The sequence below is a fragment of the Nerophis ophidion genome, linkage group LG14, assembly GCF_033978795.1.
Source record: "Nerophis ophidion isolate RoL-2023_Sa linkage group LG14, RoL_Noph_v1.0, whole genome shotgun sequence".
Lineage (NCBI taxonomy): Eukaryota > Metazoa > Chordata > Actinopteri > Syngnathiformes > Syngnathidae > Nerophis > Nerophis ophidion.
The window spans coordinates 38853263-38925351 of record NC_084624.1 but is presented as its reverse complement, the minus strand read 5'-3'; the positions used below and the strand labels follow the sequence as shown (position 1 = coordinate 38925351).

At 42.4% G+C, this 72089-nt stretch overlaps 3 protein-coding genes across 6 annotated transcripts in view; 1 reads left to right on the top strand and 2 right to left on the bottom strand.

The window, feature by feature from the left end:
- The window catches only part of myo10 (myosin X), a 165075-nt gene extending 159365 nt beyond the window's left edge, over nucleotides 1-5710 (bottom strand). For both annotated transcript variants that reach the window (XM_061920715.1, XM_061920716.1), the window contains exon 1: nucleotides 5394-5710. In XM_061920715.1, the coding sequence (XP_061776699.1) occupies nucleotides 5394-5414 (21 nt within the window). In that variant the 5' untranslated portion in view covers nucleotides 5415-5710. The remainder of the gene's footprint in view (nucleotides 1-5393) is intronic.
- Nucleotides 5711-27047: 21337 nt separating this feature from the next.
- Nucleotides 27048-55409, top strand: basp1 (brain abundant, membrane attached signal protein 1). Of its 2 annotated transcripts, none has more exons than XM_061920713.1 (2): nucleotides 27048-27193; nucleotides 54050-55409. In XM_061920713.1, the coding sequence occupies exon 2, from the start codon at nucleotides 54064-54066 to the stop codon at nucleotides 54625-54627; it is 564 nt and encodes a 187-aa protein (XP_061776697.1). In that variant the 5' UTR covers nucleotides 27048-27193; nucleotides 54050-54063; the 3' UTR covers nucleotides 54628-55409. The 2 variants fall into 2 exon arrangements, with proteins under 2 accessions (XP_061776697.1, XP_061776698.1); XM_061920714.1 differs by lacking the exon at nucleotides 27048-27193 and adding an exon at nucleotides 41944-42097.
- Nucleotides 55410-66830: 11421 nt separating this feature from the next.
- adcy8 (adenylate cyclase 8 (brain)) overlaps nucleotides 66831-72089 on the bottom strand; it is a 176530-nt gene continuing 171271 nt past the window's right edge. The window contains exons 15-18 of one of the 2 annotated variants that reach the window (XM_061920711.1): nucleotides 71441-71587; nucleotides 71206-71298; nucleotides 71028-71142; nucleotides 66831-67713 (exon numbers count right to left, since the gene is read on the bottom strand). In XM_061920711.1, coding sequence (XP_061776695.1) covers nucleotides 67214-67713; nucleotides 71028-71142; nucleotides 71206-71298; nucleotides 71441-71587 — 855 coding nt within the window. In that variant the 3' untranslated portion in view covers nucleotides 66831-67213. The remainder of the gene's footprint in view (nucleotides 67714-71027; nucleotides 71143-71205; nucleotides 71299-71440; nucleotides 71588-72089) is intronic. The other variant, XM_061920712.1, reaches the window with a different exon arrangement.

The window sequence follows — 72089 nt, the reverse complement described above, 5'->3', positions numbered from 1 at the left end:
TTGCGATGTTGCTTTTTTAAACAGAGCCGGCTGGGACTTAAGACCTAGTTTTAATACTTCCACCTTCTGTAGCCTTTGTTCCATGTCCATATTCTTGTCTTTGTCTTTCTTAGATGTTTCATAGTACCTTTTTAGATTATGTTCTTTCATTACAGCTACAATTTTTCCACACAGAAGACACACAGGTTTGACTTTTACCTCCATGAACATGTACTCTGCCTCCTACCTGGCTTGAAACCCCTGTTCTCACCGTCCACATTCTGTTTAGCCATTATTGGGGTGGGTGGTTGCTTAAAGTTTACATCTGCCCTGAATGCTGATAAATAATGAAGCCGAGAGCCACTTGCGGCGTTGCAGTTAGTTCGCGGGCTACTGTTCCATTGTGGCGAATGGAGTATTGGTGCTTGCAAAACAGCAGCAGGTGGCTGTGGTCTGCGGGCCTGTTGTAATACTAATCAAATATGATATCATCCCGGGGGCCATAGATAGTTCATTCGCGGGCCGGATCTGGCCCAAGGGCCTTGACTTTGACACCTAGGACCTACTAGGATGGCGTCGTCTCAGCTCCCAGTCCAACACTTCCATGTGGGCCTCTTTGTTTCCACGGCGATAAACCAGCACATCGCAGAGGATATTTGAGATGAGAGCACAGACACATTCCCAACGAGGCGAGTGTTTGCACACCATCTAGTGCTCTCTCACCCATGTGAACTTTGACCGCTGCTTGGGAGCCCGACTGGCTCGAAACGCAAACCCGGAAGGAGGAATGTTTAACGGTTGCTCAGATCAACCGTTACACCCAAGGACAAGAACCGGTTTGGTGGCCTCGTCATCATCAGAGCTTAATCACACACCTACGGTCTGATGACGCTAAATAAATATCTAACTGGCTAGACGACAAAATTCCAACCTCTGATCTTGACCTTAAGATACCTGTTCCAGCTTTCCTTTTAGCAAGTCCAAAGTCAATCCAAAACCTTGCGGCCGATTCGCTAACCCAGTGGTGTCAAACGTACGGCCCGCAGGCCGGATCAGGCCCGCGAACAGGTTTTATCCAGCCCGCGTAATGAGTTTGCTCAGTATAAAAATTAGCCAAAATTTTGGAATGAAAGAAACTGCTGTTCTAAATGTGTCCACTGGATTTCACAATATCAATTATTTGTATCTTTGTAGATTATGATACATATGTAAAAAAAAATTACCCACATGATGTTAGTGCACCAGTCGAGGAAATCGAGCAAACTACATAAATAACTTACTGTAATTTCATCCATCCATCCATTTTCTACCGCTTATTCCCTTTCGGGGGCGCGGGGGGCGCTGGCGCCTATCTCAGCTACAATCGGGCAGAAGGCGGGGTACACCCTGGACAAGTCGCCACCTCATCACAGGGCCAACACAGATAGACAGACAACATTCACACTCACACACTAGGGCCAATTTTAGTGTTGCCAATCAACCTATCCCCAGGTGCATGTCTTTGGAGGTGGGAGGAAGCCGGAGTACCCGGAGGGAACCCACGCATTCACGGGGAGAACATGCAAACTCCACACAGAAAGATCCCGAGCCTGGATTTGAACCCAGGACTGCAGGACCTTCGTATTGTGAGGCAGACGCACTAACCCCTCTGCCACCGTGAAGCCTTACTGTAATTTGATTTTCATTTTTTATCTTGATAAATTGAAAATTAACACCAATTAGTTGACTGCTAAACATTATCACAGAGTTTATTCAGAAAGTATAAATAACGACAAATAAAGATAAAATACTGTTAACCACAACATGTCAGTGTAAAAAAGCCCCAACAACATTATGGTTTGTACATTTTCAGAATGTGCTTCTTCTATTTTTAAACAAAGAAAACAATCTAAAGTTGTCTTTATTTTTAAGTTATTGTGCTGTGATTTTACCAGTCCAGCCCACTTGGAAGTAGATTTTTCTCCATGTGGCCCCCGATCTAAAATGAGCTTGAAACCCCTGCTCTAATAAGTCTACCACAATATTTAGGATTGTTCTAAGGTCCGAAATTGTTGTCCTGCATTGAAAAGCCCCAAATCTACCTCTGAACTAGCAGTCACACACCATCTGGTAAAGTTCTTCAAGTAGTAAAGGTCTGATGATGCTAAATACATATCTAACAACTGGCTAGATTACAAGATCTCAACCTCTGATCTCGACCTTAAGATACCTGCTCCAGCTTTCTTTCCAGCAAGTCCAAAGTCAGTCCAAAACCTTGCGACCTATTTTCTAACCCAGTGTTTATCACACATTTTGCGTCGAAAAAAATCCAGAGGCACACCACCAGCAGAAATCATTAAAAAATGAAACTCAATTGACAGTAATAAGTCGTTGTCGCAATTGTTGGATATGACTTTAAACCATAACCAACCATGCATCAATATAGCTCTACTCTCAAAGTAGGTGTACTGTCACTACCTGTCACATCACGTCGTGAATTATTTTAATTTTTTTGCGGTTTTCCTTTGTGTAGTGTCTCAGTTCTTGTCTTGCGCTCCTTTTTTGGTTGCTTTTTGTCTTTTTGGGGTATTTTCCTGTTTTTATCCTTCTTTGTGGGGACAATGGTGATTGTCAAGTCATGTATGAATGTACATTGTGGACGCCATCTTTGCTCCCCAGTAAGTCTTTGCTGTCCTCCGGCATTCTGTTTTTGTTTACTTTGTAGCCAGTTCAGTTTTGGTTTCATTCTGCATAGCCTTCCCTAAGCTTCAATGCCTTTTCTTGGGGGCACTCACATTTTGTTTACTTTTTGTTTGAGCATTAGATACCTTTCTACCTGCATACTGCCTACCGCTGTTTCTTACATCTACAAAGCAATTAGCTACCGGCTGCCACCTACTGATATAGAAGAGTATTACACGGTTACTCTGCCGAGCTCTAGACAGCACCGACACTCAACAACAACACATAATTTGCAGACTAAAATTACTGGTTTGCAAAAAATATTTTTAACCCAATAAGGTGAAATTACATCATCTCCCACAGCACACCAGACTGTATCTCACGGCACACTAGTGTACATTTACCTGTACTTCATCAAGTAACATGTCTTTGGTACAGTACTAAAGCTGGGGTACTAGAGGCTTTTGTCTTCTGAAGTCAGGACAAATACTACAAAACCTTTCATTTGAGTCCTGATTAGGTCCAAAACAATATCCTCTCAGGACTTCCAAGCTAGAACAAAGATGCTTTTTTAATTTCTGAATCTTGTCTTGACTCCCAAGTCTAGGTCTGATGCTGGTAGTCATATCAGCTGGCACACCATGTCAGATAGTTCAAGGGCCAACACCAAGATAGATAGATAGCTATATGGTACTTTCTGGACGACCGGGGACGGCGTGGCGAAGTTGGGAGAGTGGCCGTGCCAGCAATCTGAGGGTTACTGGTTCAATCCCCACCTTCTACCATCCTAGTCACGTCCGTTGTGTCCTTGGGCAAGACACTTCACCCTTGCTCCTGATGGGAACCTGGTTTGCGCCTTGCATGGCAGCTCCCGCCATCAGTGTGTGAATGTGTGTGTGAATGGGTGAATGTGGAAATACTGTCAAAGCGCTTTGGGGTCCTTAAAAAGGGGTAGAAAAGCGATATACAAGTACAAACCCCGTTTCCATATGAGTTGGGAAATTGTGTTTGATGTAAACATAAATGGAATACAATGATTTGCAAATCCTTTTCAACCCATATTCAATTGAATTCACTACAAAGACAAGATATTTGATGTTCAAACTCTTAAACTTAATTTTTTTTTTGCAAATAAGAATTAACTTAGAATTTCATGGCTGCAACATGTGCCAAAGTGAAGTGTGAAGTGAAGTGAGTTATATTTATATAGCGTTCTTTCTCTAGTGACTCAAAGCGCTTTACAGAGTGAAACCCAATATCTAATTTGTACATTTAAACCAGTGTGGGTGGCACTGGGAGCAGGTGGGTAAAGTGTCTTGCCCAAGGACACAACGGCAGTGACTAGGGTGGCGGAAGCGGGTATCGAACCTGCAACCCTTAAGTTGCTGGCACGGCCGCTCTACCAACTGAGCTATACCGCCCTAAAGTAGTTGGGAAAGGGCATGTTCACCACTGTGTTGCATCAGCTTTTCTTTTAACAACACTCAATAAACGTTTGGGAACTGAGGAAACTAATTGTTGAAGCTTTGAAAGTGGAATTACTTCCCATTCCTGTTTTATGGAGAGCTTCAGTCGTTCGACAGTCCGGGGTCTCGGCTGTCATATTTTACGCTTCATAACATGCCACACATTTTCGATGGGGGATGGGTATGGACTGCAGGCGGGCCAGGAAAGTACCGGCACTCTCGCTGTTGTAACACTTGTCCCACTGAAATAAGCAGGGGCGTCCATGATAACGTTGCTTCGATGACAACATATGTTGCTTTACGGAATGTAGACGGTAAAATCCCTCAATTCTTTGCAGTAGCTCATTTAGAAATGTTGTTCTGAAACTGTTCGACAATTTGCTTACAAAGTGGTGACACTCACCCCCATCCTTGTTTGTGAATTACGTAGCATTTCATGGAAGCTGCTTTTATACCCAATCATGGCAGCCACCTGTTCCCAATGAGCCTGCACACCGGTGGGATGTTCCATATAAGTGTTTGATGAGCATTCCTCAACTTTATCAGTATGTATTGCCACCTTTCCCAACTTCTTTGTCACGTGTTGCTGGCATCAAATTCTAAAGTTAATGTATATTTGCACAAAAAAAAATGTTTATCAGTTTGAACATCAAATATGTTGTCTTTGTAGCATATTCAACTGAATATGGGTTGAAAATGATTTGCAAATCATTGTATTCCGTTTATATTTACATCTAACACAATTTCCCAACTCATATGGAAATGGGGTTTGTGCAACCATTTACCATTTTTGCTGAGTCCTTCAGGAAAATTAAAATTGAACATTTCAAGTATGATGCCAGTCTACCGAGGATGTCGTTGTGGTTTGTGCAGCCCTTTGAGACACTAGTGATTTAGGGCTATATAAATAATCATTGATTGATTGATTGATTGATTGATTGAAAGTCTCCTGAATGTGGACAAGTCATGTGACAGTCATGAAAGTGTCAATAAAACCACATCCAGTCTTCCTCTGGGAAGAGGAAATGCCTGAGCTCTCCTGGGACTCCATCCAGGCAGACCAGCACTGTTCTCTGATATGACAAATTACATCCATCCATCCATTTCCTACCGCTTGTCCCTCCAGCACCACCCACTTTACATTCATTCATTCATAAATACATTCATTCTCTCCAAGCACAGGTTCCATCGTCAGTGCTGACTTTTTTGCACTCGAAGAACTCCCAGGTAAATGCAAGATGACGTCACATATGCATAAGAAAAGTAAAAGGGCAGCAGTTTTCTTACCTCCGTGAAGAAGTTGTCCATGTTGCCAGTTTATCTTAATCCAACAGGATGATCCCACTCGTGTGTCATTCCACGAACCTCCTCATGGATCCTCGGGCAGGATGAAAGAAAAATGAGAAACAAAAACTTATGTCTTTCTTCCCAAAAAAGTCCTCCCGCGTCCGGCGTCGTCCTGTGCGTACACACCCCCGCGCGTCCCTCCGCTGGTTCGGGCCCGGTGGTCGAGCTGGTCCCACCGGGAGCACAAACGGTGTGGACGCCGTGCAAACTTTTGAAAAGTCACTCGTGTCCGTCTGTACATACGACCAACGGACAATAGGAGTGAAGCCCCGCCCACATTATTACCTCCTCCCTCCTCTTCGCCGCCACGCGCCTCTCGCACGCCCCCTGCTGGACGCTTTGAACACATGCTAACGCGAGAGAAGCTGTTACGTGATGTTAGTAATCGGTTGTTCCTTTGAATTATTCTCGTCTTTGTGACGTAGCAAAGAACATTTTTACTGTGTTCTATGCGATTGGATGAAAGATAGATTTGCGGCTCTTTGATGTGGTGCCAGATCGTTCAAAATACTTTTTTTGAAGTAACTTTTTTTTTTTAATCAAGAAAACAATACAATCATGGGCTTCACGGTGGCAGAGGGGTTAGTGCGTCTGCCTTACAATACGAAGTTCCTGCAGTCCTGGGTTCAAATCCAGGCTCGGGATCTTTCTGTGTGGAGTTTGCATGTTCTCCCCGTGAATGCGTGGGTTCCCTCCGGGTGCTCCGGCTTCCTCCCACTTTCAAAAACATGCACCTGGGGATAGGTTGATTGGCAACACTAAATTGCCCCGTGTGTGTGAATCTGAGTGTGAATGTTGTCTGTCTATCTGTGTTGGCCCTGCGATGAGGTGGCGACTTGTCCAGGGTGTACCCCGCCTTCCGCCCGATTGTAGCTGAGATAGGCGCCAGTGCCCCCCCAAAAGGGAATAAGCTGTAGAAAATGGATGGAAAACAATTATCCATCCATCCAATACACTACCGCTTAGGGGTGTGGGGAAAAAAATCGATTCGAATACGAATCGAATCGAAGACGTTGTGTGATTCAGAATCGATTCTCATTTTTTAAAAATCTATTTTATTTTTAATTTATTTTTTATTTTTAATCAATCCAACAAACCACCACACAGCAATACCATAACAATGCAATCCAATTCCAAAACCAAACCTGACCCAGCAACACTCAGAACTGCAATAAACAGAGCAATTGAGAGAAGACACAAACACGACACAGAACAAACCAAAAGTAGTGAAACAAAAATGAATATTATCAACAACAGTATCAATATTAGTTATAATTTCAGCATAGCAGTGATTAAAAATCCCTCATTGACATTATCATTAGACATTTATAAAAAATAAAAATAAAAGAACAATAGTGTCACAGTGGCTTATGCTTGCATCACATCTCATTAGCTTGACAACACACTGTGTCCAATGTTTTCACAAAGATAAAATAAGTCATATTTTGGTTTGTTTAATAGTTAAAACAAATTGAGATTATTGCAATCAGTTGATAAAACATTGTCCTTTACAATTATATAAGCTTTTTTTTTTTTTTAAATCTACTACTCTGCTAGCATGTCAGCAGACTCGGGTAGATCCTGCTGAAATCCTATGTGTTGAATGAATACAGAATCGTTTTGAATCGGAAAAATATCGTTTTTGAATCGAGAATCGAATTGAAAAAAATCGATATATTATCGAATCATGACCCCAAGAATCGATATTGAATCGAATCGTGGGACACCCAAAGAATCGCAGCCCTACTACCGATTGTCCCTTTTTAGGGTCGCACTGGAAGCAAAAGCTACACATCCCACCGAGTGCCAGGCTGCAATGTGACCGAGAACCATCTAAGTTTTTAGTGGCCTTATTATCTTTGCAAAGAAGAAATGCTCACTAACACAGATTTAGACAGATTTGGGAACACTATCCATCCAGCTATCCATTTCCTACCGCTTATTCCCTTTGGGGTCGCGGGGGGCGCTGGTGCCTATCTCAGCTACAATCGGGTGGAAGGCAACGTACACCCTGCACAAGTCGCCACCTCATCGCAGGGCCAACACAGATAGACAACATTCACACTCACATTCACACACTAGGGCCAATTTAGTGTTGCCAATCAACCCCAGGTGCATGTCTTTGGAAGTGGGAGGAAGCCGGAGTACCCGGAGGGAACCCACGCATTCACGGGGAGAACTTGCAAACTCCACACAGAACACTATTTGAGAGGAATAGGTAATTTATGTATATCATAAAAGTTTTAGATCTTTGACGTAAAGTCGTGAAAAATGGGAGCCAAAACAAAAGTGTTGCATTTATATTTTTTATTCAGTATATTAGAAGCTCTCAAAAATAAAATATACGTAAAACATAAAGTTTAGTTAATTAATTAAAACAATATACTAACTTATTAATTTATTTTAAAAATTACAACAACCATAATAAATACTGTTGCATGTGAACATTAATATTTTTGTATAGGCAGTATTTTAATTTTTATTCTATTCTTACAAGGGAGTGAAACATTTGTAAAAAGAGCAAAAAAAATCGGTATGTATAAAAAGCTTAAATTTTCTAACTAATAATACGAATATACTTGGTGACCTATAATACATAGTAGACACAATACCTGTTTTCAGCATTTTTTTAAATGAAAACATTTCATTATGACCCTCGCATATTTTGACTTTTAACTATGCGGCCTTTGGTGGAAAAAGTTTTGACAGCCCTGAACTAAAGTATTAAAAGTATCAATATTTTGAGTAAAGATGGAATCGACGGTATGGATATTTCAGTATCGATCCACACATCTGTCCCAACCTAGAAAGAAAAGCAACCCTGGCGCTCAAAAACCGGAGAAAAAGAAGGTAAGTCACTAGTATTCTATTTTGTGTCCACTTCTACTTAGGTTTTCCTCAAGATGCTTGAGGAAATGCTGAAAAAGTATATGGAAACCATAACTATGGTGCATAATGAAGAGAAGATGAAAAAGCTGGGAATTCCAGAAATGGTGGTTATGTTATAGTTATTTTTTGCTCACAATGTTACCCTTATCAGTTTTGAAGTAATCATGGATCAGGGCAAGGAAAACATTCAATGAAGTGATCAAAAATAATTAGTTCGCTCCATGCCTTTGTCCACACTGGCTATGCAGGGAGGGGGAGCATATCAAGTCTGAATTCTATGTACAGCTAGTTATTATTACCATGATTACTGAAAAAAATATTATATTATGGGAAACTACTGACAGATTCATTTTCAGGAGCAAAAATTACATAAAGAAAATCTGTTAGTAAATTTCGGTCATCTGGATGCCATGAGTCCTTTATTATTACTTATTTATAAAAGGGCGCCCACTTCATTCTAAACCTAACATCACCACCCCCCAGACACACACTCACTACGTTTACATGGGCTAAAAAAATAATTATTGACTTAAAGGGGCTGCTGTTACCTTTTACGGGCGCCGACTCTTCAATGTATTATGAGTAGGGGTGTAACGATTTGTTTTAACAACGATCCGATTCGATGTTTGTGGTTGTTGATATAATTCAGAGATTATATATAATTTTTTTTTTTTGAATGATATGATTCCGGGAATTGAATTCGGTTCAGTAACTTTAGCACAAAAAAAAAAAAAATCAAGCAGTGTGACAGTGAAATAAATACTGCATACTGGACACTGCAGGTGAAGTTTCCTATATTCCTGTTACTTATTGTGGGGGAATTATGTGTAAAGGAGTTATGGATACAAACAAGCAAGTAAACAACAATTAATGCCCAAATGCATTTACATCTTATTTGAATAAAGTGCAACCAACACTTTAGGCTGAATAAACAAGAGGGGAAACCTTTTCTGCTCTCATTTTCAACTTTCAAGACATTTTCATTCAAAATACTGTAACCAACATTTTAAGAGTAGATCCATCTATCCATCCATCTTCTTCCGCTTATCCGAGGTCGGGTCGCGGGGGAATGTAGATCGACCGGTAAATTGAGAGCTTTGCCTTCCGGCTCAGCTCCTTCTTCACCACAACGGATCGATACAGTGTCCGCATTACTGAAGACGCCGCACCGATCCGCCTGTCGATCTCACGATCCACATTTCCCTCACTCGTGAACAAGACTCCGAGGTACTTGAACTCCTCCACTTGGGGTAGAGCCTCCTCCCCAACCCGGAAATGGAACTCCACCCTTGACCGGGCGAGAACCATGGACTCGGACTTGGAGGTGCTGATTCTCATCCCAGTTGCTTCACACTCCCCTGCGAACCGATCCAGTGAGAGCTGAAGATCCTGGCCAGATGACGCCATCAGAACCACATCATCTGCAAAAAGCAGAGACCTAATTCTGCAGAAACCAAACCGGATCCCCTCAACGCCTTGATTGCGCCTAAAAATTCTGTCCATAAAAGTTGTGAACAGAATCGGTGACAAAGGGCAGCCTTGGCGGAGTCCAACCCTCACTGGAAACGTGTCCGACTTACTGCCGACAATGCGGACCAAGCTCTGACACTGAGGGAGCGGACCGCCACAATCAGACAGTCCGATACCCCATACTCTCTGAGCACTCCCCACAGGACTTCCCGAGGGACACGGTCGAATGCCTTCTCCAAGTCCAAAAAGCACATGTAGACTGGTTGGGCAAACTCCCATGCACCCTCAAGGACCCTGCCGAGAGTATAGAGCTGGTCCACAGTTCCACGACCAGGATGAAAACCACACTGTTCCTCCTGAATCCGAGGTTCGACAATCCGGCGTAGCCTCCTCTTCAGTACACCTGAATAGACTTTACCGGGAAGGCTGAGGAGTGTGATCCCACGATAGTTGGAACACACCCTCCGGTTCCCCTTCTTAAAGAGAGGAACCACCACCCCGGTCTGCCAATCCAGAGGCACGGCCCCAAATTTCCATGCGTGCTGCAGAGTCTTGTCAACCAAGACAGCCCCACAGCATCCAGAGCCTTAAGGAACTCCGGGCGGATCTCATCTACCCCCGGAGCCTTGCCACCAAGGAGCTTTTTAACTACCTCAGCAACATCAGCCCCAGAAATAGGAGAGCCCACCACAGGTTAAGAGTAGATTTAACTGCTAAATAAAGTTCCACCACCTGGCCATACAGTATATGTTCTTCTTCCTGATGACAAATAGCATCCCAGGTGAACCATAGCATGTATGCCTCCTCGTCCCTGTTGACGGTTTTGGCCCCTTGCTTCCTAATTTCCATAGCCTCCTTCATCCATCCATCCATCAGTCCATTTTCTACCGCTTATTCCCTTTTTGGGGTCGCTGGCGCCTATCTCAGCTACAACCCTACATCCATCGCTTGTATTTATTTGTTTCCGAAGAAACTACTTCTCCCTGTGTTCCCGAAGTTTGCACGTCACTTCTGTTGTGTCAGTCACGTCTTTTGTGGCTTAAAGTTGTGTTAAGTCTTTATATCATTTTGTTGTGTCGTTCGTCTTTGTTGTTGCTTTTGCAATTGTGCGGTCACTGAAAGTTTGTGTGTTCTCATTTATGATGATATTGTCTTGTGGCATTTGCGTTTTTTATGACCTCTCGACCACTTTAGACATCAGCCATTTTTTTTTTTGATGAAGCCACAGACTAGCAAATAGACTTAACGTTTAACGTCCTTTATCCTTAAAAGTGCTAAACTTCATATAAGTCTGCCGTTCTTAAATCAAATGTTTTCCTTTTGATAGTATCGATTAACTCGATCGATTCCCTTTTAACACAATCATGGATGGATACCTAACTTCTGGAAGGCAAACTTGCTGAGCACAGATCGATACACTTGAAATTTAGGAATGTAAATCGGTCTATTGATACATCCATCAATCATTACACCTCTAGATTTAAGCATTATATCTCAGTCTTTTACGGCTTTCAGAATTGTACATTAGCTATGTGTACTGTCAGCTAATTATGGCGATTAGGTTACCTATTGTTAGCTAACATTCTATTATAACAACAACACGACTGCAAATTTTTAATTGCTTCTCTGGAACTGCTTTTGTGTACGTGCACACACTCCGTGTGTATACAGGCCTAGATCATGTGATTGTAAACCAGTTCCCTCTTGCATGTATTCACTCCCATTGTCACGATCGGCTTCTGCCAGAGTAGGACCAAAACGCACAGAAGAAACAACAAGAATAATAACAAAAGGCACACTCAAAAAAGAGTGAGGAAAAATAACTAAGGATGCACACAAAAAGGTGTGGAGAAACTGAGAACGCACACAAAAGGTGTGGAGAGGAAACGGTATACACTACAATGCAGCGCATGGGCAGAGCCACAGGAAACGAGACGCATGAGTGGAGCCAAGGCAGAGGAGATGAACACGACTGCAAGGGTAAATCATCAGGAATTTACTGGGCCCCGGTGAATGGACTGGAGAGCTTAAGACGTCAGGGGGAAATGCGTATCAGGTGTACGCTCGAGTGGCTCATTCCTAAAACCCGAAAACCAGGCAGTGCAACACAAAGCAGACAGGCGGCAGCAGAGCATTGCCAGATCATGACACCCATCCATCAATCATTGCGTTATTGAGGCGTTCTACGCATGTGTCAGTCATCCCAACTTATAACCCAGAAGCACAGAAATATTACCATACTTACCTCTTCGTTTAATTAATTATGTTTTTCATCAAGCGTTCGAAACAATGGCGTCATTAGGTCTTTTTAGAGTGGCTAAATCAGTGGTTCTTAACCTGGGTTCGATCGAACCCTAGGGGTTCGGTGGTGAGTCGGCCTCAGGGGTTCGGCGGAGCCTCCACCGCGAAGGTCAAGACACACCCGACTCATCGCGTAAATAAAAACTTCTCCCTATCAGCGTCATTATGGATACCCCAAAATAATGTTCCCTCTAATGTTACATCTGATTTGCAGGTGTGTAATTAGTTGTGAGTTCATGCACTGTTTGTGTTGTTCTTTGAACAAGGTGATGTTCACGCACGGTTCATTTTGTGCACAAGTAAAAAAAACATATAACTTTGTCTTGAATTTGAAACTTATTATTTTTTTCCCACTAAAGAAGGGTTCGGTGAATGCGTTTACAAAACTGGTGGGGTTTGGTACCTCCAACAAGGTTAAGAACCACTGGGCTAAATGCTTCCTAAATTATTGTTAAACCCATCCATCCATCCATCCATCCATCATCTTCCGCTTATCCGAGGTCGGGTCGCGGGGGCAGCAGCCTAAGCAGGGAAGCCCAGACTTCCCTATCTCCAGCCACTTCGTCTAGCTCTTCCCGGGGGATCCCGAGGCGTTCCCAGGCCAGCCGGGAGACATAGTCTTCCCAACGTGTCCTGGGTCTTACCCGTGGCCTCCTACCAGCTGGGCGTGCTCTAAACACCTGCCTAGGGATGCGTTCGGGTGGCATCCTGAACCACTTCATCTGGCTCCTCTCGATGTGGAGGAGCAGCGGCTTTACGTTGAGCTCCTCCCGGATGGCAGAGCTTCTCACCCTATCTCTAAGGGAGAGCCCCGCCACCCGGCGGAGGAAACTCATTTCGGCCGCTTGTACCCGTGATCTTATCCTTTCGGTCATGACCCAAAGCTCATGACCATAGGTGAGGATGGGAACGTAGATCGACCGGTAAATTGAGAGCTTTGCCTTCCGGCTCAGCTCCTTCTTCACCACAACGGATCGATACAACGTCCGCATTACTGAATACGCCGCACCGATCCGCCTGTCGATCTCACGATCCACTCTTCCCCCACTCGTGAACAAGACTCCTAGGTACTTGAACTCCTCCACTTGGGGCAGGGTCTCCTCCCCAACCCGGAGATGGCACTCCACCCTTTTCCGGGCGAGAACCATGGACTCGGACTTGGAGGTGCTGATTCTCATTCCGGTCGCTTCACACTCGGCTGCGAACCGATCCAGTGAGAGCTGAAGATCCCTCCTAAATTATTTTGTTTTAGTTTTATATAAAAATAAAAATAAATTCCCAAAAAGACACAACTCATGACTAAATGCAGTGTAACATAAAAACATATAATCAATCAATCAATCAAATTGTACACCTATTTATCTAGCACTTAATCACAAGTCCTTCAAAGACTTCACGCACACAACACATTTGTTGTGATCACAGGCAAGTGCATACATGAATGTGCAGAAAATGATCGTCTCCGTGGTATTATGATAAAATCTGCACATTGGGCTTTTGGTTAGACTGTCCGCCCTGAGACTGGAAGGTCGTGAGTTCAAACCCCGGCCGAGTCATACCGAAGACTATAAATATGGGAGCCATTACCTCCCTGCTTGGCACTCAGCATCAAGAGTTGGAATTGGGGGTCGAATCACCAAAATTATTTCCGGTTGCGGCCACCGCTGCTGCTCACTGCTCTCCTCACCTCCCAGGGGCTGAACATGGGGATGGGTCAAATGCAGAGGATAATTTCACCACACCTAGTGTGTGTGTGACGATTGTTGGGACTTTAACTTTAAAAGCCCGTATTTACACAAAATCCTCATTTAAATAAAGCAGTCTCCACCACTTTTCAATTGCACATACAGTCTAAGTAGATCACAAGCAACAGGCCCACTCCAAGTACACATTATTTAATTTTTTGCACAGGCTGTTTAGAGCGTGGTATTTGGATCTTTGTAAATCTGACACCAAGTGTTCAGTAAGTGGCTGTGCGACCATTTTTTCAAGGATTTGTTTAAGTATTACTTACAGGACATGGGACAATAGTCGGTAGCTTAGACGGTGGTCAAGGACGAGGTTAGGTCTTTTAAGTAGAAGCACCGTACTCACTACACGCAACATAACCAGACACAAAAAAAGCACCTAACTCATTACATGCAGTAACCGCGTCGTTCTTACAACATGTACTGTAACTCGACACAGAGAAACCATATTTTAAAGTTGATCTGTCCACATGCTGTGTGTTTATGTTGTCAAAGTGACTGCTTGCTAGCGTGTCTAAACTTCCAGTGGAGCCAAAACAGGAAGAGGAAAACAAACATTTCCTGTGCCTATTTTAGATGTTTAAAGATGGACGATACCAGAAGCTGGATATTTACAAAGGGATTCTGAGGTCAAACTGCGGAAATTGTTTTGTTTTGGCAACATGCAATGGAGATAAAACAGTAGACAAACAAAAACAACTTAACTGAGGCGCAAAAATACTTAATTGAGTAAACACTTTAATCCTGTTCCCTTTTCAAGTCCTGTAAGTGCAGCACCCCTTGCTGGTTCTGCTAGGTCACTGCATCATTTATTGTCAAAGCCAACAGCCTCTGGAAGCTAAAAGTAAAACTCTTCGTGCAAAGTTTATTGGGAATCATTTACGTTTCCTGGAAATCTGGAAATCAATTGTGTTGTTTCCTGGAAATTGGTTTTAGGTAGTTTACTGGAAAACAGTTGTGCGTTTTCCTGGAAAATCAATTATGTAAATTCCTGGAAATCAGTTGGGTAGTTTAGTGGGAAAAGGTTGGGAAGTTTACAGGAAATCAGAGCTAATGTGAAGAATGCATTGTTCTTTTTGTTGTCTCACTGTGAGTGTGAATACTAAATGTCGTTTTGACTCCAAAAGCCTTAATTTCCTCATTGGCGGGGCTTCATAGAGATGATCAACTGCTAATTCTACAAATCCTGAATGAAGAAGAAACAAAACACAGAACATGAAGTTAAACTCATCGTATAAATACAAACACCCTATAATGCTGGTGTTCACCGAGAAAGTGTGTTTTCATCAAGTGTGTGTTTTTATTGTGTGATTCTATATTTTTTTTATAATTGTGTGCAGAGTTTTATGTGCTGTTATATTGCCTTGATCAGTTTTAAGTAACTATTGTGTGGTGTTTGTAGATTTTAGATTGGTGTAATGTGCATGTTTTAGTATGATTGCGGTCATACATACCTCCCGAACTGTTTGGCGGACTGATTGAACTGATCAAGCAACGTGATTGGAGCAGACCCTGGGAGTTGCTGTTTAAATTCAAGCAGGAGGACCATACCAGGGGAGGCGCAGTAACACGCTACAAACAGGAGGCACGAGGTAAGGACTGGACAAGCAAGGGTGACGCAAAGTGATCACGGGACGCAGAAAGTGTCGGGAGTCGTGACACAGAGCGACATAACAGACGGGCTTCGGAAATCTCCTGACAAGAGAGGAAAAGGAGTGGACTTAGGATGCATGGCAGACAGACGGCAGGTGGCCAGGAAGAGCATGCGCTAAATAGACATACCGCTTCCACGTTCGCAATACGTTAAGTAATGAAAAGAGCAGTAAATCTGTGCCCTGCGGGTGTGTTTTCATGGTAAGCTGTCAGCTAGTGATCAGTGACTGCACCCTTCTGCTTTCCTCACAGCGGTGTCACAGGAGGTACTGCAATTAGGAGTTGCCGGGCTGTAGCCAAGCCAAAGTCATGGACTGCAAAGTCTTCAACAGCATCCATCAAGCTTCCCAAAAAGAACACTATCATTAGGACATGGAACGTCCGTACTTTGTATGCATGCGGAAAAGTAAAAGAACAGAGCCACGAACTTGCCACGTACAATCAGGACATTGTCGACCTCGCTAAAGTCAGATGGACTGGTTTCGCGAAACCACCAGAGACATGTTATGTATCTGTTTTCTATACCTCCTTGTTTTTCTCCTAGTAGTTTACTTATGTTCCTGTACTTGCACACCCTGACATTTCCTCTTTGTTTTATGATGAGGTCGATGCGTCAATCCTCTCTCAGCGCCACCCCTCCAGTGGTAAATGGCACCCCGGCGACTTCTTCTCTCGTCCCCAGACTTCGGCAGAAAGAAATTATGATGTTGGCAACCGAGAACATTTGACCATGGTATTAGCCTTGCAATCTCTTGGAGTGCTCTCAACAACCATTGACTATATTCATAAAAACCTGGCCTACCATTGTGCTGCCCAAAAACTGAATCCCAGACAGGCACGGTGCTCATTATATTTATCGAGGTTCAATTACACTCTGACTTTTGATTCAAGTTCTTTGAATGGCAAGCCTGATGCCCTTTCCAGGCTACACTCCCCGGGGGTAGAGGACAATCTCCCGGAACCAATTATTCACCCATCTCAGATCCTCAGAGGTCTTCAGTTGGACGTGAAACAAGAGGTGGAGGCAGCGCTCAAGTACTCACCTGCTCCTGTTAAATGTACTGCTGGTCGGCTGTTCGTCGGTCCTGAGCTACGCTCCAAGGGGTTATCCTGCGCCCACAGTTACAGCATGCCACCCAGGTATTAATTGGACTTTATTTCTGTTGGCACAGCGGTTTTGGGGGCCTTGCATGAGGGTAGATGTTAAGAAGATTGTCGCAACTTTTTATTTCTGTGCCTACAATAATCCCTCCCACAAGGCTCTCGCTAGACTCCTGAGACCTCTCCGTATCCCTTCTTGGCTATTGATACCTCTCCCTAAAAAAGCCAATTTGAGACTCAGCTATGACTACATTAGCCTAATCAGCCATCCCAGTAAAGCATTGCTTAGTCTTCCTTAACCGACTGAAAGGGAAGGCAGAAGAACTCCTTGCATAGGAGCAGGCGGGATTCTGACAAAGGAGAAGCATGTCTGAAAAGATTATCGTCTGAAAAGCTAATCGAGAAACAACTGTAGCCCCATCGAGACCTTCACAGACTTCAAGAAGGCCCTTTACTGCATCTGGCATGAGGGTTTGTGGCAAGTAATTAGTAACTACAACATTGACCGTAACCTTATACAGGTGATCAAAGGGCTTTAAAGTGACTCCAGCAACACAGTTCTCCTGAACAACAACCTTGGATACCTTTTCCAGACAACAGTTGGAGTGCAAAAAAGATGTCTCCTCTCTCCAGTTATTTTTAACATCTACCTGGAGAACATCATGCAAAAAACACTGAATGACCACTACACCTCCATTTCTGTTGGAGGACATCTTCTCTTAATCTGCGCTTCGCAGATGACATATACCCGATAGGAAGCAGTAAAGAAAAACTCCAAGACCTTACAACCAAGTTGGAGATCGCATCAAGAGCTTATGGAAAAGAATTCGGAAAAAGAAAGGTCTTTATCACAGCTCCCGTCAACAACAAGCAACCAACATCTTGCTGAATGGACGGAGACTTGAAGAAGTGGAAACATTTAAGTACTGGATGTCTACACTATGAAAGGAGGCTAGCTCTTCAAAGGAAATTAGAACAAGACTCAGCCTGACCTCATCTGTAATGGCAAGACAGAATCAGAAATACTTTATTTATCCCCGAGGGGAAATTAAAATTTTCAGCAAAATCTCATTCAAGATCAGACAAGCATTAAAGGGAGACTGAACAGGATTGCTGACGGGTCTGCCAACTTCCGGCGCCGTCAAATCGGTCTAAGCCTTGGCTTCTGGAGAGGGGGTCCAGACTGAGGCCAGGGGAAAAAACAACTCATAGCCACAGCACAGATCCCTCTCACATGTGTGTGAGAGGGTAACATCCAACATCAAAGAACACAAAGGACATTAAAGACATTAAAAGAGCATAGATGATGCAACTAGACACTTCTACATACAGCTATGAATAAAAAGTAAAAGAAAAATATACACTGTGGTGGCCTTATCGGTTTTCCATGCCATCATCTGCTGCGGTGGAGGGAGCATGGCCAGAGACAGGAGCAGACCCAACAAAGCAACCAAAAGAGCCAACTTACATCTCGGCCGCCCACCAACTCTTGGCCAGTGTCCAGTCTGCATGGATTAGCGAGGATGCGTCTAAGGAGACCTAGGTATCCGATACCTGCTCATTCAGCCAAGACACTGCAAAGCTTGTCCGTCTTGGCACTCAGCGCTAGCTCTGCAGCCAGCCCTGCTCTTCATCCGCATCTCCTCCAGTCTCTCCAAACGGACTCTGGTGTGGTAGAGACCCAGCAGCTGGTCTCCATGGCCAAAACTCCCGGGAGGCAGATCCAAAGTCCACAAAAAAGCACCGCACAGGTGACGAAAGGGCCACCCCTTGTCACACCGTCCCAAAAGGTCCCGAACCAAAAGGCAAAAAAAAAATAATAATATATATATATACATATATATACATACCGTATATATAATATAACACATGACCACTGAGCAAAAAATCCAGGCGTTTGAGCACAAGTGTTTCAGGAGGTTCCTACGCATTACACACAAAAAGCACAAGACCAATGACTACGTTACGTTGACAAACACGCAAGCTTTCCTGGTTTGGCCACCTTTCCTGTCACGATTCCTGGCCCAAGACCCTCCTTCAAGGTGTAGTCGAGGGCAAATGTTGCAGAGGCAGACAATTCAAGGTCTGGCTTTACAATGTCAAAGAGTGGACCGGACAGACCCCAGCTGCCCTACAGCGCTTGGTCGAAGACAATGAGCGGTGGAGAGCACTGACGGACTAGTCCAGCATTGTGAGTAACCCAAGTCAGTAAATCAATCAAAGTTTATTTAAATAGCTCTTAATTACAAGTGCCTCAAACCACAGTGACATTCCCTGACTGCTATGGTTTTTATATTGTATATTTATATAAGCCTTTTTTAATTGTGTGTAATTTCTGATATCTTAATTGTATTGTGAAGCACTTTGTGGCTTGTTGTCTGTGAAAGATGCTAGACAGATACATGTCTAGCATGACAGATACAACTTACTTACCCTGATCTGAAACCCACAACCGGGCAAAGAAAAACTCAAAATCCAAATTGGGAAAGAGCAGAAACCTTGGGAAGGAGCTCCAATGGATGCCAAGTTGGTAAAATAGATGCACTATTCATGATAAAGTGAAAGTCAAGTCCATTGGGGCAAGCAAAGGGTCCAGGTGCGCAGCCACCTTTTGGAGTCCTCTTCCCTCGGCAAGAAGGAAAGCAGTTGGAACATATAAGAGGACTTCCACTGCACGGCAAAAGCTGAGAACTATTTCTTTTGCATATTTTACCATTGTTTTTATTGTTATTTTTAATCATTCAGTTAAATGATTGTTTAGCTGGAATTAAATTATTCTAACGGGTGTTCGTACTGATTTGTAAACAGTGGAACTTTGCCTTTTAATTGCTGGTACAAACATAAAAATAACTTTGCTTTGCACGACAATAGGAGGCATGCTAAGCTAATTGAGGGCTTCGGACTTTTGGTAAAGTATCCCACAATGCATTGCCATAAGCCAGATTGAAAGTCGAGCGTCATTGTAGGCGATAGCGCTACACACAATATTTCCTAACCATTCTGTGGAAAATAACAATTACACCGGCTGTGATACCATAGAGAAATATTGTGAGTCAATAGATAAGAATTCCCTTTGTCGTTATAAAGAGCAAACAACCACAACTGGATAGAAGAATCCATAGAAGATCGACAAGTCCGATGTCTTTGTGTACTATCTAATTTTACAACTTAGCCTATTTTGCACCTTGAAGGACTGTCAAAATGATAAGCATCTAGAAAGCTTTGTGGATGGGCTCGTGACGTTTGTGTTTATCTCTATAAAACCAGTGGACATTGTGTCGTCAAGTCAGACTAATGTTAATGGACTCTCAGAAATAACCCGACCCAGGTTTGACACCTTGGATAATCACGGACAACCAATCTAAAGCCATCTTAGCACACTGTGACTGTGAGGCAGGATCTGGAGAATTATGTTCTTCTGTCGCTTCATTTTTTTTTAATATGTGGAAGCTACAGTCCGGATGAGAGAAGTAAGTACTATTTTCTATCAAGCACATTAAGTTAGACTTCACATCAGATACATTTTACTTACATTTTTTTTAATTATCTGGTATCAAATGTTTAGAACAAACACAAAGTTGTATTACCCGTCACATCTCGGCTGATTGCAGCAATCCATGCTTGCCTGCCATTACCTCTTCTTTTCAGCCAATTCTGTTTGTAGAGAAATATGCTTAGGAATACAATAAAAGCTAATAATATCTCTCCCACCTCGATTGTAGCAGTTGACAATCGCACACGTGGTCAGCATTATTAGTATCACCAGAGGAATGATCAGCAACAATGGGATGATACAAACAGAGCCTTCCAATATGGCCAACGGCAATGCATTGTGGGAAATGTAAAAAATCTGAACCCCTCTATAACAGTGTTTTTCAACCAATGTGCCATTACTTAGCGTTTGTGCTGTTTGAAACTCGGCATGGTGATCACGTAATACTCCATGTCAGTAGGTGGCAGCAAATTGCTTTGTAAAAGTCGGAATGTGTCGGGTGAGGCGAAAATAGTATGTTGTGATGTCAATATGCAGACCACAGCAGGGAGCAGTGTGCTGGTAAAAAGGTATGTAATGCTTAAACAAAAAAATGAACAAAAAAGAAAGGAAAAGGCAATGGCTAAGCAAAACAAAAGTAAAACTGAACTGGCTACAAAGTAAACAGAAATATAATGCTGGACGACAGCAAAAACTTACGACGTCCACAAAGTACATCCGTAAATGACATGACAATTAACAATGTTCACACAAAGAAGGATAGCAACAACGTAAATAGCCTTGATTGCTAACACAAAGCAAGTGGGCGGAATAGCGCTCAAAGGAAGACATGAAACTGCTGCAGGAAAACACCAACAAAACAGGAAGGGCAACCAAAATAACAAGCGCAAGACAAGAAGTAAAGCACTACACACAGAAAAACACCAACAAACTCAAAATAAGGCACGACAACCTGGTGGAGTCTAATTTTTTTATGTTGTCTGCTGGTGGTGTGCCTCCAGATTTTTTTTAGGAATAAAATGTGCCTTACCTCAAAAAAGGTTGAAAAACACTGCTCTATAGTACCCAAACAAGTCCATTGGAGGACAGAGTAAAACAACTTGCACTGAGCCTAGTCTATAAAATCTGCTACACCTCCCTGATACCGAAGTACATGTCAAACTACTTCCTTAACGTAAATGACCGCCATAACCACAACACCAAGGGGAGCTCCACAAACCACGTTAAACCCAGATTCCGATCTAACAAAGGTCTTAACTAATTCTCTTTCTATGCCACATCAATGTGGAATGCACTCACAACAGGTGTTAAAGTAAGTGCATCTCTATATTCCTTCAAAACCGCTCTAAAGCAACACCTCCAGGCAACTTCAACCCTTTACTAATACCCTCCTCCATTCACATCCCATCTCCCCGGATTGTAAATAATCTAATGTAAATAATAAAATGTATTTCTAATGTTTATACTTGTTCTTATGCTATCTGAACTCACTATGTTCTCTGCTGGCTGTACATATCCTACTAAGTCAGACCTACACTGTTTCAATGTCCATTTCTCTGTTGATGCAATTGTTGATGACTGAAGTACTGATATCAACCAAAGCTCCTCATCCCACCCCCCGGATTGTAAATAATGTAAATAATTCAATGTATATACTATGATGATTAACTTGTGTGATGACTGTATTATGCTGATAGTATATATTTGTGCAATCTACTAATAAAAGTATCAATCAATCAATCAATCAATCAAACAATTAATGCGTGTTGCTAACATTAGCTGACAATTACATTTTTTTTACATCCTGATATATGTTTTGCATTTTGAGATACAAACACATTCAAACACATTCAAGGTTGTGATTCCCAAAGCCCAAAAAAAGTCTGCGGGCTATAGAGCGTTTTCCGTTCGGGCTCCAGTACTCTGGAATGCCCTCCCGGTAACAGTTCGAGATGCCACCTCAGTAGAAGCATTTAAGTCTCACCTTAAAACTCATTTGTATACTCTAGCCTTTAAATAGACTCCCTTTTTAGACCAGTTGATCTGCCGTTTCTTTTCTTTTTCTTCTATGTCCCACTCTCCCTTGTGGAGGGGCTCCGGTCCGATCCGGTGGCCATGTACTGCTTGCCTGTGTATCGGCTGGGGACATCTCTGCGATGCTGATCCACCTCCGCTTGTGATGGTTTCCTGCTGGCTCCGCTGTGAACGGGACTCTCGCTGCTGTGTTGGATCCGCTTTGGACTGGGCTCTCGCGACTGTGTTGGATCCATTATGGATTGAACTTTCACAGTATCATGTTAGACCCGCTCGACATCCATTGCTTTCCTCCTCTCTAAGGTTCTCATAGTCATCATTGTCACCGACGTCCCACTGGGTCATTATTGTCACCGATGTCCCACTGGGTGTGAGTTTTCCTTGCCCTTATGTGGGCCTACCGAGGATGTCGTGGTGGTTTGTGCAGCCCTTTGAGACACTAGTGATTTAGGGCTATATAAGTAAACATTGATTGATTGATTGAGTGAAGGTTTATTCTGCTTCTTTAGTGTACAAACATTATTTTCACGTGGGATTTTTTTGTGGACTTATTGTATCTGCACAGCAACACATAACCTCTTGAAGGAAAAATAACGTCTATCCCAGGGGTCACCAACGCGGTGCCCGCGGGCACCAGGTAGCCTGTAAGGACCAGATGAGTCGCCCGCTGGCCTGTTCTAAAAATAGTTCAAATAGCAGCACTTACCAGTGAGCTGCCACTATTTTTTACATTTTATTTATTTACTAGCAAGCTGGTCTCGCTTTGCTCGACATTTTTAATTCTAAGAGAGACAAAACTCAAATAGAATTTGAAAATCCAAGAAAATATTTTAAAGACTGGGTCTTCACTTGTTTGAATAAATTCATTTATTGTATTACTTTGCTTCCTTATAACTTTCGGAAAGACAATTTTAGAGAAAAAATACAACCTTAAAAATGATTTTAGGATTTTTAAACACATATACCTTTTTACCTTTTAAATTCCTTCCTCTTCTTTCCTGACAATTTAAATCAATGTTCAAATTTTTTTTTTTTATTGTAAAGAATAATAAATACATTTTAATTTAATTCTTCATTTTAGCTTCTGTTTTTTCGATGAAGAATATTTGTGAAATATTTCTTCAAACTTTTTATGATTAAAATTCAAAAAAATTATTCTGGCAAATCTAGAAAATCTGTAGAATCAAATTTAAATCTTATTTCAAAAGCGGATTTTAACCTATTTAAAACATGTCATCAAAATTCTAAAATAATTTTAATCAAGAAAAATTACTAATGATTTTCCATAAATTATTATTTTTTTTTTTTCAAAAAGATTTGAATTAGTTAGTTTTTCCTTTCATTTTTTTTCCGGTTGAATTTTGAATTTTAAAGAGTCGAAATTGAACATAAACTATGTTTCAAAATTTAATTTTCATTTTTTTCGTGTTTTCTACTCTTTTAAACCGTCCAATTAAGTGTTTTTTAATCATTTATTCTCTACAAAAAACCTTCCGTAAAAGGAAAAAAAATGTACGACGGAATGACAGACAGAAACACCCATTTTTTTATATATATATATATATATATATATATATATATAGATTTGTTTATTAAAGTTAAATTGAGCAAATTGGCTATTTCTGGCAATTTATTTAAAGGCCTCCTGAAATTAGATTTTCTCTTTTAAACGGGGATAGCAGGTCCATTCTATGTGTCATATTTGATCATTTCGCGATATTGCCATATTTTTGCTGAAAGGATTTAGTAGAGAACATCCACGATAAAGTTCGCAACTTTCGGTGTTAGGAAAAATGCCCTGCCTCTACCGGAAGTCGCAGACGATGACGTCACACGTGTGATGGCTCCTCACATATTCACATTGTTTTTAATGGGAGCCTCCAACAAAAAGTGCTATTTGGACCGGGAAAACGACAATTTCCCCATTAATTTGAGAAAGATTTGTGTTTGAGGATATTGATAGCGATGGACTAGAAAGAAAAAAAAAGATTAAAAAAAAACGCGATTACATTGGGACGGACTAAGATGTTTTAGAGACATTTACTAGGATAATTCTGGGAAATCCCTTATCTTTCTATTGTGTTGCTAGTGTTTTAGTGAGTTTAACACAGGGGCGTCACTAGACCTAATACTGTACTGGGGCACACCTGGGGCACAAATAATTAATGTGAGCGTGCAAAGCGCGCAAGCAAAAACATTTTTAGCACTTATTTATCATAAAAAATACATAAATAGTGCTTTAAACTATGAAATCATATCAGATTATGTTGTATGGATCTTTGATTAACCACCTGAAATTAACTAATGCATTTGACCTACTTGTGCACTTTTTTACTCCAGACTTCTAAACTGCTACTGGTAAAAGAAAAAAGGAAGAGCAATGAATCTTTTTGAAATATATATTGCAGTAATCATCTGCAAATTTAACATCTACAAAAGTAAAACAAAAAATAAAGCACCCCTAAATCTCTGGGTTCTTTTATATTATTTAATTTCCATTTATGGCAATGTGGCTAATCCTATTTCAGATACACAAAACTATAAAATGTACACAAAACAATAAAGACACAGTAGTAGAATAAATGAACAACTGTTGTGTGTCTGTTTAGGGAATCATTTTCTGAGAAGTAAACTGTGACGTCTCGTTTTCATTTTTGCAAAGTGGTCAATCATTCTGGACAGACATGGAAATATTACAGTAACTGTTATACAGTTGACCAGTGGTTCCCAACTGCTGGGTCGTGACATAAAAGTGGATTGTGTGTCATTTTCAGTGAGTCGCAGTCAGATGTGTGCATGAAAAAAAAAAGGTTAGGGAGAAAAAAATCTAATGGTGGCAACAAAACCAGATTATTTTAGCCTTTTTTCTAGTGACTATTAGTGAGTATTTTAGTAAAAGGCAAACCGACTAACAAGTTGGAGGAGGACTCAGGACAGACATGGAAATATATTTAAAAAAAATATAAATGGGGCAACAAAACCCGATATTTTCAGCCATCTTTTTGAAAACAAATACAGAAATGTTACTATTTTTTCTGGAAACAAAACCAGATGCTTTAGCTGTAGCCATTTTTCTGGTGACAAAACAAGATTATTTTAGTCAAAGTCACACCAATTAACAAGACAAGTCTACTGTGCTATTTTTCTGTGAAATAAACTTGAATGATTTAAAAATTGGCTCACGACTTGATGATATGGAAAAATGTTTTTCTTCCTGAAGATAAACCATTTGAGAAGCACTCAACTCACACATGCTTACTCCAAATCATCATGGATGCGGAACCAGCAGACAATAACCAACATTATGTTTCATGTTCATTGGAAATTCCCCCAACAGCTCGTACAGCAAATGAATATGTTTGTCTTGATACAAGGAATAACGTTAGCTAACTTAGCATCACCTTAAGACAATGATGTTGCCTAGCTAGCTAGGACTTCACTTACATCTCTCATTCCTGCTGCTTCTTCTCTGCTGCGGGCGAATAACTTTCTTAAATCCATCTAGGAGTTACAGTTTGAGTCAAATCAAAATCAAAATAATGTAATTAACAAATTGTTGTTGGCTAACATCACCTACCTCACGCAGTGATTCGAACCCCCCCCCCTCTCTCTCTCTCTCAACCGAAGCCTGATCCACACGTGAATAAATTACCATATTAAGTAGCCATGTGCTCACTGTTTCGTGGAGTGAATACAGTAGCAATCAATTACCATACTAAGTAGTATGTGCGCTGTTGTCTCCGTTATGTAGACTTAAAACTCTGAAGCGTTTTTTTTTATTGGTGAAATTTTTACTGGGGCACTGCAGATCAACAGTGGGGCACGTGCCCCAGTGAAATATGTCTGGCGATGCCCCTGGTTTAACAGTACCTGATAGTCGAAGGTGTGTCTCCACGGGTCTCTTGACACGCAGTGTCTCAGGGAAGTCGACGGCAGCTTTATGGACGGCACAAGCTCAGCTTTTCTCCGGTAAGAAGCAACTTTTTACCACAATTTCCTCACCGAAAACTGCTGGTTGACATTCCGTCGTGATTCATGTTTGCTTGACCGCGCTCTGATCCATAGTAAAGTTTCACCTCCAGGAATTTTAAACAAGGAATCACCGTGTGTTTGTGTCGCCAAAGGCTATAGCTTCCCAACTCCATCTTTTTACTGTGACTTCTCCAATATTAATTGAAGAAATTGCAAAAGATTCAGCAACACAGATCTCCAAAATACTGTGTAATTATGCCGTTAAAGCAGACGACTTTTACCTGTCTGTGTGTGCAGCGCTCATATTTCCTTAAAACCCGTGACGTCTTGCGTACACGTCATCATTACACGACCTTTCCAAGACGAAACTCCCGGGAAATTTAAAATTGTAATTTAGTAAACTAAAAAGGCTGTATTGGCATGTGTTGCAATGTTAATATTTCATCATTGATATATAAACTATCAGACTGCGTGGTGGGTAGTAGTGGGTTTCAGTAGGCTTTTAAGTGTGTATCAAACTGGTAGCCCTTCGCATTAATCAGTACCCAAGAAGTAGCTCTTTTGTTTTCAAAAAGGTTGGTGACCCCTGGTCTATCCTATCCCATTACTGCCATCTAGCGTACAAGTCGGTGCAGTACTTGAACACGCTTTCATTCAACAATCCGTGTGCGTGTGCTAGGACGTAGTGAACGCCAGAGGGCGCGCAAACGCAAACAAAATGGAAACCATTGTGGAGGAAAAGCGATGCGCGCCACTAAAAAAAAAAAAAAGACTTTTAAAACCACACTAACGACATATTATTAACATTTTGATGGCGTGTCTTCCTGAAGATATATGCGTGTGTGTAAACATGTGGTGCACTTATTGATGCAAAACACAACAAATATGATATGATTGACGTTACGTTTCCGTCATTCAACTGAGCAGACATAAAAGCGCGTCCGCGTTGCGATTGTGCGTCCGCACGCACGCGCGCCGGTGGTCGCGCAGGCGCTGGATCGCGCGTTTCGCCTGGCATCGCGCACAAGCCGCCGTGCACGCAGCGGAGGAGCAGCCAGCTGACAAGTTCCGTGAACAAGGTACGTCCGCGCGGGCCGGGGGGTCTTTGTCCTCGCCCTCTTCACCCTGTTCGTTTTCTTCACGTCTTTTGGCGCCCTTTTCGCTTTTTTTTTTAATTTTTAATGTTAATTTTTTAAAATTGTCTCCGACGCACACGCGCCGCAGACAAAAGGCGCGCGGGGGGGGGGGGGGGGGGGGGGGGGTAAGAGTTGCACCGCGCATGTTCCTTTTTGTGCTTTTTTTTTATTCTCGTCTTTCCAGACGAGGGAGCGTGCACGAGCATCGAAAGGGGTGTGTACAGCGTGGACGTACCCGCGCTTCACACGCATGGACGCGATAGTGTTGAGAACATTGTCATAAATGTCATCATTTGACTCGTGATTCATCTAATTACATTTATTGTCTAAAGGGAGGGAGGGGGGTGTTTAATTGCTATATTTTAGGGAAAAGGGGGGGGTGATGGACCCGCCCCCCCCGCATGGTCGCCGCTGACGGTGACGTCATAGCGGTCCATGTTGTGCGGTTGTTGGAGCAACAATCAAACTTTATTAGCCTCCACGGCCCTCCTTTGTTTGTCGCGGCGCGCATGCGCACTGTGCACAGGGTGTGGATGGGAGAGCTGCCACCTTGTCTGTCAGGGGGGGTGGGTGGGGAGCATGCAAACGTCATCAGTACATGCACACATGCACTCCAACCTCCACTTCTTGTTTGTGTCGGCGCTGATTAATCAATACCGATCAATCAACACACATCAATAATAGTTCAAGCCTAGACTCAATACAATATCAATTATGAGAGTCTCAGTTCAAAAACGTGACGCTCTTGTAACAGGTTGCATTAGCAGCATCGCCTACCCCCCCACCCCCCCACCATGTAAGATCACCATGGCAACACCAGCACTGTAGTCACATTATTGGCTCTCGCTATGTGGGTCTGGAAGGGGTAGTTAAGGGGGGCAGGGGGCTGTCCATGCTCGTGGCCAAAGGTCAAAGGTTACCACTGCAAGCACATCCTCTGAGTCATGTGACCAACGCCGACGGCGCCGCCCATCTTAATAAACTATCACACAGTGTGTGTGTGTGTGTGTGTGTGTGTGTGCACGAGCAGGTTGAGTCATTACTACTATCCAAAAATATACATGCAGTAATAATTACATTCATTGAGGTTCGCATGACAGATTAATAAAGTGATTAGTCATTAAATACTACAGTGCGGTTTTCCGGCTTGGTCATTAGAGCAGGGATGTCAAACTGGTTTTCATTTCAGTTATGGCTGCCATCAGAGGGCTGCTTGTAACATCGAATAATGTGTGAATTTGCCTCTGGATTTCATTATTAATTATATCAATTGTTTTAAGTAGAGGGGATAGGTTGATTGGCAACACTAAATTGGCCCTAGTGTGTGAATGTTGTCTGTCTGTCTGTGTTGGCCCTGCGATGAGATGGCGACTTGTCCAGGGTGTACCCCGCCTTCCGCCCGATTGTAGCTGAGATAGGTGCCAGCGCCCCCCGCGACCCCAAAAGGGAATAAGCGGTAGAAAATGGATGGATGGATGTGTTGGCCCTGCGGTGAGGTGGCGACTTGTCCAAGGTGTACCCAGCTTACTGCCCGAATGCAGCTGAGATAGGCTCCAGGGACCCCCCGTCACCCCAAAAGGGACAAGCGGTAGAAAATGGATGGATGGATGGTTGGTCGATTTTATAGTGAAAACTTTGCATTTGCAATATGTTACAGTAAAAAGATAAAGTACCACTGACACACACACTAGGTGTGGGGAAATTATTCTCTGCATTTGACCCATTACCCTTGATCACCCCCTGGGAGGTGAGGGGAGCAGTGAGCAGCAGCAGTGGCCACACTCGGGAATAATTTTGGTGATTTTTAACCCCCAATTCCAACCCTTGACGCTGAGTGTCAAGCAGGGAGGTAATGGGTCCCATTTTTATAGTCTTTGGTAGACTCGGGGCTTAACGGTGGGAGAGGGGTTTGTGCGCCTGCCTCACAATACGAAGGTCCTGTCTAGTCCTGGGTTCAATCCCGGGCTCTGTGGAGTTTGCATGTTTTCCCCGTGACTGTGTGGGTTCCCTCCGGGTACTCCGGTTTCCTCCCACTTCCAAAAACATGCACCTGGGGATAGGTTGATTGGCAACACTAAATTGGCCCTAGTGTGTGAATGTGAGTGTGAATGTTGTCTGTCTATCTGTGTTGGCCCTGCGATAAGGTTGAGACTTGTCCAGGGTGTAACCCACCTTCAGCCCGAATGCAGCTGAGATAGGCTCCAGCGACCCCTAAGGGAATAAGCGGCAGAAAATGGATGGTGTGATTCGGCTGGGGTTTGAACTCACAACCTACTGATCGCAGAATAGTGTTTTTTTTTTTTCTTACAACAATTTACAGTTAATATAGGTGAAGTGAATTATATTTATATAGCGCTTTTCTCTAGTGACTCAAAGCGCTTTACATAGTGAAACCCAATATCTAAGTGACATTTAAACCAGTGTGGGTGGCACCGGGAGCAGGTGGGTAAAGTGTCTTGCCCAAGGACACAACGGCAGCGATTATGATGGCGGAAGCGGGAATCTAACCTGGAACCCTCAAGTTGCTGGCACGGCCACTCTACCAACCCAGCAATGCCGCCCCAAAAAACAGTACCACTATTTATTTTATTATTTATTATATTGTTGATGGAAAAACAGTACAAGTTCCTATTTTTTGTTCTGGCAACATAGCTGCCAGTTTTTCTACCGTAACATTTTTTTTGTAAATTTCCATTTACAGTAATACACCGTTAAAAACAAGGTTTTACGTGAAAATATGGCAGCTCAATTAACAAATTTAAGTCCTTTTTTTTTCTCCAATTGACAGTAATATGCTGTAAAGAACACTTTAAAATGTATTGTAATTTTTATTAATTTGATGTGTAGTTTGTTGTGAAATCCTAAGTCAAGCAGATATTTAAGTATTTATTTTTATATAGACACATTTTTTTGGAAAGTATGATAACACGGTAATATTTGTTGCAATACTGGATAACAAAGTTTAAAATGCACGCAATTTCAAGCAGTACATTTTTTTTTCTGTCAAAATTTTAAAAAATCCAATACATTTAGTGAGGAAATATTAAGTACTTTATTGACACATATTTCCAGGTGTTTGCGGGCCATACAAAATGATGTCGTGGGCCAGATCTGGACCCCGGGCCTTGAATTTGACACACGTGCATTTGAGGAATGTCACTAAACAGGAAGGAAACGGAAAGCTCCTTTAAAAAATGAGAAGATATAAAATGTACGGCATCTGTACTACTGCGTAAATTGTCTTTTTTTTTTTTATATATTTAATGGCTGGGATAGGTTCCAGCAACCCCCTCGACCCCGTAAGGGACAAATGGTAAAAAATTAATGGATGGAGGGTGGGTTACAATGCCCTTCCATCCATCCATCGGGCGGAAGGCGGGGTACACCCTGGACAAGTCGCCACCTCATCGCAGGGCTGGGTTACAATGATGTGATGCTATTCATGCAGCATGAACACAGCTGTTGTGCAACAGCACACAATCGAAACCTGCTCGGAATAAGCTATTTGTAAACAGGATTAACCAAACTGTTAAAGTTAAAGTACCACTGATAGTCACACACACACTAGGTGTGGGGAAATTACTCTTTGCATTGGTCCCACCCTCGTGTTCCACCCCGGGGGAGCAGTGAGCAGCAGCGGCGGCTGCGCCTGGGAATCATTTTGGTGATTTAACCCCCAATTCCAACCCTTGATGCTGAGTGCCAAGCAGGGAGGTAATGGGTCCCATTTTTATAGTCTTTGGTATGACTCGGCCAAGGTTTTGAACTCACGACCTATCGATCTCAGGGCGGACACTCTAACCACTAGGCCACTGAGCAGGTTGGCGGCCTTTTTGCTATGCTACAGTATGCTGTGCCATCTCGTGCACTAGTAACAAGGCAGATAACCTTGCCTTTAACATACATCAAGACTTCACACAAAAAGTTAAAGTTGTAAAATATACTAGAATTGTTTTGTTTGGACCAATGAGAACCAAACAAGCAGACCAAGACCACCCGGGGGTTAAGTAAAAACTGTGAGTATGTTAACTCTAAGATGAGAGAAATCTTGTTTTTATGATTTTTAAAAAAAAAGGAGAAATACCGTAGGTCAAAACCACAGTTTGTTACTGTCCCATAGTAACTTATTCTATAAACTTAACCTTGCTGACCTGTTTTCTTTACCAAACCCTGAGTTTTTTTTCACATCTACTTCAATCAATCAATCAATGTTTACTTATATAGCCCTAAATCACTAGTGTCTCAAAGGGCTGCACAAACCACTACGACATCCTCGGTAGGCCCACATGAGGGCAAGGAAAACTCACACCCAGTGGGACATCGGTGACAATGATGACCCAGTGGGACGTCGGTGACAATGATGACTATGAGAACCTTGGAGAGGAGGAAAGCAATGGATGTCGAGCGGGTCTAACATGATACTGTGAAAGTTCAATCCATAATGGATCCAACACAGTCGCGAGAGTCCAGTCCAAAGCGGATCCAACACAGCAGCGAGAGTCCCGTTCACAGTGGAGCCAGCAGGAAACCATCCCAAGCGGAGGCGGATCAGCAGCGCAGAGATGTCCCCAGCCGATACACAGGCAAGCAGTACATGGCCACCGGATCGGACCGGACCCCCTCCACAAAGGAGAGTGGGACATAGAAGAAAAAGAAAACAAACGGCAGATCAACTGGTCTAAAAAGGGAGTCTATTTAAAGGCTAGAGTATACAAATGAGTTTTAAGGTGAGACTTAAATGCTTCTACTGAGGTGGCCATGAGGTCTGCAGAACTGTCCGGCATTTCCGCCAAATACCAAATACTTCCTTCTTATAAACCTGAAGCAACATGATGCGTTTGTTCATTCGTAACCAGATGTTAGAACATAATTCATACCTGAAGACTTCATTCGGGAGAGGATTTTGAGATCACAGTTAGATCTACACTTGTCCTTCATCAAATCATGGCTTCAAATATTTAAGTTTAGCCACATTACAGGTTTTTAAATTTTTATAAAAGCAATTTCTTGGTCCTAAAGTAAGCATTTTCAAACACAAAAATGGATAAATTAAATAAAAATAATATAGGTTAGATTATGGAGATAACCATAACCAATAATACGTTGGTCTCTCACGTAAGAATTTTTTTTTTTTATAAAGCATATTCTATAATTTTCTCAGTCCTAAATTACACACTTTCAAACACAAAAATTGCTAAATTAAATAAAAATAATATAGGTTAGGTTATGGAGATAACCTTAACCAATAAAAGGTTAGTCCCTCACATATCACATATTATTTTTCTTCTGAAGCATATTCTATAATTTCATTGGTCCTAAATCAAGCATTTTCAAACACAAAAATTGCTAAATTAAATACAAATAATATAGGTTAAGATTATTGGGATAACCATAACCAATGATAGTTTGGTCTCTCTCACATCACTTTTTTTTTTCAAAGCATATTCTATAATTTTTTTGGTCCTAAATTATGCAATTTCAAACACAAAAATGGCAAAATTAAATAAAAATAATACAGGTTGGATTATGGAGATAACCATAACAAATAATAGGTTAGTCTCTCAGACATCACAGATGATTTTTTTTTTCTAAAGCATATTTTATCATTTTTTTGGTCATAAATGAAAGCATTTTCAAGCATAAAAATTGCTAAATTAAATACAAATATCATTATTACAACAGTATTGGCTACTGGAAGATTCCAAACCAATCAGAGTGTACTGGTTTAAGTACCGGTACTGATAGGGACTGTATACAGACCCCCTAATCAGAGTGATTTCTATGGTGCTCTTGAAGAGTGCATCCATCTATTTTCTACCGCTTATTCTCTTTGGGGTCGCGGGGGGCGCTGGTGCCTATCTCAGCTACAATCGGGCGAAGGCGTTGTACACTCTGGACAAGTCGCCACCTCATCGCAGGGTCAACACAGATAGACAGACAACATTCACACTCACATTCACACACTAGGGCCAATTTAGTGTTGCCAATCAACCTATTTGGAAGTGGGAGGAAGCCGGAGTACCCGAAGGGAACTCACGCAGTCACGGGGAGGACATGCAAACTCCACACAGAAAGATCCCGAGTCCGGGATTGAACCCTGACTACTCAGGACCTTCGTTTTGTGAGGCAGACACACTAACTCCTCTGCCACCGTGAAGCCCTGGTGTAGACAACGTGGAGAAAATTATATCTGGAGATCTGAACACAGATATTGAACGCATAGATGCGCCTGTCTTCAAATCTTACAGCAAGTTCTGTAATCTGCATGCTCTCTCCCAGCTAATAACACTCCCCACACGGTTGTGTGATTCCACCCAATCAACCATAGATCTCATCCTCACATCAGACCGGCATATCATAAAAAATAGTGGGGTCATGATCTGTGGTCTTAGCGCGAAATATATAACCTTCTGCATGTGCAAAATAAGTAGACCCAAAGCCAATGGCCACATACCAGCTCAATCCAGATCCCTAAAAACATACTCCAGTGATAATTTGAACCTTAAATTAGGTGAGTGGGACTGGTCCCCTGTGCTCACGAGCAACCTGGTTGAAGATGCTTGGGATCGCTTCAAAACAGTGTTCCTAGCGATACTAAATGATATGGCTCCCGTGAGAACAGTCAGGAATCAAAGCCCGCTCTGAACCATGGATCAATCCAGACCTATTAGCTGCCATAAAAGACAGAGACAGAAAATACTTCAAATACCAAGAGTGTAAAACCGAAGTAAATAAAAAACCCAATAAAAATAACCTCAAATCACTTCTTTCAACGCTCAAAAAGCAATGCAATAAATTAAGAAATAAGACAAAGAACTTGAATAAATCCTTAAAAAAATATATATATATATCAACGACAAAATAGAGGAAAACACAAATAAGCCACGTGAGCTCTGGAAAATTCTCAACAACCAGCTTCCTGGATGCAGCCAGAAACTTAAAACCAGACTCATCAACATCAACATCAAGGAGGGTGAAGCCCTCATTACAGACAAAATAGAGGTAGCAAGCAGACTTAACACCTTTTTCACCAGCATAGCCACAACTCTCGTTAACAAGCTGTCCCATCACTCTGGTAGCTTTGGTGTAGAACACATTAAAGCCTTCTACAGAAAGCTAGGAGTAATCAACAACAATTTCAAATTAGAAATGGTCTCAGCTAACGAGGTTCTTAATAAATTGAGTGCGCTCCATCCAAACAAGGCCACCGGCCTTGACAATATCCCCTCCAGATTCCTCGTGGACTCTGCCACCACCATTGCCCCAATAATCACTCATATAATAAACCTCTCAATCAAACAAGGCCAAGTAGCCAAGGATTTCAAGATAGCAAGAGTAACCCCCCTTGGACCGCTCGCCTGTGTATCGGTTGGGGACATCTCTACGATGCTGATCCGACTCCGCTTGGGATGGTTTCCTGTGGACGGGGCTCTCGCTGCTGTCTTGGATCCGCTTTGAACTGAACTCTCGCGGCTGTGTTGGAGCCACTATGGATTGAACTTTCACAGTATCATGTTAGACCCGCTCGACATCCATTGCTTTCGGTCCCCTAGAGGGGGGGGGGTTGCCCACATTTGAGGTCCTCTCCAAGGTTCTCATAGTCATCATTGTCACTGGCGTCCCACTGGGTGTGAATTCTCTTTGCCCACTGGGAGTGAGGTTTCCTTGCCCTTAGGTGGGTTCTTCCGAGGATGTCGTAGTCGTAGTGGTTTGTACAGTCCTTTGAGACATTCGTGATTTAGGGCTATATGAATAAACATTGATTGATTGATTATAAAAAAGGAAGCAAATTAGAACCTGGTAACTACCGACCTGTCTTTATTCTCAGTTCCATTTCGAAAGTAATTGAAAAAATAGTTTATGAACAGGTCGATAGATACCTTGCTACTAATAAACTAATGTACAAATTCCAATCCGGCTTCAGAACTAACCACTCCACTGACACATGCCTTCTCTATCTGACCGACCACATCAAACATGAAGTGGACGCGGGCAAATACTGCGGCATGGTCATGCTGGACATTCAGAAGGCCTTTGACACCGTTAACCACGCTATACTGTTGGATAAGCTCAGAGCAATCGGATTTGATAAAAACTCATCGAGCTGGATGCAATCTTACTTGGAGGGGAGGAAACAGGTGGCAGAGGTGAACGGCACCATGTCCCCTCCCCTCTCAGTAAGCTGTGGAGTCCCCCAAGGCAGTATACTAGGACCTTTACTGTTCCTAATGTACGTAAATGACATGCCATCAGCATGCCACTGTCAATTGTTCCTGTTTGCGGATGACTCGGCCCTGCTGGTATCCGGCAAGGACAAGTCACAGGTGGAACAAATCCTCCTGGCTCGCTGGCAACAAGCTATCCATACACTAAGGCAAAACAGAATCCATCTTATCCATCCCATATCAACCTTAAGACAGTCAGTGACTTCACTAAAAGTAGGTGACATTGTTATCACCAGGAAAGATGAGATCACCTACCTAGGTTCCATTCTAGAGGCCAATCTTTCCTGAGATAAAATGGCAACCAAGGTAATCAAAAAGGTCAACCAAAGAAAGAGATTCCTCTACAGAATCTCCTCTCTGGTCAACAAAAGCACCTTGAAGATTCCAGCGGGAACTCTCGTTTAACCCTTTTTCGATTACGCTTGCACCTCCTGGTACCCCAGCACCTCCAAAACCCTCAAATCTAGACTCCAAACATCCCAGAACAAGCTAGTCCGGTTACTTTTAGACCTCCACCCCAGATCATACCTCACTCCAACCCACTTCTCCAAAGTGGGCTGGCTCAGGGTGGAGGACAGACTAAAACAACTTGCACTGAGCCTAGTCTATAAAATCCGCTACACCTCCCTGATACCGGAGTACATGTCAAACTACTTCCTTAACCACAACACTAGGGGGAGCTCCACAAACCACGTTAAACTCAGATTCCGATCTAACAAAGGTCTTAACTCATTCTCTTCTATGCCACATCAACTTGGAATGCACTCTCAACAGGTGTAAAAGTAAGTGCATCTCTATATTCCTTCAAAACCGCTCTAAAACAACACCTCCAGGCAACTTCAACCCTTTACTAATACCCTCCTCCATTCACATCCCATCTCACCGGATTGTAAATAACCTAATGTAAATAATCAAATGTATTTCTAATATTTATACTTGTTCTTATGCTATCTGAACTCACTATATTCTCTGCTGGCTGTACATATCCTACTAAGTCAGACCTACACTGTTTCAATGTCCGTTTCTCTGTTGATGCAATTGTTGATGACTGAAGTACTGATATCAACCAAAGCTCCTCATCCCACCTCCCGGATTGTAAATAATGTAAATAATTCAATGTATATAGTCTGATGATTAACCTGTGTGATTACTGTATTATGCTGATAGTATATATTTGTACCATGAATTGATTAACGTGGACCCCGACTTAAACAAGTTGAAAAACTTATTCAGGTGTGACCATTTAGTGGTCAATTGTAAAAGTTTTAATCAATCAATCAATCAATCAGTCGTGGCTACTGATTGGATTAAAAGAGTGCAAAGGTACCATGTTATTTTATGTCTAGAGGGCTCTAATAATGTTGAAAAAATAAACAAAACACAAATTTTGAAGGTCGTAATCATTGTTTTATGCAACAGGTGTCAAACTCAAGGCCCGGGGGCCTGTTTTGCCCGCGAAAGCCTGGAAAAAAATGTGTTTCAATACTTATTTTATTTTTTTACTAAATGCATTCGTTCTTTCAATTTTGACAGAAAAAAAATGCATATTTTAAACCTTAACTTCTGATCATGCCAATTATATTATCATATTCTGTATTGCAAAACTATTTTTGTAAAATATATACAAATATTTAAATATCTGCTTGTCACTTTTATTTATTATTTTAAAGCAAGTTATACATTAAAAAAATCTAATAATGAAATGCATTTCGATTTATCATGATTAATCACAGGTTATTTCCCGCATCCTAAACATAAATTAATATAAAAAAGCGGCCCTCTGAAAGCAGCCATTACTGAGATTTGGCCCTCAATGAAAATTTGTTTGACACCCCTGGTTTATGTTCTTGCTATGAACATATTTGATTTATTCTATCGTGGTCATGTCCGGAACCAATGAACAGCCATAAACGAGGGACTTTTCTGTCATTATGTAAAAAATCTTCAATTTTAGATTTGTAATATTCATTGGATTTTTTTAAATTAAAACACATGTAATAAAGATAAACATAAATCCTTTGTGTGGTTTCATTTTTGCAAACATAAATAATCGGTGCTATATCCTGTTGAGAATCACATCGTCATCGAAACTAATTTCAAAAAATGTCCACTGTGGAGGACGCTGGTTGTCAGGAGGATAGTACATCAATTAATCAAATTGATCTAACATAGTAAATTAAGCAACAAAGAAGGGATAGGTTTGACGGCAACACTAAATGTGTGTGAATGTTGTCTGTCTATCTGTGTTAGCCTTTCTGCCTGATTACAGTTGGGATAGACTCTATCCAACCCAGCCACCCGAGAGGGACAATCGGTAGGAAATGGATGGATGTATTATTCTAAATCAGTGATTCTCAAACTGTGGTACTGACTGATACAACTAGTGGTACGCCAAATAATCATCTAATGAAATTTTACAACACAGTATTACTGTTCAACGTGTGTTTAATGATACAGTGGCCACAAATATAAAACTTACCTGTGAAATAAAACCTCTGCCTTGTTTTTAATAACACTTAGGCCTACTATGCAACTGTATTTTAATGTTGGTCAGTATGGTGGTACTTGGTGAAAATAAATAAATATTAGTTGTGTGTATGTACACACACACACATATATATATATATATATATATATATATATATATATATATATATATACACACACACACATACATACACACATGTATGTGTATGTATACACACATATATACATATATATATTTACATATACACACACACATATATATATATATATATATATATGTGTATGTGTGTGTGTGTGTGTGTGTGTGTGTATACATGTCTTGATTGGATTATCCAGAGAATAGTGCTCGATACCGTGGTAGAGCGCAATATGTATGTGTGGGAAAAATCACAAGACTACTTCATCTCTACAGAACTGTTTCACGAGGGGTTCCCTCAATCTCCTGATGATTGAAGATGTCGTAGTCGTAATGGTTTGTACAGTCCTTTTGAGACATTTGTGATTTAGGGCTATATAAATAAACATTGATTGATTAATGATTTTTTTGGGTCCAAAACAGAGTACCAGACTGTACTGTAAACACAGCCCAACTAAACCAAACTAAAGCTTTGATTGATTGATTGATTGATTGATTGAAACTTGTATTGGTAGATTGCACAGTACATATTCCGTACAATTGACCTCTAAATGGTAACATCCGAATAAGTGTTTCAACTTGTTTAAGTCGGGGTCCACGTTAATCAATTCATGGTAAACATTAGCATTGTTTAGCAAAGCAGCTTCTTAGGTGCTATAGTTGTAAACTTTTTTATATATACTCTTGTGAATGTTGTTTCACACACTAGTAGAGTAATGGACTGTGGTTACTTAAAAATGACAACATTGCGAGCTTGTAGAAGACTTCAAACAGGAAGTAGATAGCTTGTACAGGAAGTCATTTCAGTGATCCCATGCTAGCTGAAGGAAGAATGTGTTGAAGACTTTATGATAAGTCTTTGGTCAACACTTAGCTGAGTAATTCTGTGTGTTGACATTTCTGTTTAATGAATATGATATTCAATTATTTTAGTGCTCTTTGTTGTAAACCGATACGTCCCCCCCAGCAGTGGTTGGACCTATTCATGCTCCAACTGAGGCAATATGCATAAATATAGTATTCAAAACATCCATCCATCCATTTTTTAGTGCTTGTTCCTTTTTTGGGGGTCGCGGAGGGTGCTGGAGCCTATCTCAGCTGCATCTGGGCGGAAGGGGGCGTACACCCTGGACAAGTCGCCACCTCATCGAAGGGCCAACACAGATAGACAGACACCATTCACACACTAGGGCCAATTTAGCGTTGCCAATCAACCTATCCCCAGGTGCATGTCTTTGAAAGTGGGAGGAACCCGGAGTACCCGGAGGGAACCCAGGCAGTCATGGGGAGAACATGCAAACTCCGCACAAAAAGATCCCGAGCCCGGGATCGAACGCGGGACTACTTAGGACCTTCGTATTGTGAGGCACATGCACTATAACCCCTGTGCCAACGTGCTGCCCGCATTCAAAACATCCATCCATTTCCTACCGCTTATTCCTTTTTGGGGTCGCGGGGGGCGCTGGTGCCTATCTCAGCTACAATCGGGCGGAAGGCGGAGTACATCCTGGACAAGTCACCATCTCATCGCAGGCGATCAAAACATCCATCTTCTACTGCTTATTCCATTTTGGGGTCGCGGGGGGTGCTGGCGCCTATCTCAGATATAATCGGGCGGAAGGCATTGTACACCCTGGACAAGTCGCACTTCATGGAAGGGCCAACACAGATAGACAGACAACATTCACATCCTGGGGCCAATTTAGTGTTGCCAATCAACCTATCCCCAGGTGCATGTCTTTGGAGGTGGGAGGTACCCGGAAGGAACCCACACAGTCACGGGGAGAACATGCAAACTCTACACAGAAAGATCCCGAGCCCGGGATCGAACGTAGGACTACTCAGGACCTTCATATTGTGAGGCACATGCACTAACCCCTGTGCCAACGTGCTGCCCGCATTCTAAACATCCATCCATTTCCTACCGCTTATTCCCTTTTGGGGTCGCGGGGGGCGCTGGTGCCTATCTCAGCTACAATCGGGCGGAAGGTTGTGTACACCCCGGACAAGTCGCCACCTCATCGCAGGCATTCAAAACATCCATCCATTTTCTACCGCTTATTCCCTTTTGGGGTCGCGGGGGGCGCTGGCGCCTATCTCAGCTACAATCGGGCGGAAGGCGTTGTACACCCTGGACAAGTCGCCACTTCATGGAAGGGCCAACATAGATAGACAGACAACATTCACATCCTGGGGCCAATTTAGTGTTGCCAATCAACCTATCCCCAGGTGCATGTCTTGGGAGGTGGGAGGAACCCGGAGTACCCGGAAGGAACCCACACAGTCACGGGGAGAACATGCAAACTCCGCACAAAAAGATCCCGAGCCCGGGATCGAACGCGGGACTACTTAGGACCTTCGTATTGTGAGGCACATGCACTATAACCCCTGTGCCAACGTGCTGCCCGCATTCAAAACATCCATCCATTTCCTACCGCTTATTCCTTTTTGGGGTCGCGGGGGGCGCTGGTGCCTATCTCAGCTACAATCGGGCGGAAGGCGGAGTACATCCTGGACAAGTCACCATCTCATCGCAGGCAATCAAAACATCCATCTTCTACTGCTTATTCCATTTTGGGGTCGCGGGGGACGCTGGCGCCTATCTCAGATATAATCGGGCGGAAGGCGTTGTACACCCTGGACAAGTCGCCACTTCATGGAAGGGCCAACACAGATAGACAGACAACATTCACATCCTGGGGCCAATTTAGTGTTGCCAATCAACCTATCCCCAGGTGCATGTCTTTGGAGGTGGGAGGTACCCGGAAGGAACCCACACAGTCACGGGGAGAACATGCAAACTCTACACAGAAAAATCCCGAACCCGGGATCGAACACAGGACTACTCAGGACCTTCATATAAGTGAGGCACATGCACTAACCTCTGTGCCAATGTGCTGCCCGCATTCTAAACATCCATCCATTTCCTACCGCTTATTCCCTTTTAGGGTCGCGGGGGGCGCTGGCGCCTATCTCCGCTACAATCGGGCAGAAAGCTGGGTACACCCTGGACAAGTCGCCACCTCATCACAGGGCCAACACAGATAGACAACATTCACACTCACATTCACACACTAGGGCCAATTTAGTGTTGCCAATCAACCTATCCCCAGGTGCATGTCTTTGGAAGCCGGAGCACCCGGAGGGAACCCACGCAGTCACGGGGAGAACATGAAAACTCCACACAGAAAGATCCCGAGCCCGGGATCGAACGCAGGACTACTCAGGACCTTCGTATTGTGAGGCACATGCACTATAACCCCTGTGCCAACGTGCTACTTGCATTCAAAACAATATTTATAAAAATATTTAATTGAATATTCCTTCCTTCCATTTTCTACCGCTTGTCCCTTTTGGAGTCGCAGGGGGTGCTGGTGCCTATCTCAGCTGCATTCGGGCGGAAGGCGGTGTACACCCTGGACAAGTCGCCTCTTCATCACAGGGGCTAACACAGATAGACAGACAACATTCACACACTAGGGCCAATTTAGTGTTGCTTCATTGAATATTAATATAAAAAATAAAATGGAGCCTCTTTGTTTATCTGCCTCCATGCGTGGTCAGTGAAACAGCGGCCACCCGCTGTGAGCGCCATCTGGTGCGTCTTTGTGGAAATGGTGACACTCAAACGTGAAAGATTTACCCCAAAAAAAAAAAAAATGGAAAACTAAAACTTCAGAAGATAAGATCAGCTATGAAACATTGTTTACTTTCTCAGTGTTCATCCAGTCAATCATTAACTGGCGGAATGTTCCAGCACAAACATAGTGGAGGTCCACCTGTTAACACGCTTGTGTGGCGGCCATCTTGACCTGACCTGACAGGCTCTCATGTGCATGCCGCGGCAACAGGTGGCGCCCTAACTCCTGCTAGTAGTCAAGTATTTATTGAAGGCAGGAAGCTGGTCTAAGTAAGGCAGCAAATGTTTTTTTTATAGGTAAATAAAAAAAGAGAGTGAGTTGAATAAAAGTTCAGGAAGGATCCAATAGAACACAAAAGGTAACGTGATGATTCATTCTGTAACTTTGTCGTGTTCACACAAGTAAAGTTTTTGAGGTCGTCAGTGGGTCGGCGCAGCTCTGCTGCAGGAAGTGTGTCACTGTGCCCTTCCTCCTCTCTTTTTGGAGTTGGGGGTATTTGGAGTTCAGCTCTGTTGTCCCGGGCAGCACGAAAAAATAGGGGCTAGTGTGTGCCTCACGATAAGAAGGTCCTGGGTTCGATCCCGGGGCTCGGGGTCTTTCTGTGTGGAGTGTGCATGTTCTCCCCGTGACTATGTGGGTTCCCTTCCTCCCACCTCCAAAGACATGCACCTTGGGATAGGTTGATTGGCAACACTAAATTGGCCCTAGTGAGGGAGAATGCTGTCTTTCTGTGTTGGCCCTGCGATGAGGTGGCGACTTGTCCAGGGTGCACCCCGTCTTCCGCTCGAATACAGCTGGGATAGGCTCCAGCTGTATAGAAAATGGATGGATGGAGCTCTGCCGACCCATCTCCTAGTCTGGCTTCCAGCCCTCGCGTTTTAGACTGATGCGGCGGAACAGTGGCAAAGATGTTCCGGTGGCTGGATGTAACCTTTTTGACCTGGGGGCCCAACATTTCCACTACAGAGGGACCCACTCAAATGTATTACAACTGAGTTAGTAATCTCACTCCCGGTTCTACTCATACTCAATAATTGCTTCTAACCTACTTACAGTGAAAACAGGATAAAACGTGTAAATCACAAAGATTATTATTATCAAGGCTTATCTCCGGCTGATTACAAAAATAAATACTATTTAAAGAAGAGACTCATAAAAACTGATGAAAAATACATTTACATACAATCACGTAGTGCTAAACTAAATACATTCTAAGCATATAAATTGTAAATAATAATATATATATTTCATTAATAAACTGAGCAGCACGGTGGAACAGGGGTTAGTGCATGTACCTCACAATACAAAGGTCCTGAGTAGTCATGGTTTCAATCCCGGGCTCGGGATCTTTCTGTGTGGAGTTTGCATGTTCCCCCCGTGACTCCGTGGGTTCCCTCCGGGTACTCCGGCTCCCTCCCACTTCCAAAGACATGCACCTGGGGATAGGTTGATTGGCAACAGTAAATTGGCCCTAGTGTGTGAATGTTGTCTGTCTCTCTGTGTTGGCCCTGCGATCAGGTGGCGACTTGTCCGGGGTGTACTCTGCCTTCCGCCCAAATGCAGCTGAGATGGGCTCCAGCACCCCCCGCGAACCCAAAAGGGACAAGCGGTAGAAACATGGATGGATTAATAAACTGTCAATAAAATTAAAAAGCGCAAATGAGAATTCAGCTTCACCACTTTAGTCATAATTTTTGCGCTTAAGAAACCTCTGATATTGATATTGTCATTACTGCCACAAGTGGTGGAAAAGTGTATTACAATATGCAAGCTGGGGAAACAGATATTTTTCGGCGGCCCTCTAGGGGGCGCTTGTGGCCCATCAATGGTTGAGAAACACTGCTGTAGAGGACTTGTGTGGACATGGGAGCTGACGTGTCAATTTAGGCCTGACTGGGGCCTAATGTGCTAATGTTAGTTACTCTATTCTGTAAGCAAACAGGCCCTGCGATGAGATGGCGACTTGTCCAGGGTGTACGCCACCTTCCGCCCGATTATAGCTGAGATAGGCGCCAGCGCCCCCCGTGACCCCAAAAGGGAATAAGCGGTAGAAAATGGATGGATGGATGTAAGCAAACAATGTCACCAAACAGGAAGTAGATGTTGGATGAATGACGAATAAAAAAAAAAAAAACTTGTTTATCATATCAGCTGATTGGAAAGTAATTTTAATCAACATTTAGCACCTAAAATGTTGTTGCAGTCAGGGTTAGCCCCCCCCCAGCGCCGCCCTGTAGGCTGATTAATGTATTGCGCAACAATGTCACATGATTATCTCATCTGAACATGCTTGAACCAGGAATTAGACTTAGCCCAACCCTTATTTAAAGCTTGTTTTGCTCCAAAATAGTCTCCACATTTACGACAAAAAGTCAGCTAATGTGAGGGACTTTTAACTTTTGGTCATTTTCATCATATTTGGCTCCTCCCCCTACGTGACATCATGTTTTTGGCATGTTAGGCTGAGCATCTGTTCTCCTGCACTATTGTTGTCCATGTGTGCTTAAAGGCGGCGAACAAAGCTAAGCGTCGCACACAAACACAGCTGTCAACACAACTGCTAACAATGTCAGCGTCTGTTTGGAACAAAGCTGCTCGTTTTCTTCTGTTATTTACTTATTGTACAATCTGAAAAAATCATTGACAAAGTTCGGACGAGGGGCCATTTGTGGCCCGCAACTCGTTTTTTATTGAGCTGCGATCTAAGTGGGAAACACACATACACATTTTCCAAATCTGAAAATATTTGTAACTGTTAGAGACACTACAGATGAAGGTAAAAAAATCTGGCTTTTCCAAAAGTTTGATGGTTCTTTATGTGGTGTGCGCTGATAATAACACAATCCACCACATACTAGTGTTGGGCGATACATACGATATAAATCAGAGGTGTCAAAGTTGTTTTCACTGAGGGCCACATTGCAGTTATGTTTTTGATTGATTGATTGATTGATACTTTTATTAGTAGATAGCACAGTACAGTATATATTCCATACGATTGACCACTAAATGGTAACCCCCCCATGAGTTTTTGAACTTGTTTAAGTCGGGGTCCACGTTAATCAATTCATGGTATGTATGGCCGCATCTAACAGTGAATACTATTATTACACAATTTTTAATGCGTTTTATCAGTAGATTTTTTTCAAACTCAAAGGCCTACTGAAATTAGATGTTCTTATTTAAACGGGGATAGCAGGTCCATTATATGTGTCATACTTTATCATTTGGCGATATTGACATATTTTTGCTGAAAGGATTTAGTAGAGAACATCGACGATTAAGTTCGCAACTTTTGGTCGCTAATAGAAAAGCCCTGCCTTTACCGGAAGTATGTGCGCGTGACGTCACGAGTTGCAGGGCTCCACACATCCTCACATTGATTTTAATGTGAACCACCAGCACTAAGAGCTATTCGGACCGAGAAAACGACAATTTCCCCATTAATTTGAGCGAGGATGAAAGATTCGTGTTTGAGGATATTGTTAGCGTAGAAAAAAAGAAAAAAATCAAGTTAAAAAAAAAAAAGGCGATTGCATTGGGACGGATTCAGATGTTTTTAGACACAATTACTAAGATAATTCTGGGAAATCCCTTATTTTTCTATTGTGTTGCTAGTGTTTTAGTGAGTTTAATAGTACCTGATAGTCGGAGGTGTGTGTTCACGGGTGTCTTGAGGCCAGTGTCTGAGCGAAGTCGACGGCAGCTGTATGGACGGCACAAGCTCAGCTGATCGCCGGTAAGAGGCGACTTTTTACCAAAATTTTCTCACCGAAAACTGCTGGTTGGTCGGGAACCATGTTCGCTTGACCGCTGTGATCCATAGTAAAGCTTCACCTCTGGGAATTTTAAACAAGGAATCACCATGTGTTTGTGTGGCTAAAGCTTCCCATCTCCATTTTTCTACTTTGACTCCTCCATTATTAATTGAACAAATTGCAAAATATTCAGCAACACAGATGTCCAAAATACTGTGTAATTATGCGGTTAAAGCAGGCGACTTTTAGCCGCGAGTCGTGCAGAGCTAATATTTCCTTACAGTCCGTGACGTCACGCGCATCATTCCGCGACGTTTTCAACAATAAACTCCGCGGGAAATTTAAAATTGCAATTTAGTAAACTAAACCAGTCGTATTGGCATGTGTTGCAATGTTAATATTTCATCATTGATATATAAACTATCAGACTGCATGGTCGGTAGTAGTGGGTTTCAGTAGGCCTTTAAATGTAGAAAATAATATGGTAAGTTGCAATAATTTTACCTCAATTTAGTGTAAATTACTGTAAATGAAAAAAAAGTACTGCTGTTTTTATGGTTGAATGTTTTTTTTACTGTAAATAAAAAAAACACAATTTTACAGTAAGTTGACAGTTTTTTTTTTTGTTTTTTTTACCGCAAATCAACAACTGTAGATTATTCTGTGTATTTCAGTAAATGCCAAAATGGCACCACAGTTTATTACTGTAAAAAAAAAACAGTTTTTTTCATTTAGAGAAAAATGCTGTAAAAATCACAGTAAATTTCAAAATTTTACCATGAAATTTATTGCTACTTTTACACTGCACAATTTGATGGATAAATTGCTTTGAAATCATTATTAGTAGTAATTTGTATTCAAAACATAGTTTGAATGTTTGATAATATATTTTTGCATAATTAGACAACTTAAGTTAACATAATTTGCGACTATTGAATTGATTGATTGAAACTTTTTTTTAGTAGATTGCACAGTACAGTATATATTCCGTACAATTGACCACTAAATGGTAACACCCGCATAAGTTTTTGAACTTGTTTAAGTCGGGGTCCACGTTAATCAATTCATGGTATGTATGGCCGCATCTAACAGTGAATACTATTATTACACAATTTTTAATGCGTTTTATCAGTAGATTTTTTTTCAAACTTAAATGCAGAAAATAATATGGTAAGTTGCAATAATTTCACCTCAATTTAGTGTAAATTACTGTAAATGAAAAAAAAAGTACTGCTGTTTTTATGGTTAAATGTTTTTTTTACTGTAAATTAAAAAAAACGCAATTTTACAGTCAAATTTTGGCACCTAAGCTGACAGTTTTTTTTGTTTTAGTTTTTTACCGCAAATCAACAACTGTAGATTATTCTGTGTATTACTGTAAATGCCAAATTGGTTTATTACAGTAAAAAAAAGTACTGTTTTTTTCATTTAGAGAAAAATGCTGCAAAAAACAGTAAATTTCACAATTTTACCATGAAATCTATTGCTACTTTTACACTGCACAATTTGATGGATAACTTGCTTTGAAATCATTATTAGTAGTATTTTGTATTCAAAACATAGTTTGAATGTTTGATAATATATTTTTGCATAATTAGACAACTTAACTTAACATAATTTGCGACTATTGAATTGATTGATTGAAACTTTTTTTTAGTAGATTGCACAGTACAGTATATATTCCGTACAATTGACCACTAAATGGTAACACCTAACAGTGAATACTATTATTACACAATTTTTAACGCGTTTTATTAGTAGATTTTTTTTCAAACTTAAATGCAGAAAATAATATGGTAAGTTGCAATAATTTCACCTCAATTTAGTGTAAATTACTGTAAATGAAAAAAAAAGTACTGCTGTTTTTATGGTTAAATGTTTTTTTTACTGTAAATAAAAAAAAACAACGCAATTTTACAGTCAAATTTTGGCACCTAAGCTGACAGTTTTTTTGTTTTAGTTTTTTACCGCAAATCAACAACTGTAGATTATTCTGTGTATTACTGTAAATGCCAAATTGGTTTATTACAGTAAAAAAAAGTACTGTTTTTTTCATTTAGAGAAAAATGCTGCAAAAAACAGTAAATTTCACAATTTTACCATGAAATCTATTGCTACTTTTACACTGCACAATTTGATGGATAACTTGCTTTGAAATCATTATTAGTAGTATTTTGTATTCAAAATATGGTTTGAATGTTTGATAATATATTTTTGCATAATTAGACAACTTAAGTTAACATAATTTGCGACTATTGAATTGATTGATTGAAACTTTTATTACTAGATTGCACAGTACAGTACATATTCCGTACAATTGACCACTAAATGGTAACACCCGCATAAGTTTTTGAACTTGTTTAAGTCGGGGTCCACGTTAATCAATTCATGGTATGTATGGCCGCATCTAACAGTGAATACTATTATTACACAATTTTTAATGCGTTTTATTAGTAGATTTTTTTCAAACTTAAATGCAGAAAATAATATGGTAAGTTGCAATAATTTCACCTCAATTTAGTGTAAGTTACTGTAAATGAAAAAAAAAGTACTGCTGTTTTTATAGTTAAATGTTTTTTTTACTGTAAATGAAAAAAAACGCAATTTTACAGTCAAATTTTAGCACCTAAGCTGACAGTTTTTTTGTTTTAGTTTTTTACCGCAAATCAACAACTGTAGATTATTCTGTGTATAACTGTAAATGCCAAATTGGTTTATTACAGTAAAAAAAAAGTACAGTTTTTTTCATTTAGAGAAAAATGCTGCAAAAAACAGTAAATTTCACAATTTTACCATGAAATCTATTGCTACTTTTACACTGCACAATTTGATGGATAACTTTCTTTGAAATCATTATTAGTAGTATTTCGTATTCAAAACATGGTTTGAATGTTTGATAATATATTTTTGCATAATTAGACAACTTAAGTTAACATAATTTGCAACTATTGATTTGATTGATTGAAACTTTTATTACTAGATTGCACAGTACAGTATATATTTCGTACAATTGACCACTAAACTATAACAACCGAATACGTTTTTCAACTTGTTTAGGTCAGGTTCCACGTTAATCAATTCATGGTAAAACTACATGGAGTACATATATTTGTTTCCCCAAAAATAGAAATAAAGAATACATTCAGTATGAAAAGTTACAGTATTTTATTGATACATATTTTTTCTATGCTTTCGAAGGCCAAATAAAATAATGTGGCCGGGCCTTGAGTTTGACAAATGATATGAATTTGGCCGACGACAGAGCTTTTCACATTATTGTCATGTAATTACATTGCATGTTTATGACATTCCAGCTGTGTCCCGCAAACGTACAAAGTCGTCCTCAGCGCACTGTAGCATTCTCGCTAGCGGGTTATGTTTTCACGCACAAAGCCACTTCTAAGTTAGCAATCTTTGCCTCCATGGCGGAAAATAAACTGTTCCTTACCAGTACTGTTATCACTGGAGGACAAGGAAAAGCTAAACATGCCACACTACCCCCCGTAGGAGGATGTACTGTATACTAACCGCTTTGAAACAGAGGTGGGTGGATTGATACAAATATTGACATTAACGATACCAAGTATTGTATCATTATATGGTCGATGCTACAGTGATTATTAGATTGCTACTTTTTTTTAAACACCATTTTTTGTCGGATTTGTTATTGTTTACAAACTCAGGAAATAAATCCCTTGAAATGGGAGGGATTTAAGGGCAAAAAACGAATTGTTAAGAAATCATTTGAATATATAATTGATATTGTTACTCAGTCATGTGTTTTTGTCTAAATAGAACTGTGATCAAAAATAAAAATGTTCAATGATCTTGAACATTTGAAGTATCAACATTGTAATAATAATAATGGATTAAATTGATATAGCGCTTTTATATACACTAAATTACATGCAAAGGAGTATGGTTCACATTGCTATAGCAGCCAGTCCAGCCTGTTTATAGTCATCGATTCATATTTTCATTGATATCATTTTTAGGTGCACCTGAAGGTCTCATCTTTGCTATTTAATAATAATAATAATAATGATAATAATGAATTAGATTTATCATCGCGCTTTACTATTATTAGATACTCAAAGTGCTCACAGAGAAGTGGGAACCCATCATTCGTTCACACCTGGAGGTGGTAAGCTACGTTTGTAGTCACAGCTGCCCTGGGATATACTGACGGAAGCGAGGCTGCCAGTTTGCGCCTACGGCCCCTCCGACCGCCATCCATCCATTTTTTACCGCTTATTCCCTTTTTGAGGTCGCGGGGGGCGCTGGTGCCTATCTCAGCTACAATTGGGCGGAAGGCGGGCTATCAATCAATCAATCAATCAATGTTTATTTATAGAGCCCCAAATCACAAATGTCTCAAAGGACTGCACAAATCATTACGACTACAACATCCTCGGAAGAACCTACAAAAGGGCAAGGAAAACTCACACCCAGTGGGCAGGGAGAATTCACATTCAGTGGGACGCCAGTGACAATGCTGACTATGAGAAACCTTGGAGAGGACCTCAGATGTGGGCAACCCCCCCCCCCTCTAGGGGGACCGAAAGCAATGGATGTCGAGCGGGTCTAACATGATACTGTGAAAGTTCAATCTATAGTGGCTCCAACACAGCCGCGAGAGTTCAGTTCAAGCGGATCCAAGACAGCAGCGAGAGTCCCGTCCACAGGAGACCATCTCAAGCGGAGGCGGATCAGCAGCGTAGAGATGTCCCCAACTGATACAGGCGAGCGGTCCAGTACTTCATCCATGGTCATCGGACCGGACCCCCTCCACAAGGGAGGGGGGAACATAGGAGAAAGAAAAGAAGCGGCAGATCAACTGGTCTAAAAAGGAGGTCTATTTAAAGGCTAGAGTATACAGATGAGTTTTAAGGTGAGACTTAAATGCTTCTACTGAGGTAGCATCTCGAACTGTTACCGGGAGGGCATTCCAGAGTACTGGAGCCCGAACGGAAAACGCTCTAGAGCCCGCAGACTTTTTTGGGGCTCTAGGAATCACTAATAAGCCGGAGTCTTTGGAACGCAGATTTCTTGCCGGGACATATGGTACAATACAATCGGCAAGATACACCCTGGACAAGTTGCCACATTCGCAATTTAGTGTTGCCAATCAACCTATCCCCAGGTGCATGTCTTTGGAGGTGGGAGGAAGCCAGAGTACCCGGAGGGAACCCACGCATTCACGGGGAGAACATGTAAACTCCACACAGAAAGATCCCGAGCCCGGGATTGAATCCAGGACTACTCAGGACCTTAGTATTGTGAGGCAAACGCACTAACCCTGTCATTCATCCACCATTGATTTTGAGAACTGCGGCGAAAAAAGTAATACGTTTTAATTTTTCTTGGTGGTTTGAAATGGTGAACATGGTATCTGCACGGTGGAACTGTGTTTGATGTGGACGGTGGAAGACCCTGCCATCTTTTGGGTATATCCGTGGTCCGCTGTATTCAAAACGTGTTTTAAAAAGAATTTTCGCTATCATTAAGACAAAGTTCACAGCGGTTTGAGAACCGCTCTGAAACAGGAATTTAAACACCCTTAAGAGCTCGGGTGAAGATCTCAGAGTAGAACCTTTTCTCCTTTGCATGGAGAGGAACCAATTGAGGTGCTTTAGGCATCGAGTCCTGATGCCTCTTGGGTTACCCCCTGCAGAAGTGTTCTGGACATGTCCGGGGTAGGTAGACCTTAGACATGCTGAAATGGTCATGTCACCTCTGTGTTCCCTGGTAGAACTGTAAGACCTAGCCAAACACCAGAAAGTCTGGTTTTCTACTCAGACTGCTGCCCGTGGACCTGGTAAAGCAGAAAGAACTGGGTGGATGAATGAAGAAGTATTTGCTGTCACATTTTTATTTGATTGTTATTAAATAGCTGGACTAACATTAGGTGATTGTTTAGCCAAAAGCAGCATCATTTTTTCACTGATCTTTGCTTGGTAATTTTGCTCTTACTATACGTGTGTGGGGCTTCACGGTGGAGGCGGGGTTAGTGCGTCTGCCTCACAATACGAAGGTCCTGAGTAGTTTCTGTGTGGAGTTTGCATGTTCTCCCCGTGACTGTGTGGGTTCCCTCCGGGTACTCCGGCTTCCTCCCACTTCCAAAGACATGCACCTGGGGATAGGTTGATTGGCAACACTAAATTAGCCCTAGTGTGTGAATGTTGTCTGTCTATCTGTGTTGAAGTGAAGTGAATTATATTTATATAGCGCTTTTCTCAAGTGACTCAAAGCGCTTTACATAGTGACACCCAATATCTAAGTTACATTTAAACCAGTGTGGGTGGCACTGGGAGCAGGTGGGTAAAGTGTCTTGCCCAAGGACACAACGACAGTAACTAGGATGGCACAAGCGGGAATCGAACCTGCAACCCTCAAGTTGCTGGCACGGCCACTCTACCAACCGAGCTATTCCGCCCTGTGATGAGGTGGCGACTTGTCCAGGGTGTACCCCCGCCTTCCGCCTGATTGTAGCTGAGATAGGCACCAGCGCCCCCCGCGGCCCCAAAGGGAATAAGAGGTAGAAAATGGATGGATATACGTGTGTGTGATGAAGATGAGATTCCATTAGAAAAGCTCATCTTGACAGCGCTTCAAACATGTCATGCTAAGAGCGGCGTGTGTTTGATTATTGTTAGAAGCTGTGAGGGAGGAGGAGATACAGTAACTGTCAGGCCTTTAGAAACTACAGCCAGCAGTAATGGAGGAAAAAGGTCCACCATGTTGTCTTTGTCATCTGCTGGCTGCTTAAATCCAAATGGCCGCCGCTATCAATCTCGCCGTTTTGACAACACGGACACACCGTTATTGTTGAGTTTGTTGGCGTTGAGTCATGTGACTTCCTGTGTCGAAGAATTAAGGTGCATTTATGCGCTGACCCTGTAGTCCGGCTCTGCCCATGCTGGGCTCGAACTCGCGTCCACAAGTTCCCACCGATGGAGTTATTTGAGCAGTGCTAGCCTAAGAGGAAGTGACGCTTTTTTCACAAAGCCTCATCCTTTTCTCATTTAATGCCAACTTTTCTTTGTTGGATCTCATCCCAGAATCCCACTGAGTCCTTCCTGTTGGACCACCTGTGCGGCATTCAGAGCCAATGTGGGCGGGGCTTGATGTCCCCGTGTAAATTGTCTGACATTAAAGGCCTACTGAAACCCACTACTACCCACCACGCAGTCTGATAGTTTGTATATCAATGATGAAATATTAACATTGCAACACATGCCAAAACGGCCGGTTTAGTTTACTAAATTGCAATTTTTTAAATTTCCCGCAGAGTTTGTTGTTGAAAACGTCGCGGAATGATGACGCGTGTGCGTGACGTCACGGACTGTCAGGAAATATTAGCGCAGCACCACTTACGGCTAAAAGTCGTCTCTTTTCATCGCGCAATTAAACAGTATTTGGACATCTGTGTTGCTGAATCTTTTGCAATTTGTTCAATTAATAATGAAGAAGTCAAAGTAGAAAGATGGACTTGGGAAGCTTTAGCCTTTAGCCACACAAACACACAGTGATTCATTGTTTAAAATTCCAGAAGGTGAAGCTTTACTATGGATGAGAGCGGTCAAGCGAACATGGTTCCCGACCACTTGTCAACCGGCAGCTTTCGGTGCGAAAATTGTGTTAAAGTCGCCTCTTACCGGAGATCTGTGGAGTTTGCGTCGTCCTTGTATCTGCCGAGACTTCCCTCAGACACTGGCCTCAAGACACCCGTGGACACACCCCTCCGACTATCAGGTACTATTTAATCTCACTAAAACACTAGTTACACAATAGAAAGATAAGGGATTTCCCAGAATTATCCTAGTAAATGTGTCTAAAAACATCTGAATCCGTTCCAATGCAATCGCCTTTTTTTTTTTTTTAACTTTATTTTTATTTAATTATTTATTTATTTTCTAGTCCTTAGCTGTCAATATCATCATCCACAAATCTTTCATCTTCGCTCAAATTAATGGGGAAATTGTCGTTTTCTCGGTCCGAATAGCTCTTGCTGCTGGAGGCTCCCATTAAAAACAATGTGAGGGCGTGAGGAGCCCTCACCCTTGTGACGTCATCGTCTGCGACTTCCGGTAAAGGCAAGGCTTTTTTATCAGCACCAAAAGTTGCGAACTTTATCGTGGATGTTCTTTACTAAATCCTTTCAGCAAAAATATGGCAATATCGTGAAATGATCAAGTATGACATATTGAATGGACCTGCTATCCCTGTTTAAATAAGAAAATCTCATTTCAGTAGGCCTTTAACACACAAGAACACAGGTTAAGTGAGTGAAATACACAATGAGATGCTTGCACTGCTAGATGACAACTTGTCTTTGTGTTGTAACCACTCAGACGGTGACAAACACTAACACGCACAGAGGCGGCCATTGTGTGGCGCCTTGTGACGGTGCGGTAGTAGCGGCGGCCCGACTTGTACCAACCGCACAGTTCTCATCTTCTAATCTTTTCTTTCAGTGCGAATGAGAGTTTGTTTACTGATGCAACATCTCCAGTTTGTCTATTAGCAACACGTTGTTTATTTGTGTGCAGACGCCACAGTCGCCATGGGAGGCAAACTGAGCAAGAAGAAGAAGGGCTACAACGTCAACGATGACAAGACCAAAGATGCCAATGCAGAGGGGGCGGGTCCCGAGGACAACCAGAAGCTAAAAGACAACAAAGACGAGGCGGCCACCCCCGTCGATACCAAGGAAGCGACCAACGACACAGCGGCCAAGGAGGCGCCAGCCAAGGAAGATGAGAAGAATGCAATCAAGGAGCCGGAGAAACCCGTCGCCAACGCTGAGCCCAAAACGGATGGCGCCAAGAGTGCCGAGGCCGCCAAGGCAGAAGAGACCCCGGTTGTCCCCAAGGAGCCGCCCTCCACCGCTAAGGACGGCGGCAAAGATGAGGCCAATGCCAAAAAGACTGAGGCCCCCAAAGTCGAGGCGACCCCCAAAGCCGAGGCGGCACCCAAAGCCAATGCGGACCCCTCCGCGTCCCCAGACCCCAAAGCCTCGGACGCCAAGGAGACACCAAGTTCAACGGCGGTCCCAGAAGCTGCGCCTAAAGAGGGCAACGCCACAGAGGCGCCCAGCAAGGATCAAAGTGTAGCAGCTCAAGATTAATGGACAGCTGACCACACCACAACCACAAGGCCCCGCCCACTTTGGACAATAACAACCAATAATAATTAAGACGACCCCGGAGCATCCCCCCACCACCCACCCCCACAGTAGACTACTATTATTCTTGTTGTTGTTGTTGTTTATGTTCTACTTTTGAGGATTTTTGACACCAGCATCATCACCATCACATGACATCACACCTTAGCCTCGCACCCTCTGAGGTCCCCCCGACCCCCAAAATCAGCTGATAACAAAGTTCGGAGCTCTGGTTCTGGTCCACAAACAAGAAGTTTATCGATCAAATTTGTATCTCTCATAAACTCAAGCAGAACTTCTTAAAATAAATGATTATTAAAACTTCTTAAGAGGGGAGAGAAGTTGATATCAAACGAGCATGTTATCCTTTTATCGTCCCTGGCCGTTTCAATGACAAGCATCCTGATGCGACACATTCATCATTAGCACCACCCCCAGTCAAAAGTTTCGAGACACTTCGCGAATGAAGGTGTGTCCAAACCTGGGGACTACTCCTGCTGGTGCACGTGCACGACGACATGCACGTGCACCAGCATATCTCCATCACGTCACCTTGCATGTCCGTGCTGGTCGTGTCTTTTTGGTCCCCCCGACCCCCAAAAGATGCTGCTGATGATGATGATGATGATTTGTGTTTCCATGGCGACTGTGTTTGCATCCCACCGACGCTCGCTCCGCGTCCTAAAGACAAAAGAAGAAATGGAAAGTTTCCAAGTTGTGTGTAAACAATAAAAAGCAGAGCTTGAGATGTTTCTGTCATTTTCTTCCGACATGCGTACTTCCTGCCCAATTAGCAGACTTATCTATTCACGTCTGTCAGCGCTGTTTGCATTGCATTTACCTGCTCTACATAACCTCACACCTGTGTCGACTCCTCTGCCGACATTTTTATTTCAGCAAACTTTAAAAATGACAAAGACCAAGCAACAATATCGAAACATCATGGCAAGGTAGCAGCATGGATGCTGGACACATCACCATGCTGAGCGTCAGAAGCCCCCCCCCCCCGCCCCTCTCAGCATCCCTCACACTTCCATTGGCCTGGGAGCTTCCTGCGGGATTGCGATTGGTTGCCACGGCGACGGTGGTGCTGCCTCGAGCCTAGCAACAGGCGGAGTGCGGGAAGGATGGTGTGGGGGTGCTCGCGTGTGCAGGAATGAGGCAAGAACATGGAAAGCCATGTGAACACACAACTGTAACAATAGGAGCTACTGTTAAGATATGCCTTCCCGAGGACAGTGTTTTCAACCGATTTTGAGGCAAGGCACATTTCTTTCATTTAAAAAAATCCAGCGGCACACAACCAGCAGAAAACGTTAAAAAATGAAACTCCACAAGGTCGTCATGCCTTATTTTGAGTTTGTTGGTGTTTTCCTGTGTGTAGTGCTTTAGTTCTTGTTATTTTGGTGGCTCTTCCTGTTTTGTTGGCGTCTTCCTTTGAGCGCTATTCCGCACACCTGCTTTGTGTTAGCAAGCAGGGCTATTTACGTTGTTGCTATCCTTCTTTGTGTGAACATTGTTAATTGTCAATGTCGTAAGTTTTTGCTGTCATCCAGCATTCCGTGTCTGTGTACTTTGTAGCAACTTCAGTTTTACTTTTGTTTTGCATAGCCATTGCCTTTTCCTTTTGTTCATTTTTATTGGGATCACAACAAATCATCCTCGTTGCACCCTACACATTCCAACTTTTACAAAGCAATTAACTACTTGCTGCCACCTACTGACATGGAGTATTACGTGGTCAGCCTGCCGAGTTTTACACAGCACAGACACTAAGCAACGGTGGATTATTTGCAGAATATAATTATTGATTTGCAAAAAATATTTTATGGACCACTTAGGTGAAGTTGCATAATTTCACACTGGTTGAAAAACACTGCGCCGAGGAACTATTCTTTGTGTTGCAACGGGGACATTATTCAGTCATGCACCGGAAATGGAGTAGAGGTTGCATACTTGCCAACCTTGAGACCTCCGATTTCGGGACTTGGGGTTTGAGGGGCGTGGTCGGGGGTGGGGCGGAGGCATGGTTTGGGGGCGTGGTTAAGAGGAGAGTATATTTACAGCCAATTCACCAACTCCAGTATTTCATAATATATATATATATATATATATATATATATATATATTATGAAATACTTAACTTTCAGTGAATTCTAGCAATATATATTTATTTATTTTATTATATATATGAATAAAATAAATAGTTGAATTTCAGACGGCACCTATCAAATACAAAATAATAAAAACACAGTTGTTCTACTAACTGTACTGTGCATGCTGGTTACAAAAAAAACAACAACACTTACCTTTCACTATTTGAGTAACGTCACTTCCGGGTTTCCAGAAGATGGCGCCAGTATGTGCTTTGGCCTGGCGTCTCTCGCTGTCAGCTTTGTTCGTTTTTGTGTTGTTTGCGTCTATTTTCGTCTCTGTCGTCCTCTCCCCCGCCACGTGTGGGCTGTGTGTCGGGCCCCACCTGGATTAGCTGCGCTCTTGGACGTGCTGGCCCCCGCCAGTTCGGTCTTGTGAACGCAAGATCTTTGACAAACAAAATGTTTATCCTGAAGGATTGCTTCACTTCCCGCGGACTTCCTCTGTGTGACGGAAACATGGCTGAGAGCCGGTGAGTCCGCCCCTCTTAATGAACTTATGCCTGCGGAGGGTTCCTACTTTAATTCTCCGCGGTCGTCCGGTCGAAAAGGAGTAGGATTAGCAGTCGTTTTAAAAAATGACTTTAAATCCCGTCAGATCCGCCTGCAATCCTCCTTTTCAAGCTTTGAACTGTGCATGTTTGAGCTGGAGGGGGCGTGGCTTCCAGCTCAGGCTGAATTTTGGGAGATCTTCGGGAGGAAAATTTCTTCCGGGAGGTTTTCGGGAGAGGCGCTGAATTTCAGGAGTCTCCCGGAAAACCCGGGAGGGTTGGCAAGTATGAGAGCTTGTGATACACTGCTGTGAACGTGTCTGCCGAAGTTGGACAATAAATTATAACCCAGTTGTGTCTAAATAATACATTTTGTAATCTGTGTGCGTTAGAAAACAGAATTTAACAACAACCAGACAGGAAGCTCCCACAAGAATTACCCACAATGCTCCTCTCCTATAATGAAAATTAACCGGCAGATTTGATTTTTTGTTACATAATGTAACTTTTCAAATAAATCACGGTCCAATTTGGTCTAAATAATGAATTACGTAGTCCGTGTGTGATAAACAACATAATTTAACAACCACCAGCCAGGAAGCTTCCAGAATAATTACCCACAATGCTCCTCTCCTCTAATGAAAATTAGCCGGCAAATTGATTTGTTAATTATTAATGTAACTTTTCGAACAAATCACGGCCAAATTTGGTCTAAATAATTCATTCATCCATTTTCTACCGGTTGTCCCTGTTGGGGTCGCGGGAGGTACTGCAGCCTAGATCAGCTGCATTCGGGCAGAAGGCGGAGTACACCCTGGACAAGTCGCCACCTCATCACAGAGCCAACACAGATAGACAGACAACATTCACACACAAGGACCAATTTAGTGTTGCCAATCAACCTATCCCCAGGTGCATGTCTTTGGAGGTGGGAAGAAGCCGGAGGACCCGGAGGGAACCCACGCAGTCACGGGGAGAAACATCAAATATTAATTTCTGTAATTCGTGTGTGATAGAGAATAGAATTTAACAATCAAACAGGAACCTCCCAGAAGAATTACCCACAATGCTCCTCTCCTCTAATGAAAATTAGCCGGCAAATGCATCCATCCATCTGTCCATTTTCTGCCGCTTTTTCCTTTTGGGGTTGATTTGTTAATAAATAATGTAAGTTTTCGAATAAATCACGGCCAAAGTTGGGTCTAAATAATGAATTCTGTAATTCGTGTGTGTGATAGAGAACAGAATTTAACAATCAGGCAAGAAGATCCCAGAAGAATTACCCACAATGCTCCTCTCCTCTGATGAAAATTAGCCGGCAAATTGATTTGTTAATAAGTAATGTAACTTTTCGAATAAATCACGGCCAAAGTTGGGTCTAGATAATAAATTCTGTAATTTGTGTGTGATAGAGATTGGAATTGAACAATTAGACAAGAAGGTCCCAGAAGAATTACCCACAATGCTCCTCTCCTCTGATGAAAATTAGCCGGTAAATGCATCCATCCATCAGTCCATTTTTCTGCCACTTGTCTCTTTTGTGGTTGATTTGTTAATAAATAATGTAACTTTTTGAATAAATCACGGCCAAAGTTTGGTCTAAATAGACAATTCTGTAATTTGTGTGTGATAGAGAGAACAGAATTTAACAATCAGACAGGAAGCTCTCAGAAGAATTACCCACAATGCTCCTCTCCTCTAATGAAAATTAGCCACAGATTGATTTTTTGAGAGAAAATGTAACTTTTAAATAAAATTACGGCCCAGTTTGGTCTAAATCATAAATTCTGTAATTCGTGTGTGATAGACGACATAATTTAACAACAACCAGGCAGGAAGCTCCCAGAAGAATTACCCAAAATGCTCCTCTCCTCTAATGAAAATTAGCCGGAAAATAGATGTTTTAATAAATAATATAACTTTTCGTATAAATCACGGCAAAGTTTGGTCTAAATAATAAATTATGTGGTCTGTGTGTGATAGACAACATAATTTGAAAACAACCAGACAGGAAACTCCTAGAATAATTACCCACAATGCTTCTCTCCTCTAATGAAAATTAGCCGCAGATTGATTTTTTGATACAAAATGTAACTTTTGAATAAAATTACGGCCCAGTTTGGTCTAAATCATAAATTCTGTAATTCGTGTGTGATAGACGACATAATTTAACAACAACCAGACAGGAAGCTCCCAGAAGAATTACCCACAATGCTCCTCTCCTCTGATGAAAATTAGCTGGAAAATATATTTTTTAATAAATAATACAACTTTTCGAATAAATCACGGCAAAGTTTGGTCTAAATAATAAATTATGTAGTCCGTGTGTGATGGACAACATTGTTTGACAACAACCAGACAGGAAGCTCCCAGAAGAATTACCCAAAATGCTCCTCTCCTCTAATGAACATTAGCCGGCAGATTGATTTTTTGACACATAATTTACCTTTTCGCATCGGTTAATAGACACAAAGATGAATTAAAGCTGCAAGCAGCGATGGACGGGACCGAGTATATATGGAAGTGGCTGAGGAGAGGTTAAGTCTGGGCTTCCCAGATATAAATTAGAAGAACACACTACTTTGTATTATATTGTAGTTTTTAACTTCCATAACGTGTCTACTGACAGATATAAGTTAGAACTACACACTACTTTGTATTATGTTGTAGTTTTTACCTTCCATAACGTGTCTACTGACAGATATAAGTTAGAACTACACACTACTTTGTATTATTTTGTAGTTTTTATCTTCCATAACCTGTCTACTGACAGATATAAGTTAGAATGAAAATAAATGGGTACGGCTAGTAGCTACTATTAGCAAACAGATAGACCTACCAACTCGGCGCATAAAAAGTGCAGATGGCCTTAAAACGCCACAACAATCAGGCACCATATGTAAGTACCCAAAATAAAGACTCGACATACAAAGAAATTCAATCGGAGCAGAAACATAGGAGGAAACGGGATTAAAACCCGATGCTAACCGCCCATTGATAATACATGGGTACGGCTAGTAGCTATTATTAGCAAACAGATAGACTTACCAACTTGGCGTAATATCTTAACATCGACACACTCTCTCGTCGCAACTCAGCCCTGTTGGTAGGCACCTACAAGTTTACAATTAGTTGTAAAATGTTGGACGGGTGTTTTTACGATATGCAGGCAAACGACAGCTTTAAAACATACCGGCTTAGCTACTGCACCTGGCAGCCATCTTGGTATAGATGATCACAGCCCCTCCCTCACGAATGTTGGTGCGTGCGCACCAGCAGCAGACGGTAAAGAAAAAAAAAGAAAAAAAACATCTCCCTCACTGTGTCTGCACACGGTGGCCATCTTTGAAATGGTTTTCAGCGCAGCGGTTCTTTGAAGGCTGATAAAATCAAAACCATAGCAGTAATTAAAACTCATTCATCAACTTTTAATCAGAAAGGTTCATTCTCTCTCCTGTGGTAGTTTGAAGCCGACACGACAAATGCACTCAGTGGAGATAATGTTTGAAAAAAGGTAACCGTTTTTTACAAAATTTTTGTTTTGAAGGGGGAATTGCAAACTTCCTGTTGATTTTTGCTGGAGATTGTCAATCAATGAAATGTAGGTCTAAGTGAGACCCACATAGAGGTTTTTGTTTCATGTCTCTACGACATTCCTACTGGAAGTGACAGGCAGTTTTGTCTGTGTTTTCTTCCTAGGAGCAGTTTTGTCTGTGTTTTATTCCTAAAGGGCGCTAGAGCGCAGCTTTGAGTTTTGAAGTTAGGTTTTTATACTAGATCGCAATTTTCGCCAGTCCTGATGTGTGTGTCCAGTTTGGTGAGGTTTGAAGCATGTCAAGGGGATCAAATTACAGCTCAAAGAGGAAAAGGTGAGTGTTTTTACAAAATTTGGTTTTGAAAAGGAAATTGCAAACTTCCTGTTGATTTTTGCTGAAGGATGTCAGTGTATGAAATCTAGGTTTATGTGAGACCTACATAGACATTTTTTGTTTCATGTCGCTATGACATTCCTACTGGAAGTTACAGCCAGTTTTTTTCTGTGTTTTCTTCCTAGGGGGTGCTATAGCGCAATTTTTAGTTTTGGGGTTAGATTTTTTGATTAAAAGGCCTACTGAAACCCACCACTACCGACCACGCAGTCACGGCCGCTTTAGTTTACTAAATTGCAATTTTAAATTTCCCGCGAGGTATCCTGTTGAATACATCACGGAATGATGACGCGTATATTGACGCCTGCGCGTGACGTCATTGGTGGTAGCGGACATCTTCTCCCAGCACCGATCACTGCTAAAAGTGGTCTGTTTTTATCGCATAATTACACAGTATTCTGGACATCTGTGTTGCTGAATCTTTTGAAATTGGTTCAATTAATAATGGAGACTTAAAAAAATAACGATGATGGTGGAAAGTGGTGTATTGCAGCACAAACACAGCTGGTGTTTCTTTGTTTGTTGTGAAGCTTTAATATGGAACAGAGCGGTCAACCGGCAGGTTTCAGTGAGAAAATGGTGGTAATAAGTCGGCTCTTACCGTAAACATGAGCGGAGCTTGTGTCGTTCCTCCTGCAGCTGTCAAAGAGGCAGCTGCGACTTTCTTGGCTACTCCATGGCTTACCTCAGAGACACGGGCGGTCACCACACCCATCCGACGTTCAGGTATGACTATATAATCTCACTAAAACACTAGTAACATAATAAGCAGATAAGGGATTTTCCAGAATTATTCTAGTAAATGTGTCTAATACCATCTGAATCGCTCCCACTGCCCTCGTCTTTTTTTTCCTTCTAGTCCTTCACTCTCACTATCCTCATCCACGACTCTTTCATTCTCGCTCAAATTAATGGGGAAAATTGTTGCTTTCTCGGTCCGAATCGCTCTAGCTGCTGGTGGCTATGATTGTAAACAATGTGAGGATGTGAGGAGCCCTCACACCGGTGACGTCACGTGCACATCATCTGCTACTTCCGGTAAAGGCAAGGCTTTTTTATTAGCGACCAAAAGTTGCGAACTTTATTGTCGATGTTCTCTACTAAATCCTTTCAGCAAAAATATGGCAATATCACGAAATGATCAAGTATGACACATAGAATGGACCTGCTATCCCCGTTTAAATAAGAAAATCTCATTTCAGTAGGCCTGTAAGTCGCAATGTATGCCAGTCCTGATGTGTCAAATTTGGTGAGTTTTGAATCATGTTAAAAGCCTACTGAAACCCACTACTACCGACCACGCAGTCTGATAGTTTATATATCAATGATGAAATATTAACATTGCAACACAAGCCAATACGACCTTTTTAGTTTACTAAATTGCAATTTTAAATTTTGCGGTAGTTTTTTCTTGAAAACGTCGCGTAATCATGATGTGTATGCTTGACGTCACAGGCTGTTAGGAAGTATGAGCGCTGCACACACACACAGCTAAAAGTCGTCTGCTTTAACCGCATAATTACACAGTATTTTGGACATCTGTGTTGCTGAATCTTTTGCAATTTGTTCAATTAATATTGGAGAAGTCAAAGTAGAAAGATGGAGTTGGGAAGCTTTAGCCTTTAGCCACACAAACACACGGTGATTCCTTGTTTAAAATTCACGGAGGTGAAGCTTTACTATGGATCAGAGCGGTCAAGCGAACATGGATCCCGACCACATGTCAACCGGCAGGTTTCGGTGAGAAAATTGTGGTTAAAAAGTCGCTTCTTACCGGAGATCAGCTGAGCTTGTGCCGCCCATAAAGCTGCCGTCGACTTCCCTGAGACACTGGCGTCAAGACACCCGTTGACACACTCCTCTAACTATCAGGTACTATTAAACTCACTAAAACACTAGCAACACAATAGAAAGATAAGGGATTTTCCAGAATTATCCTAGTAAATGTGTCGAAAAACATATGAATCTGTCTCAATGCAATCGCGTTTTTTTTTAAACTTTTTTTTTTTTTTTCTAGTCCGTTGCTATCAATATCCTCAAACACAAATCTTTCATCCTCGCTCAAATTAATGGGGAAATTGTCGTTTTCTCGGTCCGAATAGCACTTTGTGTTGGAGGCTCCCATTAAAAACAATGTGAATATGTGAGGAGCCATCAACGGGTGACGTCATCGTCTGCGACTTCCGTTAGAAGCAGGGCTTTTCTCTTAACACCGAAAGTTGCGAACTTTATCGTGGATGTTCTCTACTAAATCCTTTCAGCAAAAATATGGCAATATCGCGAAATGATCAAGTATGACACATAGAATGGACCTGCTATCCCCGTTTAAATAAGAAAATCTCATTTCAGTAGGCCTTTAAATCGAAATGTTCGCCAGTCCTGATATGTGTGTCAAATTTGGTGAGTTTTGAAGCAGGTTAAAAAAAAACGCGATTGCATTGGGACGGATTTCGATGTTTTTAGACACATTTACTAGGTTATTTCTGGGAAATCCCTTATCTTTCTATTGTGTTGCTAGTGTTTTAGTGAGTTTAATAGTACCTGATAGTCGGAAGGGTGTGTCCACGGGTGTCTTGACGCCAGTGTCTCATGCGAGTCGACGGCAGCTTTATGGGCGGCACAAGCTCAGCTTTTCTCCGGTAAGAACTGACTTTTTAACCACAATTTTCTCACTGAAACCTGCTGGTTGACATGTGGTCGGGATCCATGTTCTCTTGACCGAGCTCTGATCCATAGGAAAGTTTCACCTCCAGGAATTTTAAACAAGGAATCACCGTGTGTTTGTGTGGCTAAAGGCTAAAGCTTCCCAACTCCATCTTTCCACTTTGACTTCTCCATTATTAATTGAACAAATTGCAAAAGATACAGCAACACAGATGTCCAAAAAACTGTGTAATTATGTGGTTAAAGCAGACGACATTTAGCTGAGTGTGTGCGCAGCGCTCATACTTCCTAAAAACCCGTGACGTCACGCGTACACGTCATCATTACACGACGTTTCGAAGACGAAACTCCCGGGAAATTTAAAATTGCAATTTAGTAAACTAAAAAGGCCGTATTGGCATGTGTTGCAATGTTAATATTTCATCATTGATATATAAACTATCAGACTGCGTGGTGGGTAGTAGTGGGTTTCAGTAGGCCTTTAAGTGTGTATCAAACTGGTAGCCCTTCGCATTAATCAGTACCCAAGAAGTAGCTCTTTTGCGTGGTGGGTAGTAGTGGGTTTCAGTAGGCCTTTGAAGGGGTCAAATTACACCTCAAATGTGCAGAATAATAATAAAAAAAGAAAGAATAAAAGCCTAGAAATTCAATAGGGTCCTCTGTCCCAATGAGACATTCGGTCCCTAATTATTATTAAAGAGAAAGAATACCGCTCAATATTTTCTTCCTCTGTTGTTTTTTTTTTTTAGTGACAGCGCCACCTGTTGCTTTGTCAAGTACTTGACCACACGTGAGGAAAAGTCCTTATGCGTGGACGTCTCACCGTTAGCGTCACTTTCACGAGGGTCTTCTTTTGTCCCCGTTTGGTCCATTTCATGGGTTTTCTTGTTCGACGGCGACGGGCTTGTTGCCTAGCAACGTGCTGCGAGCTGCTCGTGTTGTGGACGCTTTATGTAAGACGACGTTTCGTGGCGAATGTAGGACGCTAGTCTCGGGGGGGGGATGGGGGGGTGACGCGCACACACGCGCGCGCGCAAGGAGGAAGTAAAACCACTAAAATATCAGCTGACGCGCCTTACCGATGGTGATTGGTTGAGGGCGTGATGACGTCAGTACGTTGCTTTCTGATGACTGAAGCCCCGCCTCTTTGGGCTCGCAATGAAATCACGTGAGAGGGTTTGAGGAAAGCGTAAGGGGGAGGACGCTGCCACCTGCTGGTCCAGATGGTCATTGTCGACGGAGGCAGTTGCCACGGTGATGAGTCCTATTTAAAGAGCCACCAGCAGGAAAGAGTCCTGATGGTTTTATTGGCGATGCTCCATCTTTGATTGTGATACCTAACTTTCTCTCTCAGCAACACACACGCACGCACGCACGCACGCACACGGTACCATGCTGTTTGTCACCATGGAAACTGCCTCCTCTTCCACTTTAATGTCGAACAGAAAATCCATACAGGAGGACATGTTAGACCAGGGGTCACCAACCTTTTTGAAACCAAGAGCTACTTCTTGGGTACTGATTAATGCGAAGGGCTACCAGTTTGATACACACTTAAATAAATTGCAAGAAATAGCTAACTTGCTCAATTTACCTTTAATAAATAAATCTACATATATATGAAAAATGGGTATGTGTGTCTGTCATTCCGTCGTACATTTTTTTTCTTTTTACGGAAGGTTTTTTGTAGAGGATAAATGATGAAAAAAAAAAACACTTAATTGAATGGTTTAAAAGAGGAGAAAACGGGGAAAAAATTAAAATTACATTTTGAAACATAGTTTATCTTCACGTTCGACTCTTTAAAATTCAAAATTCAAACGACAATAAGAAGAGAAAAACTAGCTAATTCTAATCTTTTTGAAAAAATGTAAAAAATATTTTTTGGAACATCATTACTAATTTTTCCTGATTAAGATTAATTTTAGAATTTTTATTATGTTTTAAATAGGTTAAAATCCAATCTGCCCTTTGTTAGAATATATAAAAAATTGGACCAAGCTATATTTCTAACAAAGACAAATCATTATTTCTTCTAGATTTTCCAGAGCAAAAATTTTAAAAGAAATTCAAAAGCCTTTGAAATAAGATTTAAATTTGATTCTACAGATTTCCTAGATTTGCCAGAATATTTTTTTTGAATTTTGAACAAAATATTTCACAAATATTCTTCGTCGAAAAAAACAAGCTAAAATGAGGAATTAAATGAAATGTATTTATTATTCTTTACAACAAAAAAAATAAATTTACTTGAACATTGATTTAAATTGTCAGGAAAGAAGAGGAAGGAATTTAAAAGGTAAAAAGTTATATGTTACTGAAATAATTTTTAAGGTTGTATTTTTTCTCTAAAATCGTCTTTCAGAAAGTTATAAGAAGCAAAGTAAAATAAAAAAAAATAATTTATTTAAACAAGTGAAGACCAAGTCTTTAAAATATTTTCTTGGATTTTCAGATTCTATTTGAATTTTGTCTCTTTTAGAATTAAAAATGTTGAGCAAAGCGAGACCAAATTGCTAGTAAATAAATAAGATTTTAAAAAAAGAGGCAGCTCACTGGTAAGTGCTGCTATTTGAGCTATTTTTAGAACAGCCAAGCGGGCGACTCATCTGGTCCTTACGGGCTACCTGGTGCCCGCGGGCACCGCGTTGGTGACCCTTGTGTTAGACGTTTGTCCTGTGTGTGTGTGTGTGTGTGTGTGTGTGTGTGTGTGTGTGTGTGTGTTAGCGGCTTGATTAGTGTGAAATGACGATCATGGCGTCAACGAGTTAGACAAGATTTGCACACAAAAAAAAAACTAAAGTGAATGGTGTGGTCTACTGCCATCTGCTGGTAGTGCTCACACACACATGGAAGATGGTCACCATGGAAACCGAGTGTCAGATCTTCAGATGGCAGCAGCAGGTGGAAGACAGGAGGAGGCTGTGGTATAAAAAATTAAACAGCTTTAATCGTGTCGTCATATATAAAAAAAATACAAAAAAGAAAGACGGACACTGGGAAGGGGGCGGGGGTTTGCATGTTTTCGGGGGCGGAGACAGCGAGGAGACATATAAAGAGGACGTGAAAAGGACGGGAACATCGTCAAGACGGTCCGAAAGGAAGAATCAAACAGACAGCCAATCAATCAGGGTGTTTGCGTCCGCCCCCTCCCTCGCTCCTGTTTTTTTTCCTTCCGGGGGCGGAGCTTGAGTACAAACATTCACGGCCAGAAACGCCGCGTGTGCAGACGGGAACCGGCGCCGCTGCCAACACGATCCACCAATAGTCCAGGTCTGAGAAATGATCCTGAAGGTGGGACTGGGCGGTCCTTTCAGGACAGGTCAGTCTTATCAGCCCCCTCGGCGTGATGGCTGCCGCCCACGTCGGAGTTGGCGGGCGCCAATAACGTCCTCCTGTTGTAGTGATGGTGGGCCTTCATGATGCCAGAGTTGTTGTTGTCGTTGAGGATCTGCTTTTGCTTCTGGCGGTTGAGCGACTGGACCAGACCCAAAACCACGGCGGCCAGCGAGTACTGGCCCGTCATCTTGCGGGGCTGCAGGACGAGCGGGTTGGGCTGCACGCGGCCCAGCAGGTAGTGCGTGCGGATCTTGCCCTCCTGCTCGCTGATGCCCTTGACATAGATCTCGCCGCGGTACTCAAAGGCGAATCCGCGCTCCTTCAGGATGACCAAGGTCTCCTCGGGGACTTGGATCTTACCGCTCACCCCCGTGCTGTCCATGCGGCTCGCCAGGTTAACCGTCTTCCCCCAGATGTCGTACTGCGGCTTCTTGGCGCCGATCACGCCCGCCACCACTGAGCCGTGTGCCATGCCTGCATGTAGCGAGACGAGTCAAGAACATGTAGTGAGACAAGTCGGGGACATGTAGTGAGATGCGTAATGAGATACTGTAAGTCAGAGACACATCGTGAGACATGTAGGGAGGCGAGTGAAGGACACAGTGAAACATGAAGTGAGACAACTCAGGGACATGTAGTGAGACAAGTGAAGGACACATAATGAGACATGTAGTGAGACAAGTCTGGGACATGTAGTGAGATGCGTAATGAGATAAGTCAGAGATACATCGTAAGACATGTAGGGAGGCAAGTGAAGGACACAGTGAAACATGAAGTGAGACAACTCAGGGACATGTAGTGAGACACGCAGTGAGACAAGTGAAGGACACATAATGAGACATGTAGTGAGACAAGTCTGGGACATGTAGTGAGATGCGTAATGAGATAAGTCAGAGACACATCGTAAGACATGTAGGGAGGCAAGCGAAGGACACAGTGAAACATGAAGTGAGACAACTCAGGGACATGTAGTGAGACATGTAGTGAGACATGCAGTGAGACAAGTCAGGGACATGTAGTGAGATGCGTAATGAGATACTGTAAGTCAGAGACACATCGTGAGACATGTAGGGAGGCGAGTGAAGGACACAGTGAAACATCTAGTGAGACAACTCAGAGACATGTAGTGAGACACGCAGTGAGACAAGTGAAGGGCACGTAGTGAGACATGTAGTGAGACAAGTCTGGGACATGTAGTGAGATGCGTAATGAGATAAGTCAGAGATACATCGTAAGACATGTAGGGAGGCGAGTGAAGGACACAGTGAAACATGAAGTGAGACAACTCAGGGACATGTAGTGAGACACGCAGTGAGACAAGTGAGGGACACATAGTGAGACATGTAGTGACACAAGTCTGGGACATGTAGTGAGATGCGTAATGAGATAAGTCAGAGATACATCGTAAGACATGTAGGGAGGCAAGTGAAGGACACAGTGAAACATGAAGTGAGACAACTCAGGGACATGTAGTGAGACACGCAGTGAGACAAGTGAGGGACACATAGTGAGACATGTAGTGACACAAGTCTGGGACATGTAGTGAGATGCGTAATGAGATAAGTCAGAGATACATCGTAAGACATGTAGGGAGGCAAGTGAAGGACACAGTGAAACATGAAGTGAGACAACTCAGGGACATGTAGTGAGACATGTAGTGAGACACGCAGTGAGACAAGTCAGGGACATGTAGTGAACTGCGTAATGAAATAAGTCACAGACACATCGTGAGACATGTACGGAGACATATATGGAGGCGAGTGAAGGACACAGTGAACCATGTAGTGAGACAACTCAGGGACATGTAGTGAGACACGCAGTGAGACAAGTGAGGGACACATAGTGAGACATGTAGTGACAAGTCAGGGACATGTAATGACACAAGCCATGGACATGTAGTGACACAAGCCAGGGACATGTAGTGACACAAGCCAGGGACATATAGTGACACAAGTCAGGGACATGTAGTGACACAAGTCAGGGACATGTAGTGACACAAGTCAGGGACATGTAGTGACACAAGTCAGGGACATGTAGTGACACAAGCCAGGGACATGTAGTGACACAAGCCATGGACATGTAGTGACACAAGCCAGGGACATGTAGTGACACAAGCCAGGGACATATAGTGACACAAGTCAGGGACATGTAGTGACACAAGTCAGGGACATGTAGTGACACAAGTCAGGGACATGTAGTGACACAAGCCAGGGACATGTAGTGACATAAGCCAGAGACATGTAGGGACGCAAATCAGGGACATGTAGTGACGCAAGTCAGGGACATGTAGTGACACAAGCCAGGGACATGTAGTGACATAAGCCAGAGACATGTAGGGACACAAGTCAGGGACATGTAGTGACACAAGTCAGGGACATGTAGTGACACAAGCCAGGGACATGTAGTGACATAAGCCAGAGACATGTAGGGACGCAAATCAGGGACATGTAGTGACGCAAGTCAGGGACATGTAGTGACACAAGTCAGGGACATGTAGTGACACAAGCCAGGGACATGTAGTGACGCAAGTCAGGGACATGTAGTGACACAAGTCAGGGACATGTAGTGACACAAGCCAGGGACATGTAGTGACGCAAGTCAGGGACATGTAGTGACACAAGTCAGGGACATGTAGTGACACAAGTCAGGGACATGTAGTGACACAAGTCAGGGACATGTAGTGACACAAGCCAGGGACATGTAGTGACATAAGCCAGAGACATGTAGGGACGCAAATCAGGGACATGTAGTGACGCAAGTCAGGGACATGTAGTGACACAAGTCAGGGACATGTAGTGACACAAGCCAGGGACATGTAGTGACGCAAGTCAGGGACATGTAGTGACACAAGTCAGGGACATGTAGTGACACAAGCCAGGGACATGTAGTGACGCAAGTCAGGGACATGTAGTGACACAAGTCAGGGACATGTAGTGACACAAGTCAGGGACATGTAGTGACACAAGTCAGGGACATGTAGTGACACAAGTCAGGGACATGTAGTGACACAAGTCAGGGACACATAGTGAGACACCTAGTGACACAAGCCAGGGACATGTAGTGACACAAGTCAGGGACATGTAGTGACACAAGTCAGGGACATGTAGTGACACAAGTCAGGGAAATGTAGTGACACAAGTCAGGGACATGTAATGACACAAGTCAGGGACATGTAATGACACAAGTCAGGGACATGTAGTGACACAAGTCAGGGACATGTAGTGACACAAGTCAGGGACATGTAGTGACACAAGTCAGGGACATGTAGTGACACAAGTCAGGGACATGTAGTGACACAAGTCAGGGACATGTAGTGACACAAGTCATGGACATGTAGTGACAAGTCAGGGACATGTAGTGACACAAGTCAGGGACATGTAATGACACAAGCCAGGGACATGTAGTAACACAAGCCATGGACATGTAGTGACACAAGTCAGGTACATGTAGTCAGACAAGTCAGGGACATGTAATGACACAAGTCAGGGACATGTAGTGACACAAGTCAGGGACATGTAGTGACACAAGTCAGGGACATGTAGTAACACAAGCCATGGACATGTAGTGACACAAGTCAGGGACATGTAGTGACACAAGTCAGGTACATGTAGTCAGACAAGTCAGGGACATGTAATGACACAAGTCAGGGACATGTAGTGACACAAGCCAGGGACATGTAGTGAGACACGTAGTGAGACAAGCCAGGGTCATTATAGAAAGACGAATTAAGACATGTCAGAGAGACGCAGTGAGACACGTAGTGAGTCACATTGCACAGAGAAGTTTACCTATTCTCAGTTCAAAGTTGTTGAAGGAGTGCTTGTTGATTTCTTGGATGCTCTCATTGAGTGCGATGGCAAAGTCGGCTAACGCACACAAATGTAACCACTTGTCCTCACACTGCTGTCAAAGGTCAACACAAAAGTCAACACAAAGTTCATACGGACATGATGTCATGCAGTTTACCTGTTTTTCCGGGGAGAGACCAGAGACCACCATGTAGGTACTCCCAATGGTCTTGATCTTCTCAATGTCCTGGAAACGTTCGTCTCCCAGCAGCTGCACACACACTCTTGCTTTTAGTGGACAACGACAAGTCACCACATCAGGACTTTACACAACTCCTAACACTTTTCTCCAAAGCTTCCGGCAACATCCGAGGAGAAGAACACAAAGTAGAGCAGAAGGAAAGGAGTATCACCTCGTCAAAGTCAGCGATGATCTCGTTGAGTAGACGGAGACACTCTACTCCCTGGTTGTTCATTTCCGTCTGAGAGTAAAAGTCAGCGAAACCTGGGATGGACGCGAACATCACGCCCACAGCGTCGTACGACTGCGAGTACAACTCCTGTTCACACACACACACACACACACACACACACACACACACACACACACACACACACACACACACACACACACACACACACACACACACACACACACACACACACACACACACACACACACACACACACACACACACACACACACACACACACACACACACACACACACACACACACTCTTTTTGTCAGAACCTGATACTTTCATTTGGCCCTTGAGGCAATATCAAATTAACATTAGAGCTGGCCCGCCACCGCATTTACCGCTAATACTCATACTTGCCAACCATCTTGATTTTCCGGGAGACTCCCGAATTTCAGTGCGCCTCCCGAAAATCTTTGGGGCAACATTTCTCCCGAGTTCCACCCGGACAACAATATTGGGGGCGTGCCTTTAAGGTACTGTCTTTAACGTCCTCTACAGCCTGTCGTCAAGTCCGCTTTTCCTACATACAAACAGCGCGCCGGCCCAATCACATAATATATGCGGCTTCTACACGAGTG

Excerpts from the sequence above, each read along its gene's own strand:
- basp1 (XM_061920713.1), top strand. The coding sequence starts at position 54,064 with ATGGGAGGCAAACTGAGCAAGAAGAAGAAGGGCTACAACGTCAACGAT.